The sequence below is a fragment of the Pyrus communis genome, chromosome 15 (genome assembly GCF_041283825.1).
Source record: "Pyrus communis isolate YQ-2024b chromosome 15, ASM4128382v1, whole genome shotgun sequence".
NCBI lineage: Eukaryota > Viridiplantae > Streptophyta > Magnoliopsida > Rosales > Rosaceae > Pyrus > Pyrus communis.
This window is the reverse complement of record NC_142579.1, coordinates 2,601,776-2,669,600: the sequence shown is the minus strand read 5'-3', so window position 1 is coordinate 2,669,600 and position 67,825 is coordinate 2,601,776. Positions and strand designations below refer to the sequence as shown.

Genomic DNA, 67,825 nt, shown 5'->3' with positions numbered 1-67,825 from the left:
GTGTTAGCATTGCCAAATCTGTAGAAAGCATTTGAAGTGAAAGCAGGCGCATCTAATTATTGTTGGAAATTCAAATCAAAACAGGTTGCTATTGTTGAAAATCAATGTCAAAGTTAGGCATGGAAAGTTAGGCAATGTTAGGTATGGTTGAATAAAAATTATTAGGTGCAATTAATGTGTTTTGTGTGGTAATAAATAATCTTAGTTTAATCATTTGGTTTGCTATAAATACCCAAGTTCTCAAGCATTGTAAATCATCCCATCCGAATCCCACTTCCAATTGTGAAGAAGCTTGTAAGCTTTCTTATTCCAATAGTTTGTAAACCTTTTTCATATATCAAAGTCCAAGTGTTTTGCCAAAGCTTGTTGCTTCCCTCCTTTCTCTATTTCTTTCTTTGTCCAATTTTATTTGAGAGTGCAAAGTGAAAGAGGTGTGATAGAGTTTGTAAACTTATCACCCACATATTTTGGTATTGAGTTAGTAAACTGTCAAATACCAACAATTGGTATCAGAGCCAGAATACCATTCTGGCAGGTGCAGCAGTTATGGCGTCCAACTTAGTGCAACTCCAAGTTCCCACATTGAAGAAAGAAAATTATGAAAGATGGTGCATCCAATTCAAAGCATTGTTTGGATCACAGGAGCTATGGGAAGTTGTCAGTAGTGGGTATGTTGTACCCACTGCCGAACAAGAAGCCGTATATACTGCGGATCAAAGGAACACTCTCAAGGACTTACGAAAGAAGGACCAAAAGGCGCTGTATCTTCTATACCAGGGTTTGGAAGATTCAACGTTCGAGAAGGTTGCATAAGCAACAACGAGCAAGCAAGTATGGGATACACTCAGTACAATCTACAAAGGAGTAGATCGAGTCAAGAAAGTGAGGTTACAATCACTTCGAGCAGATTTTGAAACTGCTCATATGAATGAAGGGGAGAGCATCTCCGACTATCACTCAAGGCTCATTGTGATAGTAAATCAGATGAGGAGAAATGGCGAGAGACTCGATGAAGTACGAGTTGTGGAGAAGATACTCCGGTCACTCACATCTAAGTTTGAGCATGTGGTGACTGCCATTGAGGAATCCAAGGATTTGGAGGTGATGAGCGCAGAAGAGCTACTAGGATCCCTCCTAGTTCACGAGCAACGCATTCAGAAGAATGCAAGCCCCACAACGCTAGAGCAAGCTTTGGAGTCAAAGTTGAATATTGACAAACCAAATAAAGGTCGTGGGCAGTGGAACTCACGTCGTGGGAGCTCATCCAACCGTAGCCGAGGACGAGCCCGAGGAAGAGGTCGAGGCTATGCACAAAATCAAGGTCAGTCTCAGGAGTGGAGATCTACTCGAGGAAAGGCGCATATCCAGTGTCACAACTGTAAGCAATATGGACATTATGCCAATGAATGTTCACATAAAAATGGTGAGCATGTCAACATGGCAGAATCAAGTGGAAATACTGATGAAGAACTTACAATCTTACTAGCACACCATGATTCCAGTAGCCAACAAGATGTTTGGTATTTGGACTCTGGTGCAAGCAATCACATGTGTGGAAAGAAGGAGTTTTTTGCCGAACTCAAAGAAGGGGCCTATGGATCTGTAAGTCTTGGTGACTCCTCAAAGTTGCCAGTTGAAGGCAAAGGGAAGATCAAGATCATCCAGAAGGATGGAAGAGAAGAATACATCTCCGATACCTACTACATACCAGGTATGAAGAGCAACATTCTGAGCATTGGTCAACTGCTCCAGAAATGGTACATTATACATATGGAGAACATGCTTCTCACTCTCAGGAATGCAAGGAGAAAGCTTATTGCACGTGTTCGAATGTCAAAGAACCGGATGTTTCCGTTGAATTTGAACACAAAGATTGGAAGCTGCAACATCGGTGTAATGGAAGATGAGTCATGGAAATGGCATCTTCGATTTGGCCATCTTAATTTCAATGGCCTAAAGTTGTTGTCAAGTGGAAGAATGGTTCGTGGTCTACCCCAGATTGAAGCCACACGCCAAGTATGTGAAGGTTGTGTGCTTGGCAAGCAAGCACGACTATCGTTCTCTGTTGGTGATACATGGAGAGCAAAGGCACCACTGCAGTTGGTGCACACAGATATATGTGGTCCATTGGATCCCATGTCTTATGGAGGTAATAGGTATTTTATTACCTTCATTGATGATTTCAGTAGAAAGACTTGGGTCTATTTTCTCAAGGAGAAGTCAGCTGCCCTAAAAATTTTCAAGGAGTTCAAGGCACTCACAGAGGCAGAAAGTAACCACAAGCTTGTGGCTGTGAGATCAGATAGAGGTGGAGAGTACACCTCCAATGCTTTCCAAGCATACTGCAAGGAGCAAGGAATTAGGCATCAACTTACTGCTGCCTATACCCCACAGCAAAATGGGATAGCCGAAAGAAAGAATCGAACCATCCTTGACATGACAAGGTCCATGCTTAAGGAGAAGAATTTGCCAAAAGAGTTATGGGCAGAAGCTGTAGCTTGTTTGATTTATTTGTTGAATCGATGTCCAACAAAGAGTGTCAAGAGAATGACACCACAAGAGGCTTGGAGTGGATACAAGCCGAATGTTACACACCTAAGAATTTTTGGGTGTGTTGCATATGCTCAAGTTCCAGAAGCCAAGAGGAGGAAACTTGATGATAGAGGTGAGAAGTGTGTGTTTGTGGGCTATAGTGAAGAGTCCAAGGCATACAAGCTCTACAACCCACTAACTGGCAAACTAGTGGTTAGTAGAGATGTCATCTTCAGTGAGGAAGAGACATGGACGTGGAACAACAAAGAAGTCAGTAAAGAGAAGATCGTCTCCACTGATTTTGAAGAACCAGAAGTTGTACCACCGATTGAGCAACATCCTGCTCAAACAATCACAACAACTCCAGTGCACAGAATTGCAAGGAGTGGTCCTACATCTAGTGAGGAAAGCAGCTCCTCAACTCCAGTGAGGTTAAGGAGTCTCACAGAGATTTATGGACAAGAAGAAGAAGAAGAAACCAACCTTTTCTGCTTGTATGCAGACCACGAGCCTTTCTCATTCAATGAAGCTGTGGAAGAAGATTGTTGGAAGAAAGCCATGGAAGAAGAGATCCATGCCATCGAGAAGAATGACACTTGGGAGCTGACAAAGCTCCCACCAAATCAGAAGGCTAGTGGTGTCAAGTGGGTTTACAAGATCAAACGCACTGCAGATGGGAGTGTGGATCGATACAAATCAAGGCTTGTAGCAAAGGGCTACAAACAGAAGTATGGAGTGGACTATGATGAAGTCTATGCTCCAGTTGCGAGACTTGACACGGTAAGATTGCTAATCTCTCTTGCCGCACATCATAAATGGAAAATTTATCAACTAGATGTCAAGTCAGCCTTCCTTAATGGAGTACTTGAGGAAGAAGTGTACGTGGAACAACCGGAAGGCTTCCAAGTACAAGGAGAAGAAGATAAGGTGTATCGTTTGAAGAAGGCTTTGTACGGCCTCAAGCAAGCACCACGAGCTTGGAACTCAAGGATCGACAACTACCTTCACCAAAATGGATTTCAGAAATGTCCATACGAGCATTCAGTTTACATGAAGAATGGTGAAAAAAGGGAGTTCTTAATTATTTGTCTCTATGTAGATGATTTATTGTTTACAGGAAACAATGAGGCAATGTTCCATGAGTTCAAGCAATCCATGTTCAGTGAATTCGAGATGACTGACAATGGATTAATGTCATACTTTCTTGGCATAGAAGTGAAGCAAGAAAGTGATGGTATCTACATCTCTCAACAAAGGTACATGAGAGACATATTGAAGAAGTTCAATATGGACAAGTGCAACACTGTCAATACCCCAGTCGCAACTGGATTGAAGCTGTCCAAAGGAGGAGAGGGTGAGTTTGTAAACTCAACAGTGTACAAAAGCCTCGTTGGAAGCCTAAGGTACCTTACAATCACAAGACCTGATATAGTTTATGGTGTTGGACTAGTGAGTCGATACATGGAAACACCAAGGGAGTCTCATTGGCTGGCCGCCAAGAGAATTTTGAGGTACATAAGAGGTACTCTAAACTATGGTCTATTTTATAATTTTGGTGAAGATGCAAAATTATTTGGTTATTCAGATAGTGATTGGGGAGGTGACCAAGATGAAAGGAAAAGCACAACTGGCTATGTGTTTTTTTCTAGGATCAACAGCTTTCTCATGGACTTCAAAGAAGCAATCAATTGTTGCTTTGTCATCATGTGAAGCCGAGTATGTTGATGTAGCCTCAACCGTGTGTGAGGCAATTTGGTTAAGAAATCTGTTGAAGTCAGTGTGTCATCCACAAGTGGAATCGACTGTGATTCACGTAGATAACGTGTCTGCAATCAAACTTGCAAAGAATCCTGTTCAACATGGAAGGAGCAAGCACATTGATACCAGGTTCCATTTTCTAAGGGACCATGTGAAGCAAAAGACAATTGAACTTGTCTACTGTCACACCAAGGAACAAGTGGCAGACATCTTCACAAAGCCATTGCCAATTGAAACATTCCGGCTACTGCGTAAAATGCTAGGAATGAAGGCGTTTTGATTTGAGGAGGTGTGTTGGAAATTCAAATCAAAACAGGTTGCTATTGTTGAAAATCAATGTCAAAGTTAGGCATGGAAAGTTAGGCAATGTTAGGTATGGTTGAATAAAAATTATTAGGTGCAATTAATGTGTTTTGTGTGGTAATAAATAATCTTAGTTTAATCATTTGGTTTGCTATAAATACCCAAGTTCTCAAGCATTGTAAATCATCCCATCCGAATCCCACTTCCAATTGTGAAGAAGCTTGTAAGCTTTCTTATTCCAATAGTTTGTAAACCTTTTTCATATATCAAAGTCCAAGTGTTTTGCCAAAGCTTGTTGCTTCCCTCCTTTCTCTATTTCTTTCTTTGTCCAATTTTATTTGAGAGTGCAAAGTGAAAGAGGTGTGATAGAGTTTGTAAACTTATCACCCACATATTTTGGTATTGAGTTAGTAAACTGTCAAATACCAACAATTATGTCAAGGGGGTCATATTATTTTAGGACGGCAAGCCAGTTGCATACCATTCTGAGATGTTTAGTGGACGTACCAGTGCTGAACTATCCGACTTGTGAGAATGAGCTTCATGCATTGCATTAAGAAGTTAAGCATTGAAGAGTTTACTTGTTGGGGAAAGAAGTCATGGTTCACTCAGATCGTAAGCATCTTCAGTATCTAAATACACAACCTAAATTACAGCAAGCTTGACATATAAAGTGGATGTTTTACCTTCAACAATTCAATATTGTGATCAAGTACAAGAAATGAGTAACGAACAAGTTGACAGATATATTATCTAGACCTCGAGCACCAGTTAGTTCCGCATTGTTGGTGGCTATGCAGATTCAACCCATAGTTCATTCGAAGTACACCAAAGGTGCCACAATGGTGATTTCAACTCGCCTTATGCCAAGCTTCAACAAGGAAAGACTAGCGAGTTTCAACTCAAAGATGGGTTGATGTTTAAAGAAATACAACTGTGCATTCCTGATGACGGTAATAGATTGCAGTGGGTTCGTGAAGCTCATACATGACATTTTGGGGTAGAGAAAACGTTGTTGAATCTTCGCCGATATGTCTTCTAGCCGAAGATGCATCTAGACGTTTCTTGATATATAGGTGGTTGTGTTCTATGCAACACGTTGAAGCTTTTCATCAGAAAGTGAGGTTTATATTTGCTATTACAGGTACCTAGCCGACCTTGGGATAACATTTCGAGGGATTTTCTAGACAGATTGCTTAAGACTAAGTCTGGATATGATTACTTCTTCGTGATTGTTGATCATTTCAGCAAGATGGTGATTCTTATTCCATGCAAGCAAGGCATTACTGGAGAAGGAGTAGCTAAGTTGTTTTTCCAACATGTGGAAACATTTTGGCTTACCTACATCGATTATTTCAAACAGAGATAGTCAATTCTTAGGCAATTTTTGAAGGTCAATATGGGGAATGTGGATACCATGTTCAAGCATAGGACTATGGTATATTTGTTACGGGTTATAATTCTAAACATCCAAAAACTTGGGATGAAAGCCTCCCTTAGTTACAGTTTTCTTTCAATAGCGCCATTATGGTTCTACACTCAAATGTCCATTTGAGGTTTGTTTGGGTTTTCTACCACAAAGTCCTTTTGATATGGTATTCTTTGTAAGTGACAATGTACTTAGTGGAAAAGAAGGAGAAGAACATGTTCGAGCACAAAAATTTCTCAAATGAGTTAAAAAGATTCATTCCAGAGTGGAAGCATAACTACAACGATCTCAACAATGATGTAAAAATCTCCATGACAAGCATCATGTGCCATGTAACTTCAAAAAATGTGTCCTATTATGGTTACACCTTGGTAAAGAGCAGTTACAAGGAGAAGGAAAGAAACTCAAGCCTATACGCTATGGACCGTTCAAATCATCAAACAAATTAGTGATAATGCCTTCCAACTCGATCTACCACCATACATGCATATGTACTCGTTCATCAATGCTGAAAATTTGAAGCTCTTTAAACTATCTATATTGGATGATAGTCCTGATGAAGACACTCATCTCCTTTCAATTGATAACTCAAGGATGGATCAACGAGAAGATCTTTTGGAAAAGGACATTTTATCTTGGAGCAAAAGGTTCATGAAATAAGGGATGGGAAGTATGAAATTTTCCGCATTAGTAGGGCAACATTGACACGCCCCGATCCGGATGTCCTCGGGACATCGGAATGGTCACGTGCTGGCCGACACCCAAAGGGTGACGAAAGTCATTTAATTTAAGCAAATGCTGAGAAATAAGCTAAAACATGCAATAGGGACTAATAACACAAAAATAAAGTTCAACTACAAACTATTAAAATTAGGAAAATACATGACATGTTCAGAGCATACGTCTATTACAGAGTACAAGTGAAAATTTAAGATAAAGAAGTGTTATTACAATAGATGCCGAAGCAGAGAGAATATAGCTCAATATCACTAGTAGGGGAATGCCTCGTTGCTCAGATCGTAATCCTCGTTACAAGGTCCTAAAGGGGGTGCAAAACAAACATGAGTGGACCAAGTTGATATATATAATAAAACAGTTATCAACGTACTAACCCCCAGGTTTTATGAAAACTCATATATCATGATAAACATAGGTTATTTGAAACCTAGTATGCCGTGCAATGTCTCAAATCATAACTCATATATAATAATCACTAGTGAATGTCCAACATAACCCTTCAGGCCCCATGCCGGCTCCCCATCTCTGAGCAGACAGTCAGAGGAAAATACACTACAGGCCCCATGCCGACTCCCCATCTTTGTGCTAAATAGCCAGAGGAAACACACTCCAGGCCCTATGCCAACACCAAACTGTCTCCCGGGCCCTAATCCCGATATTCCCCGAATACCAGGATAGGCATGTGCTGGCCGACACCCGAGGGTGACGAAAGCCATTTATTGAGTGCAAATGCTGAAAACAAGGGATAGATAAGACTTAGAAATATAAAAGAATAAAGAAAATGCATTTAAGGAAAGTGTTCAGAGCACACATCTAATCTAGAACACGTTCCTTAAATGCATTTTCTTTATTCTTTTATATTTCTAAGTCCTATCTATCCCTTATTTTCAGCATTTGCACTCAATAAATGGCTTTCGTCACCCTCGGGTGTCGGCCAGCATGTGCCTTTCCTGGTATTCGGGAAATATCAGGATCGGGGCGTGTCAAACTTCCTAGCAAGTCAAAGTGGTATAGTCCAGACAAGGCAGAAACAGAGTTTCCTCATCTCATGATTTAGCTTGATCAAGAGCTCAAGTGTCCTAAATGGGGTAATCATGATCCAAGAGGATCTATCAAAATAATTAATTATATTATTAATAAATTATTTAAAACCATAAAAACCTAATGGCTTATAAAGAATTGTTATAAACCATAAAAAGTGAATGGTTTTAATGAGTTTGAGATTTTAAGCTATGCATTCTTTATGATTTAAAACTATCTACTATTGTAAATAAGCTCATTGTGAGGCTAATTTATCTCTTGACCTTAGTGTAGATAATATCGTTTGTTCAGGAAAAAAAAAAAAAAAAAAAAAAAGGTATTTACTATTTTAATTTAGTTCATTTTAGCAATCAAATATTGCATAAATACGTAATTTATTCATGGGTAAATTACATTTTCATACCTTAGGTTTGAGGTCTATTTCAATTAGTTACAACATCTTCAAAACATTTCACTTGCATACCTTAAGTACTATTTTATTTCAAAATAATACCCCCAGTACATTTTCCATCCATTGATCTGTGAAATACTGACGTGGCTACCACATATATGCCACGTGGCTGCCAAATGTCTGCCACGTCGCAAATAAAATATTTTTTTTTAATTTTTATTAAAAACCTGAATTTTCTCAAAAAAAGAAAAAAAAATTGAAAAAAATAAAATAAAATGAAATCCACTATCCTTCCCCCCCCCCCCCCCCAGCGACCCACATCCATATCTCTAACCCCAAAACCCAAAAAACCTGCTGCATCAGCAAGAAGAAGAAAAAGAAAAAAAAACCTGCAACAGCAGCAGGAGGAAGAAGAAGAACCCACCACCCCGGCGCCGCGCGACCTTCCCCCCTTCCCCTCCCCCCTCGGGTCAGGATCTCGTGATTTTCAGTATGGGTGGGTTTTGAAAATACTTTGAGTTTGAGATGATTTTTGGACTGGTTTTGTGGTAGATCCACCTAATCTCGAGTGGAATTTTTGTGGGTGATGGGGGATTTTTGGGAAGGGTGATGAGGGATGGGAGAAAGGGGTGGCTCGGGTGGGACGAACTAGGGCTTCTTTTTTTTTTCTCCCTCTTCTTCTTCTTCTTCTTCTTCTTCTTGCAGGTTTTTGGGTTCTGGGTTAGGGTCGCTGAGGCTGTTGAGGGGGGGGGGGCGAAGGCACTGGTTTCAATTTTTTTTTTCTTTTTTTTTTTAAAGAAAATTCAGGTTTTTTTAAAAAAAAGTTAAAAAATATTTTATTTGCCAAGTGGCAGACATTTGGCAGTCACGTGGCATATATGTGGCAGTCACGTCAGCATTTAACAGATCAATGGATGGAAAATGTAACGGAGGTATTATGTTGAAATAAAATAGTACTAAAGGTATGAAAGTGAAATGTTTTAAAGATGTTGTAAGGAATTGAAATAGACCCCAAACCTGAGGTATGGAAGTGTAATTTACCCTTTATTCATTGAAATGAATCAAGCAATTCAAAGCTTCTTTATTAACTTCTTCATTTTCTCTCTTAATTAGTTTTCTCTCATTTAATAAAAGTCTACTTCCAAAAAGAAGTTTTGGATCACTCATTCTAATGTTTTTTTTTTTCGATGATTGCAAGATAATTAGAGGACAGAGCGGTCTTTCTCTCATGATTTCGTTGCACAGTTTGGCAGTCGGATCGTGCATAAAGATGGTGCTAGCGAGAAAGGAAAACATTAAGAAAAGTATGGTTGAAGATTATTGCATGATACCGAAACAATTACACTCGGGTTGTTGGACTGGGTCTCACTCATAGTTGTTTCATATTCCTTATATACATTCAAGGTAACATCAATAGGCTAACTACTATAAGAGTTGTTTGGTACTTTTGACAAAAAGTCCCCAAAATATATATAGAGGACACACATTTTTCGGTACGCTTTCTTAGGGCTCTCCATAATGTATTTCAAATATCCAACTGTCTATCTTTTAGGTATTCTCTCAAAGATAATCTCTATCAAAGATCAACCAAAGACAAAATCATATGACCGTTGGATAAATGATAGTCATTATATAGTGTTTCTTTATAGAATCATATTCATCTATTTATTTCACTACAAGTGAATGACTTAATGGTTTTAGAATTTTTTGCCAAAATTATATAAATGAGAAATTGAAATATAAACGGTTCTTATCCTTAAAAAAAGTTTACGAATTACAAACCACAAGAAAATGTGTCAAAAAAATGTATCACCGATCCTAACCCTAAAAATGAAGACAAATACTATCATTAAGATTCAAAACCTACACAAACCACCAACTAGGAAAAACATGAAAACGCCAACTCCTCCAAGCATGCCCTTCACTTTTTCTGTCGCGTTCATTACACAAAACTACCTCAATTATGGGACGAACCACAATCTCATACCTAATGTTTTAAAAGTTACAATGTCATACATCATCTTACGAATTTGTTGCAATGTCAGACCTTTGTCAGTTTTTCAGTTAATTTCTCTGTTAAATGCTGACGTGGCCTGAGACGGGGTCCACTCCCTAACCTAACTGGATTAGAAAATGAATTAAATATTTAAAAATTTTAAATAAAATTATTTAAATATTTTTATTAAAAAATGTAGGACCCACCCCCCAAACTCATCACCCTCACCTTTCTTCCCCATTTTAGTCCTCAATTTTTAATTTACTCAAACAAATCAAATCCAATTGGAATTTCGCAAACTGGGTGTGCTCTATAGCTACACCTTTGACACCTCTCATGTGCATCCATCGTTTTCTTTCTGTCCTGTTTCGAACACGTGGTGGCGATTTGGGGTTGGAAAAAACTTCGGGCTTTGCTCAACTGGGTTTGTGGGTTTTGGCTCAAGGGACATGGGGCAGCTACGCTGGGGTTCTGGGGCCGAAGGGAGAGCGGGTTCGATCGAGTTTCTAGGGTTTGGTTTGGGGTCCAGTGAGGTTCGGTGGTGCAAGAACATTTTTAGGTTTCTCGACGTTAGCTTGGCGGGTAAGGTTGAGCTCGGCGTGGGTGTAAAGAACAAGGTTCGTGAAGCCTAGGGCTTGGAGCTTGCGGACGATGGCGGAGCCGACGAGGCTGATGTTGCAGCATGAAAGGGAGAAATGGAGAAATGAAGAAAGGGAGAGAGAATACGGGAGGAAAGGGGAGAGAGAAAGGGGAGGGATGGTGGTTCTGGTCACAGCAAAAAAGTGAGAGAGAAGTGAGGGGGAGGAAGGAGACTACAGGTGGGTGAGGTTGGTTTTTAATTTTTTTTTTTTTAATTCTTTTAAATAATATTTTAAATGAATTAAAATAATTTTAATAATTAAATATTTTATTAGTTGTTTGACCATTTGCACAAGTTGACTAACACGTTAGCAAAATATGGACCCTACATTTGCCAAGTCATCACTTAACAATCAATTTGACAGATTAAATAACGGAGGTTTGACATTGCAACGAATCATAAATTAAGGTGTGACATTGCAATGTTTAAAATATGAGGTATGAGATCGTGGTGCAATACATAGTTGAGATAGTTTTGTGTAATTTACCCTAAAAACTATGGAACCCTGACACCACTTGTACACCCTCAAGTCCGACCCTACTTTCTCTTTATGAGAAATAACAAATAATTTTCATTAGCGATTTTGTTTTCCAATGCTCTTTGCGAATTTCCTAGATATCATTAATCACATTGATATCACATCTAGTTTTTAAAGTACTACTTACTAGAATGAGAAGTGTGGGATTTTTTTGTTCGCACAAGGTGTTTTAATTTTGGAAAATACCCACAAATAGGACAGTTTCTTAATCTTGGACAAAAATAGGACATTTCAAATATGCACACGCTATGCACAACAATCGGAGAGAAATATGATTTTTCCTACACCTTGAAATGACCAAATTGTCCTCCCATATAAATGGGTTATCTAGAAATTCCAGCTCTCATTTCTCATTTTGTAGAGAGATAAACAGAGAAGAGAGAGAAAATCTATCTCCCCCAATTCTAGTTCAAAAAACCCTAACCCACCCATCTTCTTCATCCAAGAGCTCTCTCTCTCTCTCTCTCTCTCTCTCTCTCTCTCTCTCTCTCTACATTTTGAATATAAACAAGTGCTCTCTCTAACCTACTCATCTTCTTCGATTTTTACCTTTTCATTCGTAGGTTTTGTGAACTGGGTTTGCTTAATTTTGCTTTTTGGTTGATGGATTTTTGGAGTTGAAGTTGATTGATTTTGTGTTTCTTGGAGGAGACCCAAATCCTTTATTTTTATTTTTTATTTTTTTATCATTTCTCAGATTTATATGTGGGTTTTCGTTTCTTCTGTCTTCTCCCTTCCTTTGCTCCCTCTCTTGATCCAAATTTATAAGCACTAAAATAGGGCTTGGCTTTTACTACAATTAAATGAAGAAAAAGACGTATTAAAGGTCATATGCCTTTTGGAGAAGAGATAAATTTTAGGGAAAAAAGAGAAATCAGAGTGGAAAGAAGGAAAAGAGAAGGATATGGACGAAATGGTTTCGCGTACTTGTTTGCTCTCTTCATATTCAGCACGCTCATACACTGTATGTATACGACATGCACATGACATGCATATGTTATGCTATAGGAGCTCAACCCAAAACCCATAGCTCACAGCTCTCTCTTTGAAATCAGAAAAATGACGCAATCAGATAAATGACCCTAAACTTTATATGAAGAATCAAAGATTCATTAATTTGAATTTGGTATCAAATTTGATTGGGTTCAAATATTTCAAGGATTTGAAAAAATTGCCGTTTGAATGGACACGAAAGAACCCAACTGAATCAAAGGAAATTGTTTCACGAACTCGTTCACTTTTTTCATATTTGTAGGGCCTACCTCTAAATCAAAGGAAAAGGTAGTAAACTACGTTAATGCGAAGAATATCAAAGATGTAAATACGCACCATCTACACATAATACACTACATGCACAACACATGCACATAATATGTACAGTACATGCACATGATATTGGTATAGTGGATACAATTAAAACATAATTATGTATATAAGGTTACAGTGACAGTTTGAAAAGTCTTGTTACGTATATCAACCACCGCTTAACTGTGCATGTGGAAAACAGGATACTCGTTATCATTATTTCACAGACACGCATGACTCTTAACGTCCTCTAAGTTTTTTCTTAATTTTGTTTTTCGCAAAGGCCAACTAGGTTGTGGTCATACTTGCCAAATTCTGAGACACAACATTCGTGCATCATAACTAGTGAACATTCCCGCTTCTCATATTAAGATGTAGCCATGCACACCATATGCACACCACATGTATATTACGGAAAAAAAATCACAAATTTCTACAATTGGACACTTGAACCATAAATTGTTTCATCCCAATCTTGTAGCACGTCAAAACTTGAAATTTATTCCACAACCCATATGCCCCAACATGAAACACAAACCCTAATTTAACTTTTAAGTATTAATTCATCGTACAAACAACCCATTTATTCCATAAATCATTGATGAAGGAATTTGGAACTAAACACCCTACCTTACTATGCCTGCCGAAGCTTGAGTCGCCAAAAGAATGGAACTTTCCAGCCAAAACAGAAAATATGGTACAAAACCCAGCTCACTCTTCTCACCCCTCTTTGGACTTCCATCTCTTCAAATCGAAGCTCAGAGATCTGAGGAAGGGAGAGAGAGTAGAGAGAGAGAAATCAGAAAATAAGGGAGAGAAAGGAATAACACATTTATATGTGGGCAGTTTAGTAATTTCAGTTTTGTGTATGGTGTGCATGGCTTGTGCTTGGCCGGTTTGTCCTATTTATGTCCCAAGATTAAGAATTATCCTATTTTGAGGTATTTCCCTTTAATTTTTTAAGATGCCCCCTTATAAGGGGGGAGACTAAATTGTGGGCCGTAGTTCGCATGACAATTCCCTGAGTGGGTTATGTTGTTGTTTGCATCTTGGTTTGTATAAAACACGTGGTCTGGTTTCCGGACTACAAAATTCTCCCTCACGTGAGACAACTACACAGTGGACACATATAAATACGGTCCCCAACTTGCTTTTTTTATCATGGCGGAGTTCTATTTAACCCAATTTTCAAATGTGAAATATTTCAATTACATGTTTTGGAAATATTTCAATTGAAGTACCCAATTTTCGCAGTTAAATGCAACAGCTTCTTGATTGAGTTGTGTTCGCCATTGAAAGCGAGAGGGGTGACTTGTCCACGTTTAGGGCACGTTTACCTACAAAGAGTATGAACTGAAATCATTCTGATTTTTCTTACTAAATCACAGTCACTCACTGTTCAATCTTAATGCAATGATAGTTGATCATTTAACTTTTTTTTTGTATTATTCTCCTCTAGCATTGGATTAAGATCAAACAGTAAGTGACCGCTATTTAGGTCTACGAGAACAGGCCTCTTGTGTTCATGAATTTTAGAAACACAAAAAATGGAATATCAACTATAACCACTACAATTTTCCTCGACAAGTAATTCACTACCGAGGTAAATTCACATATGTAGCAACCCACCAAATTGATTTCGAAATTTGTAGGACTCCTATAGCGTAAACTGAATGTATTGAAATCTAGTATGTAAACATTCCCAGAAGCCGGTTCAACTGAATTTCGGATTCGACGGCTAGATGGTGGGTTACAAGCTTACAGAGAGAGAACATCCCATGCTATACAAGAAATTTAGTATCATCCTGTCTCAAGGCTATGGGCGCCTCTATTTAGTGCTGGATGCTAAGCCAGTCTGCTCAGTTGGAGATGCGGTTCAAAAAATGGCCTATGTGCGTATGAACAGACGGAGACGAGAGGTAGAGAATATTCGGCTAGCACCTAGCTTTCTTACAACTGTTTGAGTACTCTCTGCAGATGGAACACTTCGCCTTGATCCCCACTCAACAACCTTCTCTCCAAACAGCAAGCAGTAAGCTGCCTGAGTAACCTCTCAAGATATGAATGCAAGCAACTGTGCGAAGAATCTTTCAGATTGGGATTTGTTGACAAGATCATTGCATTAACTGTGTCTGCTACAACTTCACGCTGAGACTCTTCAAGCAGATATCCAACTGATGATTCCCGTGGCCGTTCGTATGCCAGCAGAGAAACACAGTGCTACAGATGGAGGTGTTGTAATGAATAATAGAAACATTAAATTTCAATGATAAAAAATAGAATGGGTGAAGTTCTATTGTGCTGCTAACTAAAGAAGCACCAGAGAAACATGTAGCAACTCAAACCCAATACTACATGCAGACTAAAAAACACTATTAGTATGAGTTTTGCCATTAGGCACTGTGTTTCGTTCCTCACTGCAAATTTATAAAATTAACAAATACTCATGAACTCGCATAGGTTTTTACTAATAATGAATCTCCCATATGTTCTAGAGATACATCAAACAAAATAAATATCCCATAGTTTGAAGGAATTTTCTGTTATTACCTGAACTAGGTCCTCAAACATGGGCAAGCCAAAGAACTTTGCCAATTCCATCCTCCCGTATTTGACAGCCTCCTCCAGCGCTCCGACCTACATAACAATTTTAATTATCTCAAGGCAGACCAAAGAACTTTGTCATATTCGGGTAAGGTCACCAAAGCTGACAATCAGATGCTCTATAAAATAAACAAAAACCTGTTTATAAGCCAAGACCTAAAAGAAGTCAAGCGAATAATGCAGGCTGCAGCTGTTATTTGTGAACACTAAATCTAATGAGCCAGTTTGGTAACCCTTGAAAGTAGTATAATATATAGCCATCTGAAATGAAGTTACACAGTTCAATCCATGTTTCTAATTGTGATTTAATGGCTTCCTTCAATGCTTCAACACTGAAATGTAACAGGTATGCAAGACTTTCTTGTATCCTTCCAATTCATTTAAAAAGAATAACGCAAGTATTGTCATGATTTTATCCGTAATATTCACGTTTTTATATATCTGAAGTGATACTAAAGCTAATCTCATGCAAATAGGGGAAAACATACCCGAACCAGTTCAATAAACTTTTGACAGTGGAGCAGAAAGCATGTAGCCGATTTATCATCCTGCAGAAGGCAAAACTTAAGTCATGACCTTAGCAAAATAAGCATTATGACCAAAATTTAACTAAAACAAAATTTAAGCATTGATCCTAAGTTGGTTAAGAACACTAACTTCATCAAATAGCACATAAGATAAAGCCAAAATTCAAGACCATATAAAATGCATTGCTATACACCTACAAAAAAAAAGTAAAAAGTAAATTTATCTGTGATGCAGTAAGAAACTCATTGCATAAATATACAAACAGGAGAATCATAACATGTCAACATATAAACATCCCAAATATACTGGAATTCGTACTTATGTTCGAGTAATCAAATATCACAACTGTCAATTGATTTTTCTGCTACAAAACAAAAGTTGGTTTAGTTAAGACCAGATGATCAAACACTATATTCATTATTAGCATAAGTACTTTGTTAATTTAAAATATAGAAATTTGAAACTATGAGGCCATGAACCTCGTGTATTTCTCAAAACATTTTCTGCAAAAAATAACAGGACACCAAGTTGTGGAAAAAAAGAGTACAAGACACACTCAAACACATAGGAATTCACATGTTAAGTAGGTAACGTAGGGGATCTGCAATTAAATGAAACAATTAGGAAACACTTTAACCCTCTCAAACACACGTTTTACAGAATTTACTGCACATGCCAAGATCTGTTCAACATTGAGAGCAAAGAATCGCAGAAAAAATAAGATGGCCACCGAAAATTCATTTTGAAATATTAGACAGTCTACCTGAACAATTTGGGGATACCATTCACGGAGTTTACCAAGAGCAGAGTCAATCTCCCCATTCCTAATGAGCTTCATAAGCAGATAAAAGTGGTCAGCCAGGTGCAACTCTTATACTAAAAAGAAAAATAGCTCAGATACTGAGTACGTACAACAAAAGACCAAAAAAAAAAAAAAAAAGGTTAAAAAAAAAAAAAAACCCAGATATTGAACTGATTCTGCAATGCTCCCTGAACTCCCAAGCAGATAGTTTCGTATTACATCACTACAAACATTTCTTTACCATCACATTAAAGCCTTTCGAAATTATTTGATTAAATTAATTTTCCTATAAATAATGCCATCCAATCAAGAGACTCAAGGTAACAGTAAAAGAAAAGGAAAGAAGCAACGTGTGAATGATTGGCAACTTTACACATAGAATAAGAAGATTGGCTAAAAAAACACAACAGGCAAATATATCTTCAAAATGAATGGGGGAAAGAAAAAAAGCAGATGCATTCCTAGGCCGATTTCAAGCAAACCTGACGAACACATTAACATTTCAGATGAAACTATTCTACACAGATAAGTTGTTAACCATGTAATAATGCAACATCTTCAAATACTTAAACAAGAAATTACAAAAAGCAACCAAAAAAAGACCTGTGGCATATCTCATCCATATCATCATTTTTGTGTCACTGTAAATATATTAACAAATGAGAAATAAATCTTTTGCAACTCAGAGACAGTGCTACAATCAGCATCCAGAAAACTGCACATAGCTTATAACACTAAGTCAGGTAAGCATCAATTCTTTGCTCATCTCATCAAGTCCCGTGGTTGAACAGTTGTATGAAACACTACCCATCTCCAAAATATGGTAGCATATCTAATGCATGCAAACTAGCCTAGGAAAAAGTTTTATTTAGCCCCAAATGACAAAGTTCAGTTTCTAATGGGACATATCTAGCCTCGGGTAAAATAGCCCAGGGCTCTTCAAGGGGCCAGTTTAGCGTCGGCTCTTGCCCGAGGCTCTTTAAGGGTCAACATAGGAAGAAACTGGTAGCCAATGAAAACTGGCCACCTAACACTTTTCTGCCCCTAGCCTCTCACACCATTAGAACAACAAAATGTTGAGGGGGATAGATTTCATGAATAATGACATTTTGAGAGGCCAATAAAGCCCCTAGACCCTAACCCTTGTCCTTTCCACTAGACCATTTATTCTGGTTCCTTGTAACCTTTAAGTTCATCCAAACAACTGGGATTCCAAAACTTCTATGCAAATATGAGAGAAGCTCATAAAGGACTTTGTTCCAAACAAGAAAAGAAAGCAGAAAACTATAGTAGTCAATCATCTACTTTAAAGTGATTGTAATTGAAATAAATCAATACCTGTCTAAGAGTCTTTCTCTCATTTAGTGCAAACACAATGTCCTGCTCATCAAAACCATTTTCTTGAGCTATATGTACTGGAGGAACAGTACTTTTACTAGCCATGTCAAATGAATTCAGCGTATCTTCATATCCATAATGTAGTAAGTAGGAGCGAACAATTCTGGTCAATAAAGTATAAATAAATTAACAATTGACTCAAATCTTTAAGGAAATAAAATTTTAAAAATAAAATAAACAGTAAAATCACGACAACATCAATTCCCAGGTAAACCTTCATATTGATTACGTTGCTAGAAACACAAGGAACTCACCAGCTCAACAACCTAGCATCCATCAAGTTCAACTTAAAAATTTTGAATTCATATTGATTAGCAGAATAGACATGCCTATGACACCAATATGCAGCCTATGTAGAATGCAGGAAATGCAAATTACTTAAGCATAAAAGTAACTTATTCACTCAAATTTCAAGCTACAAAGCTTGAACTGTGTTTTCCACCAGCTGTACCCCGTCCAGGGAAGTTCAAGATCTCAAGGTAACCTATTGCTCCTCAATCTAGCACGACCTACATAAGCCCCAAGTAGTTTACCAGATAAATCGAGTTGTTGGGCATTCCCAGCCACCAACCCGGTGCTTTCTTGTCCACGACCAGCTAAAGCTAAAGTTCCATTAAAGAGCATTTATATGGGGCTCCTCGGAATTTCACCATTAACTGGGGAGGCAGGTATGACTTGTACAAATTGTCAAGGTTATCAATGCTACTTTTTATCTTACCAGCCCTCAAAACGCAACCACCTCTAACACCCTGATTATCTAAATTCCAAGTTTATTTAAAATCTGATTGAAATTTCAGTATCAGGGACTCAGGACAAGGAGCAGAAAGATGACCTAAAAGAAAATATATCAAAAATATTTGGGTTGTGTTAATCTAGCTATAACTATCACTGAACTGTGTCTAATCCCTCAGCTACACAAGTAAAATTTAATAAAATCTAAAACTAAACAACAAATCATATATTAAAAGTACACAAGAAAACACAAAATTCAATTTTGAAAATCAATTACAGAGTGTCTATTTAACCACTGACATCAGAGCATTCCCCCCTAAGGTATATCATATATGACTAAGACAAAATAAATTAGATGCCTTCATTCGAGATATTGAAAACTAATGTGTGCTTACCCATGACTAACATTAGTTGGCAATGAAAATTTTTCAATTGACATTTGTTGCTTCATCCTCTCTTGCGCTTCAAATTCCTAATCAGATGTTAAAATAAACTTCGATTAGATAACATGATATATAATATTGAACAAGTTTTACTATTTCAAAGTAATTGAATCTTCACAATTATAACCTGTATAATCCTTTATGAAAATGAAAGGCATAATATATAACAGAGATGAATGAGAGAAGCAACAAATCAGAGCAGCGTATAAATGTTACTCATTCAGGAACCCTTAATCCAACACAAGTATTGAGGGTCTCTGTTATTTTTCCACTTAAGAAAGCCCTTTTCCTTGGCCTATACTTTCATTCAAAAATTAGTTTTCCACTTAAGAATTACAAAGAATCAACTCATATGAGTCCCTTATCCACTAAATGCAATCAATGAATCAAATGGTCCCAGATATTTAAACCGTTAAGAAAATAATGCAAGATGGATTTTTATACCCTTTCTTCTCACATACTTGTCCACAACAAATTTCTTAAAAATCTCAAAATGAGGGGAAAGAGAAGAAAATGAACTCAACAGTCCAACGTCTGTTGCCACAACCTTAAGGTCCTGTTTCGCATAACTGAATCTTCTGAATCCTAAGTTCATGTTGTGGAATAAATATCATAGGACTCTGTGGTTATTGGTTGCAATTATTTCCATCTGTGTCTTTGGACATGTTGGCAAAGGCAAACCGAATCAACAAAGCGGTTTCTCTTATTCCAGTTGATTGATTTTTCCATGAGTAAGAATCAAAGGTTACTAGCTTTAGTTTATTGCAAGAAGGGACACCAGTGGCTTATTTACTCTTTCCATAAAACTGAAAGAAGTTATGAAAATTCATTCCTCAGAGAAGGAAAGCAACACTGCCAAAACTTCTAGGTTTACAAACCCACATCTTGTGGGGTTTGGTAACCTATGAGAAAGCAAAACCCAACCTTTATTCATAAAAGTTAAAAAGCATTCCACTGGGAAGCTATTCCCTGGGCTAGCCTATGAAGGACAGCTAAAGAACATAGAAGGGTAACAAGGTTTTTGCCTCTTTACTAAGACAAACTGGACCTTATATAAAAAAACAACAAAAATGATTATCACTCATCTCAATCAAAATTTACGATTGAAATATTATACAAAATTACAACTGCCAATGGATAACTGAGATTGTGAACACCGACACAAGACATATTAAAAGAATCATAGTTCTTTGAATAGATAAGCAATGAAAAGTATATCTTGCCTTAAGATCAAACGCAAATGGTTGCTGCCCAAAGTTAACATGTACCCTGCAGATTAAAATTAAGCATACATCTGATAAGATGAGAATAAGAATCTGTACCATCTGAAGCTGATATGTACATGCACAAGCAATTGACTAATTACAAAAGATGAACATCTAGAGGAGCTAAAATATTAGAAAAAGATACTACGTACTCCTCATTTTGACTGTGTACAGCAATGGTAGGAAATAAGGGGCCCTTCATATCCTTCATATCCTTGGGCAATGTTCCCACCACAGCACCATTTTTACTGGCACCAACATGAATGAAACAAAATCACATAAAACATCACTCTAGTCTCAAGAGAAGAAAAAACCAAACGAGGTAGACAAATCTTACGTGAAAAAGAATTCCTGTGAATCATAATTGATGCCACCTCCAACTATATCACCAGAGGTGTAGGTTGGGCCAAACGCATCTCCCCTTCCATGTCCCCGATAAAGTAGCCCATCATCGCCATGATAGCCACAACTATTTGCCTCCCATCTGCTTCATGGAGGAAATAATTAACACAAATATCATGACTAGAATAACAGAATTTGCCAATTCAAATAGTAGTTTTCAAATCTCACAAACAGTGTAAAACACAACACAACATGCAGAAAACAAAATGCTTCCTCCTTTGGTTTATCCTTCATTTCTACCCTTGGGTCCTCCCCGAAAAAATAAAATTAAGACAGGGAAGATTGAAAATTTACACCAACCCACTAAAACCTTTTCACCACTGCCTGTTTATCATGTATTGCCCACAGAGGAGAAATAATCTCCCAATTCACAAAAGTTCTTTGGTTCTCAACTTCTACGGTGACTTGGTGAGGCTTTGTATCTTTTTTTCACCATTTGGCAGCTGTTCACAGGTATACAATTATTAATCCAACTAAGAACAGACAATTCACACTTCACACAATCAAAGGTCATAAACAACTGTGCAAGCGAAAACTCGTCAACGATCACTTATCTGGCAGTAAGCCCTATTCACATTGACCTTCAACTAACTAACCTAACTAAATAGAACCAACAAAACCAAAATAAGCTTGTATCCCATAACTTCATAAGAAAATCTTTACCTTGCAAATTCCCGGTTGCAGATTAAAACAAAATATCACTTTAATTTCCTATTTCGATTCTTTCGGATCCTACCCAGTTTCACAAACACCAAGAAATGCACCAACTTGAATCCACAACAAAATCCCAATACATCCGTTTGTACAATTTTATACACTTCCAAATTCCTTAAACTACCCCACACCCCCCCCCCCCAAAAAAAAACTAACACCTGTGACAGTTGATTTTCATTCATTTTCGGAGAAACCAAACAGACGCAATAAAACAACCAGGCTCACCCGGGCTGCCTCCGCATCTTGAAGCTCTCAGAAGTAAATCCAATGGCAATCTGACCCTTGGTCCCGGCATCCTTGACATAAATCTCGAAGTAGTAGACGAGCCGCTTGACCGGCGCCGGCTTGTTAGCCTGAACGACGCCGACGTCGTGGCCGTGAAGATTGACGCTGGTGTACTTGGCGGAGAGCTTATCTGGGGACACGACGAGGAAGCCGCCGGAGCTGTTGATGGTGTTGAGCTCCGTGGGGGCATCATCGTCCTCGTCCATGTCAGTCCGCCCCCGAGCAGAGCGGAGCCGCGATTGTTCGAGGAACCACAAACCGAGGTCTCGGTCGCCGGCGTGGTTGTTGGTACCATTGTTGGAGTTGGTGGTGTTCATTGTTTGAATCTGAAAACCTGGAATTCAGCAATCATTTGGTGGAAAACGAAGAAACCTAAACCCTTTTCGTCGATTTGGGGACTTAGGAGGGAGGAGAGCAAGAGAAATGGGAATGATTTGTTACGGCACGCAGAGGGAAAGAATCGAGATTTTTTTTTTTTTTTTTTTTTTTCCTACAAAACGAATGAAAGGGAAAATTTTGATAAGAACAAAATAAAGAATAAAATGAATAGTATCAGAATTAATTTTTTAGTAATAAAATATGGTTTTTCGTTAAAATGAACACTAACTTTTTATTAAAACTCTTTTTTTCTAAGTTTTATTGTTTGCACTCGTAATTGTGACCGTTCATCGTATATGTGCGATCAGTTTTCATTAAATACTATTTATATTTAATTTTAAATTTTAAAATAATTTCTGATCTCACGATATACGATAAACAGTTACAATCACTGAATTCCTTATTATTTAAGAAAACTAGGTCCCACAACTTACATCTTGGGTTTAGAGAAATGGTAAGTATACTCTCTGGTAAATAGACTCTTCATTGAGGGTTACGGTTTAATATCAATTTTCATGTTAATATTATAAAATATTATGTTGAAAACATGAAATGATAGAGAGTTTTCAGAGAGTCTCACTTTTGTGAGAGTCTCCTTAAAATTTCTCTCAATTTAAAATATTTGATAAATCATATGATGTGGTTGTTAATTATTAGATATTTACTAAAGTGTTGACCAACATATTTATTTCATATTAGTGACACATCACATGATTTGCAAATCTAATAACAAGCCGAGTCCCACACAAATTTTTTTTCCTACGTAGGAGCAAAATGTTCTTCTCGCCCATTTAAAAAGTAAACTAAGTATAGAAAAATGGTGGCAGTTCATACATCCATTTTTATTTTTCTCACACATCTATTAATTTTAATCGTCAGATTAAATAATTGAAGAAGATCAATAAATAAAAATTAACAAATGTTGCATTTGAATGGTGAATACTCTACAAGTCACTGTGTTTCGAAATCTAACCTCTCTTCTCTTCATCATTTAGATTAATTTAGTATAACTTATTTAATTATTTGTCAAATAATATTCATGTGTTCACGTAAATAAATAAAAAAATCAATAACTAAAATAATAACAATTTTGTTTTTAAATAAATAAACATGCCATTATGTATTGAATCCGATTGTAACTCATTTTATTTCGAGCTTAGATCTTCTTTTTATTCGATGAGTTCTTTTTTTTTTCTTTTTTTTAATAAATGATATTATTTATATTAAATAAGAATTGATGGACATAACCTTACAATTAACCAGCAATAACATGATTCGAATTCGTCTTTGACGAAAATAACTTTGTCTCTCTTACAAATGTTTTACTAATTTTTGTAGAATAATTTACATTCAATTGCGTTCAAGAGTGTACAAACGAAGTTGAGATGTCATTATCGTGCATTTGATTTCTAACACATAACAATGGAAACAAATATCTCAAATTCTCTAGTAATAAAATACAAAGTTATTTAAAAGTTTTACGCGTCAAACATGCAGAACTTCAATTTTGGCTTGTTTGTTAAAAGAGCCAACTTGTCTTGACTCGAATGCGTACGAGCTGAGCTGAACTATGGACGAGTTATTCAAACTCGAAATGACCTCGAGTTAGTATTAGATGTATGTGTTAAAATATTCCATATCGGCAAGAGAGGGGAAAAGAAAAGTTTAAATATCATAACTTCATTCTAATTATACTAGATTATTTGGCACTTGTGTGATAAAACATTACATTTGTTGGTCTGTACATGTGGTAATTAACAAGTTGAGAATAATATCAGTGTTGTTAGAAATAGGCTTTAGCCCATTGCTCTCCTATGGATCTTCCACGTGTGATTCACTAATTGGATCTCACGTGAAGGGACGTGTTAAAACATATCACATCGGCAGAATGAGGGAGAAAATAAGAGTTTAATATCCAACTACACTCCAACTGATACCGAGGTATTTTTATGATAAAACCTCACATATGACGGTATATGCATGTGATAATTAACAAATTAAGAACAACATTAATATTGTTGGAAGTAGACTTTAACCCGTCTCTTTGATAATTTGATAAGATGTGATTCACCTAATCTGAGCTAAAAGTCCAAAATGGTGGCTAACGTTAGAATTGAGCATTATCACTACCTCCATTACTTAGAACATGATTACCAATCCATTCCATTCCATTAATCCCAGGTGAAGCCAACCCAACCAACCACGAGATTAATCGTCAGCCATGAATAATACTAAGCATCACTTCCTACTCATATCATGCCCTTCCCAAGGCCACGTCAACCCCACTCTCCAGCTCGCCAAGCTTCTTATACAAACCGGTGGAGGGACACGTGTCACTTACGCCACCACCGTCCGCGGCCTCACCCAAATAAAATCCTTCCCGTCCCTCCAAGGCTTATCATTCGCTACTTTCTCCGACGGTTTCGATGATGGCGCCAAACCGACCCACGACCTGGACCTCTTCATGTCCGAGTTTAAGCGCGTGGGATCACGCACCCTAACCGACCTGATTCAAAAATTGTCTGCCTCCTCCGACGGCGGCGACGGCGAGCCCGTTACTTTCCTCATCTACGCCGTCCTCCTCCCTTGGGCCGCTCAAGTGGCAGCTGATCTCGGCATACCCTCCGCTTTCTTCTGTATACAGTCCACCACTTCCTTTGCACTTTGCCACCATTACTTGACTTATTTTCACAAGTGCCATTCAGTACCAAGCTCCATAACGATTGATGGGTTGCCACCTTTTGCCCCCCAAGAACTGCCTTCCTACCTCCTCCCAAGCAGCCCACATGCTACGATCGTCCCTACCTTTCAGGAACACATCCAGGCCCTCGAACAGGTCAATGTCAAACCCTACCCCAATTTTGTGCTGCTCAACACTTTCGATGCCTTGGAAGAGACGGCAATGGAAGCGATCCGATCACAAATGAAGAATGCGAATGTGGTTCCGGTTGCGGTTGGCCCATTGGTTTCGAGTTCCAGTGATGCCGGTTTTCGCTGTGACTTGTTTGACAAGTCTCGGGACGACGATTACCTACAATGGCTGGATGGCAAACCAGATTGCTCTGTTGTTTATGTGTCGTTTGGGAGCATGGTGGTGTTGAAGAGGGATCAAATTGAAGAGATGATGAATGGACTGGTCGACAGCGGACTCCAGTTTTTATGGGTTATTCGCGCTTCCGAGGATGGAGATGATCGGAGCATGTCGATGATGATAGAGGAGAGATTAAAGAGTACGGAGCAGGGTTTAGTGGTGCCGTGGTGTTCGCAGGTGGAGGTGTTGGGGCACAAGTCAGTGGGGTGTTTTGTGACACATTGTGGGTGGAATTCGACGTTGGAGAGCTTGGTAGCTGGGGTTCCAATGGTGGGTTGCCCGCAATTTTCAGACCAGAACACAAATGCGAAACTGGTGGAGGAGGTGTGGGGGACTGGAGTGAGAGCCAAATCGAATCACGAGGGAGTGACTGAAGGTGGAGAGATCAAGAGGTGCCTGGAGATTGTGATGAGAGGTGAAGAGATCAAACGGAATTGTCAAAAATGGAAGGGTTTGGCTAATGAGGCTCTCAATGCAGATAACTACAATCTCAGGCGCTTCATTGCAGGGTTGGGATGAAATAAAACTCCTCCTATCCTATGGGCGGGCGCGCCAGGCAGTTGGGGCAGCGTGCACACACGCTTGCACCTATTCAACTTTCTTTCTACTCCGCTTTTTTCTTTTGTTTTTGCTAAATATCTTCATCCGAGCGTGTAATCTCTAATTTCCTTATAAACTTCTTAGGATGAAATGGGTCAGATATATTACATGTATGAAGTATTCTACATTTACGCCATCTCCAAAAGAAGTCGAGTTTACAAATGTCATCTACCCTTTATACACTGCACAAAACTTACACTAGCGGGAATCGTCATATCACAAAAACTCTATATACATATTGAGAATACTAAATTCGCTAATCCACCTAGCGCCAGCTAGCAACTTTTTCAAACCAAGTACGCAGAAGCAGCTCTTACCACATTTGCTGATTTCTTTCTTAACATACATTTCCAAGCATATTTCCTCTTCTCCCACCTTGCTGCTCTCTTTTTTTTATATATCATCCCTCGATGCTTTTGTAGATCTTTCAACCAACTGGAATAATCCCTCCCAGGTTCGCACGCAATGAAGTCCGCTAACTCCTCTATCTCAGATTCCTGGGATCTTCCAAGTAAGAGATTGAGAAAAACCTTCCGGTTGCAGGTTTTCTCTTCAATGCCATCACTAGATTCCGTTGTGCACCTCATGATACATGCCTTTTCCGAAGTTTCTGCTACCTCGCTCTGTGATCTCCGATGGGAGTTTGTGAGAGAAACTTTGCTTTAAAATGAGGGAAGATTGATTTAATTGAAGAGAAGAGGTAACCAACATCAGACAAAGTACTCGATTGAATTGGATTGAATTTATTCAAGTGATTGCAAGAAGTCTGTCAATGTATAAAGCTAAAACTATCGAATCGTCCTTTTCTTTATCGAAAGCAGAATGTTTTATGATCAGATGCAGCATTTTTCTTTTACTGGATTACTGGAGATATATAGCATGAAATTCCTTGCCTCCAAGGACTACCAATATCATGGTTCACTAAATGTCAGAAATCAATGGCCAGAGAATATCATAGCTAAAAACTAAAAAAAAATATATATAAAAACCTGCTCAGCTAGCCGCTACTGAAATCTAATGACAGCTACATTATGATCTCGTTAGATTTTTCTGGTTTAAATTGAGAAGAGTCGAGCATATTTACAGTCAACTAGATGCCACCCACCCGAATTTCTGTTTGATTTGGCGAGAAAATATTTGTATGGTAGAAATATTTTGTCGCTGGTATTTCACATCCGCAAGAGGAAAAAAGAAAAATTTAAATATCATGACTTCATTTCAATTATACAGATGCCTTGGGCCTTGTGTGAGAATTGAAAACACTACATTTGTCGGTATGTGCAGTGGTAACGAGTTGGAAATAATATTGGTGTTGTTGAAAGTGGGTTTTTTGCCCATTGCTCTCTTATGCATCTCCCACGTGTGATTCACTAATTGGATCTCACATGAGGGACATGTTAAAATATACCACATCAGCAGATGTTAAAATATACCACATCAGTGGAATGAAGGAGAAAATAAGAGTTAATATCCAACAACACTCCAACTGATATCGAGTCATTTTTATGATGAAACCCCACATATGAAAGCATACTCATGTGGTAACAACAAGTTGAGAACAATATTAATATTATTGGAAATAGACTTTGATCCGTTTCTCTGATAATTTGACAAGGTATCATTCACCTAATTTGAGTTAAAAGTACAAAATGGTGGCTAACCTTAGACTTGGAGCATTATCACTACTCGAAAACAAAATTAATTACCAAGTTATAAAAAATATCGGTTTATTGAAAGTGAGTCTTTGATCGTCTCTCTAATATGTAATTCATGTAATTTGAGCTTAAAGTCCAAAATGGCGGCTAACCTTAAGACTTGAGCATTATCATTACCTCCATTACTTAGAACAAGATTACCAAATCCATTCCATTCCATGAATCCCAGATTAAGTCAACCAACCAAACAAGAGATCAAACCGTACGCCATGAACAATACTAAGCATCACTTCCTCCTCGTATCATGCCCTTCCCAGGGCCACGTCAACCCCACTCTCCAGCTCGCCAAGCTTCTTATACAAACCGGTGGAGGCACACGTGTCACTTACGCCAGCACCGTCCGCGGCCTCACCCAAGTCAAATCCTTGCCTTCCCTCCAAGGCTTGTCATTCGCTACTTTCTCCGACGGGTTCGATGACGGCGTCAAACCGACCCACGACCCGGACCTCATCATGTCCGAGTTTAAGCGCGTGGGATCACGCACCTTAACCGCCCTGATTCAAAAATTGTCTGCCTCCTCCAACGGCGGCGGCGACGGCGAGCCTGTTACTTTCCTCATCTACGCCGTCCTTCTCCCTTGGGCCGCTCAAGTGGCAGCTGATCTCGGCATACCCTCCGCTTTCTACTGTATACAGTCCACCACTTCCTTTGCACTTAGCCACCATTACTTCACTTATTTTCACAAGTGCCATTCAGTACCAAGCTCCATAACGATTGATGGGTTGCCACCTTTTGCCCCCCAAGAACTGCCTTCCTACCTCCTCCCAAGCAGCCAACATGCTACGTTCGTCCCTACCTTACAGGAACACTTCCAGGTCCTCGAACAGGTCAATGTCAAACCCTACCCCAATTTCGTGCTGCTCAACACTTTCGATGCCTTGGAAGAGGCGGCAATGGAAGCGATCCGATCACACATGAAGAATGCGAATGTGGTTCCGGTTGCGGTTGGCCCACTGGTTTCGAGTTCCAGTGATGCCGGTTTTCGCTGTGACTTGTTTGACAAGTCTCGGGACGATGATTACCTACAATGGCTGGATGGCAAACCAGATTGCTCTGTTGTTTATGTGTCGTTTGGGAGCATGGTGGTGTTGAAGAGGGATCAAATTGAAGAGATGATGAATGGACTGGTCGACAGCGGACTCCAGTTTTTATGGGTTATTCGCGCTTCCAAGAATGGAGATGATCGGAGCATGACGATGATGATAGAGGAGAGATTAAAAAGTACGGAGCAGGGTTTAGTGGTACCGTGGTGTTCACAGGTGGAGGTGTTGGGGCACAGGTCAGTGGGGTGTTTTGTGACGCATTGTGGGTGGAATTCGACGTTGGAGAGCTTGGTAGCTGGGGTTCCAACGGTGTGTTGCCCGCAATTTTCAGACCAGAACACAAACGCGAAACTGGTGGAGGAGGTGTGGGGGACTGGAGTGAGAGCCAAATCAAATCACGAGGGAGTGACTGAAGGTGGAGAGATCAAGAGGTGCCTGGAGATTGTGATGAGAGGTGAAGAGATCAAACGGAATTGTCAAAAATGGAAGGGGTTGGCTAATGAGGCTCTCAATGCAAATAACTACAATCTCAGGCACTTCATTGCAGGGTTGGGATGAAATAAAACTCCTCCTATCCTATGGGCGGGCACGCCAGGCAGTTGAGGCAGCGTGCACACACGCTTGCACCTATTCGACTTTCTTTCTGCTCTACTTTTTTATTTTGTTTTTGCCAAATATCTTCATCCGAGCGTGTAATCTCTAATTTCCTTATAAACTTCTTAGGATGAAATGGGTCAGATATATTACATGTATATAGTATTCTACATTTACGCCATCTCCAAAAGAAGTTGAGTTTACAAATGTCATCTACCCTTTATACACTGCACAAAACCTACACTAGCGGGAATCATCATATCACAAAAACTCTATATACATATTGAGAATACTTAATTCGCTAATCCACCTAGTGCTAGCTAGCAACTTTTTTAAACCAAGTACGCAGAAGCAGCTCTTACCACATTTGATTATTTCTTTCGTAACATACATTTCCAAGCATATTTCCTCTTCTCCCACCTTGCTGCTCTCTTTTTTTTATATATCATCCCTCGAAACTTTTGTAGATCCTTCAACCAACTGGAATAATCCCTCCCAGGTTCGCAAGCAATGAAGTCCGCTAACTCCTCTATCTCAGATTCCTGGGATCTTCCTAGTAAGAGATTGAGAAAAACCTTCCCGTTGCAGGTTTCCTCTGTTTTCTCTTCAATGCCATCACTAGATTCCGTTGTGCACCTCATGATACATGCATCTTCCGACGTTTCTGCTACATTGCTCTGTGATCTCCGATGGGAATTTGTGAGAGAAACTTTGCTGTAAAATGAGGGAAGATTGATTTAATTGAAGAGAAGAGATAACCAACATCAGACAAAAGTACTCGATTGAATTGAATTGAATTTATTCAAGTGATTGCAAGAAGTCTGTCAATGTATAAAGCTAAAACTATCAAATCCTCCTTTTCTTTATCGAAAGCAGAATGTTTTATGATCAGATGCAGCATTTTTCTTTTACTGGATTACTGGAGATCTATAGCATGAAATTCCTTGCCTCCAAGGACTACCAATATCATGGTTCACCAAATGTCAGAAATCAATGGCCAGAGAATATCATAGCTAAAAACTAAAAAAATACTATGAAAAGCTGCTCCGCTAGCCACAACTGAAATCTAATGACAGCTACATTATGATCTCGTTATATTTTTCTGGTTTAAATTGAGAAGAGTCCAGCATATTTACAGTCAACTAGATGCCACCCACCCGAATTTCTGTTTGATTTGGCGAGAAAATATTTGTATGGTAGAAATATTTTGTCGCTGGTATTAAAAAGACTTAATACAAAACTATGCTATATGGTGCACAATATTTTTTTGTACCTTAAGTGAAGTGTTTGAATTTTCTGAAATTTCGATGCAACTCTTCTGATAGATTTCTTTTTCACCAAGCCCTGCAAAGTGTAACATACGTCATTTTTAAATGTACATAATAAGTTCAAAGAATTAAAACATTTATCATTTTTTGTTTTACAAGTATCAAGCATGAAACAAAAACACATCAATTAAACTCGAAAAGGTCATAAAAGAAAAACAAAGCTCACCCCTGTAATCTTGTCTGAAGGCAATCCAGATGAAGTTTGTGAGCCAGAAACTAGAAGTGAGCTGAGTGCAACTATATCACCATCTTCGTATACATATAGATTTAATAGTGACATGATTGTCGATATGCAGCCCTTAACTAAGAAATCAATCCCACTACCAAAACCCAAGGACAGTAAGCCTGAAAAGTGCAGAAGCATCCACTTGGAAGCCTTATGTATCGACGGGTGGGTGTTCATCATGTCTAATAAGAACTTTTGATTAGGCAGAGACATATTGAACTGGTGAAAACAGCCAATGACACCCACTATGAAATCATATTCCTTTGAAGAAGCGTCTTTTAAGGTTTTTGGAGAGCCCAAATGCCCGCCATGCCTTAGACACCAAACAGCTTTCAACAACGAAGTACTCATTAACTTCAATATGGAAGCAAGAAGATATATATCTTGTGGACTCGTATCCCCTTTTCTATACAGCACACTATCACTAACACCACAAGAAAAACTTCCATGTATTATGCTACGCAAGACGGACGCTATATCATCTTTACATGATTCATCAAAAACATGTTGGCTCTCATTTATGTATGCAACAGAAGAATCCATCAGGTTGGCTTTTCTTCCACAGAACATATCGCACAAATACGAGTCCCATAACGAATCAGAATGGGTAACTAGATCACACATTTTATCTCTCGTAACTTGTTGAATATACGACTCAAATGAAGGTTGACAACTTCTCCCCAGCATACGTGAACCAGTAGAAGAAGAAGAAGAACATTTAACACCCAAACGATGGAAATCCATAAGTGAACTAGACATGTGGCTGGTATATAAAAGGACAGACCTTTCAAATGCTGTTAGGTAGCAGTCCATAAGTCTAAGATCTGGTCTAGCATTCAAAGACATGTCTACATCAATAGATTCAGAAACCAATAAAAACAAATGTGTCTGCAACATTTTGGGTGCTGACAGCATGATGGGGTTGAGAAGCAATAACACTGCAGCTTTCAGGCTCAGTTCGGGAACTCTACAATGCTTCCCAAAATCACAGAATAATCTTTTGAGGAAGTTCCCATATGCTCGCTTTCCATAAACTGACAAGATGAAATGGGCAGAAATCACCTCCAGAACACTTCCAATATCACCTTTGACAGCATGGCACCGAAATAGCATTTCAGTTGTGCAAGAAGAAGAATCAACAAGAATAAAGTACTCTCTCAGCAATCTACACATTACAAGTTCATCTGCAAATATCTAAATACAATAATGCTACCATCAGTTGTGTATAGATGCAATAACTCTTACAAAAGTAATTATTTTAGAATGGCATGAGAACTTCACATGGAAGAATAACACAAAGGATATTTGAAATGGAATTCTTCTTGAACTGCAAAAAAAAAAAATATATATATATATATATATATACACACACATACATACAGCCGACGATTGCAAGACTGTCCTCAAAGTATTCAATATGTTTATTCATATCCTAATCTTGTAAATATATAACATTGGTAATTTGGTAAATTTATACTGTACTTACTATCTAATAGCAATCAATATCACATTAAGTAAAACAAAATAGAAGGAAGACGACACAGAGAAATTCATATACAACAAACAAGTTATAATGTGTTACAATGTATACTTTTAAGACCAGTAAGAGAAGAAATGCAAACACCACCATAGCATATAACTGTATGGGTTGAAAGCATAGCTGACATTCCAATAGCTCTAAAGGTTAAAAGTTATTGAACGTTTACCTCAAGCACTGCAGATAGTGCTGGACACCATGGATCAGAAACCTCTATCAAACATAAGGAAGAAACAAAATCTTCGGAAACAGTAGTAGAAGAACCAACAGCATCAGTGAACGTGCACTTGGAAGAAACAAACTTCTGAAAGGTGACAGAGTTGTTTTTCTCATCTCCTCCACTTGTAACCAAAGAAATCAATTTCCGTAGTACAGAGAGAAGAAATTGGGTTTTCTCCACTAGGATAGTAGGGTCAGCCAAGGTCAAGACTAAGATGCAACATCTCAGAAGCAGTGGTAGTTCATCAGGAGCGGCCGACATATCTGTGTGGGAATCAACGTGCCTTGGTCCCCTTGTTGCAGATACATCACATAAAGCGGAAAAGAACAGTTTAAACCTCCTATCTAGCTCTTTGTACAAAACATAAATGAGACTTTGTGTATCTCCAAGTTTCACTTCAACCCCGCCATCATTGAGAGCACCTTCAAAGTTAGAAAAGTGCATTGTTTCATTACACGACAGCGGAGCAAGTAGGAAGCACAATCTTTTCAAAAGGGGCATCTTCAGACCCTGAAATTGAACACACTAAGAATCAATCAACGCGTTTATCTACGTAAATATAAGTTCCTATGTCCACAAATGACACAAACATCCATCAATGTTCTACAACAAAGCAACACTGAGGCTACACTCGTTTCGGCGGAAATGAATTTCCCAATTTCCTTCTCAATCCTCTTACAATTCGCCCCTGATTCTACAAAATTATGACCCTGGACAGTCTCTATCCAAACAAATCCATAAATGCAGAAGTGACAAGTGAGCCATACGACCTAAAAGAGAATATGAAACGACAATGCAATGTAAGATGGAGATGGAGTACCTCAGGGGATTGAATTGCAGAGATTAGGGTTTGGAAGTTGAGAGGGGGAGTGTGATTGGGAGTTAGGGCTTCTTCCATTGCAGGGCTGCGGCGCTTTCTGTGCCTCTTGCTCTTCCAACCCATCTCTACGTTCTGCAGAAACGCACGGAATCTCAGAAATGATCGGCTTTCGCTTACAAATGGGCGCCAAACTGACACCACTTTCGGAAGACTAAATATGAAAACCTAAGAATTCGATAGTTCAAAAGCTCTTATATTTTTTTCCGCACCCTATTAATTTCAGCCATTTGATTTACTTTTATTTTATTCAATCTCTTTCTTACTTTTATTTTATTCAATCAAACAATTAAAAATATTTGTAAGAAAATCTTCAACTTTTGAGTTAAAATATAAAACTTCTAATCCAAAAAATTTAAGTTTTAATCATAAATAATTTTTCTTCTCCGACCTTTTTGATTAAATGTTTTTTCTTAATGTCGTCCAATCAAAATAGAGTTATTGGGATTGCACATGGATGGCTGATAATCCCAACAAGTTGGGCCCACTTCTGCACAACAAGGTCCCATTGCCTTGCTTTTGGCTCGTTCCATTGTGTTCGGAGCTAGAGGTGGGCATAAAAACCGTCAAACCATAAAACCACATCGAACCGTATGAAAAAAAATCGAAAAGAACCGTGTTGACCGAAAAAGTCAACTTTGAGTCAAAAACCGAACCGGACCATTCAAACCGGTTTCGGTTTGAACAAGAACGGGAACTGAACCGAACCGTTTTATTAATAATAAACCAATTAATTATATATATAAACACATGACATGGTATAATAGGTTGAAAAATTAGGTTCACCAAATTAGTTATGCTAGAGTTCCCCTTGAACAACAAACTTCACAGAATAACTTGCTAAAGGAGGAGTTTGGGAGTTCTTTACCATTTCAAACAAATTGGCATGTATTTAATAGCTTTTGTGGTTTTTTTTAATCTATAGTTGGCATGCTCCTTAGCTTATATCATTTGGACTTATTTATACAGATAATTGCTAAAATGGGGTGCAATGCTTCTTCCATGTGTGGCCCTGGGTTTTTATGTTTTATTGGCATGCTCCTTACTTTTATACTTGAAATTTTTTTACATATTTTGGTTTTGCTGCTTCTCTGTTCCCATTTAATCAGTTTTACTGTTATATTTGTTCTTTGGTGTATGTCTTCCAACTCAATTTCAATAATTGAGCAATGCTACTATCAAAAGTTATATTGTCTCCATTTACGTTTGGAATCGTAAACTAGCAAGAACCTAACCGGAATCAGAGTAGACCGAACCATACGATTCTAGTAATAAATTTAAGCGGAACCGCACCGAACCGAATCGTTGATATTTTCCGATTCGGATTCCTGTTTAGGGGTGGAACCGCACCGTGCCCACCCCTACTCAGAGTGTTGCTTTTCATTTGCTTCCTTTTTTCTCACGCGTCCAAAAATCAGTTTAACCCAAAACTGATTTTTGGTCTAAGGTTGGAGCGAGTTGGGAAGAGATTTAGAACCTAAATTTTAGGTTCTAACCCAAGGGTTGGAGTTAGTCTAAGGAAGAAAATGGGGTTCTCTAAAATTATCGATGACTAAAAACACAAAAAAAATTGTCACTTAATATTGTGATTTAATGGTAGTGGTAGTCGTAGCTGAAATGCCTTATGTTAGAATCTGGTGAATGATGATTCGAATCACGGCTTGTTTGGAAGTTCTTTTAAAATGACTAAAAGTTGCTTTTAGAGAAAATGTTTTTGGGTTCCAATTCCAAAAGCACTTCAAGTGCTTCTTGCAGCAAGCACTTCAAGTATTTTTTTCAGGATTCGCTTGTATTTTTATAAATGATTGGTTCAAAAAATATTTTCATTAAAAGCGTTTTCAATCATTTTAAAAGCCCATACAAACGAGCCCTCAATTTATTTCTCCACCCTTTATTGTAAATAGATAGTTATATGAAAAAATAATAATAAGATAATTATTACAACGCTAATGATTTGCTCGCATCTATTTTCCTTTGTGTATATCTCACTTTATTTTTGACATTTTGTGCAAATAAATTCAAATTATAGTTAAGAAATATAAATAAAAGGGTGTGTATAAATATTGAAAGCATATGTGAATATCATTTCTCTTACTACACAATGCTTTAGAGTTATGAGTACGCTTCATCTCGTAAAATTCAAAAATATGATATAAGTATAACTAAGAAATAATGAAATATAAATTCAAAAGGGAATTGTTATTAACACTTCAAAAATCTCATTCTACACTTCAAACTTTCTATATTAGAAAAGAAAAATATACTTGTGAGGAGTGTAGAATGAAATTTTTAGAATACCAATAACATTTTCTATTTAAAAAATAAAAGTGTGCGTCAGCATTACAAGCATATGTAAATATCATTTACCTTACTACACAATGCTTAGATGTCATGAGTACGCTTCATCTTGGAAAATTCAAAAGCAAAAAATACACAAGGTAAGCAAATGGGTGGGCAGTGAGTTAGTGACCCAGTTTTCGCACCCAAATTTGAATTTTCTTTCATAAAAAGATAATGGTTTAAAAGAAAAACTAATGAAAAAAATTTGAAAACTTTGAGTTTTAATGATAAGGACAAAATAAAGGGTAAAGTGAATAGTACCAGGATTGACTTTTTAGTGTAAAAATATGATTTTTCGTTGAAGTGAACAGTACCGCGAATTTTTCGTTAAAACTCCCTAGTTTAAAACATTATATTGTGAATTTCAAGCCGTTTCTCTTTGTAGAACTATATTCTTGAATTTATTTTGTGGTGGTTTCTGTCATTTATAATAGAAAACGTTGTTTTCGTTCAATTAGCTAATTCATTATTGCATAGTAAAGAGATGAAAATCAGTTTTATAGCCGTTATCTCATTTGCATTCAGTCATTATGAGAATTGTTAACGCAATTTTCTTTGATATCTTGATGTTTAAATTGAGCTCTTATGTATAGCTTCCCTTGTCCCAACCTTGTGAGTAATCTTTTCTTTCCCGCAAAACCCAGATAGTTGAAAAGAATCTTACTTTTCGCTTGGAGCTACAAATGCAGTGGCCTTAAGGAGAATAAAGTTTATATAGGACAGTGAACTTACATGCATCAATCTAAAATCTTATTCTAATTAAACGTTGACGAAAAGCTTTTTCTATTTACAAAAGATAAGTATTTTATCTTACTTTGTTTATGTTATTTAATAAACTGTGGCAATACAAATTATCATGTATTAATATTAATTTTATGTGACTTTTTATAGTTGAAATAACATCCACCTCGCCAATATTTTCAACATCTTCTTTCATTTTTTATACAGTAATTTGTATTCAAAACCTCTAATAGATAGATGAATGCTTTTAGGGAGAACTAATAAAAAGTACTCTACATAACTCTTTTTTTTTTTTGTTTTGAAAAACACCCAGACAACTTTTTGTTTTTTTAAAGACATTTGTGTGCATTACAAGGACCAAAAAAAAAAATCACACTCTGCGAAGGTTTTGAATTAAAAAAAACTATCCTTAATAATAAAAAAAAATGTCTTTAATAATGATAAAAAATTGTTTAAAAATTTGTGATAAAAAAAGTTCTGCTAGAAATTTTTATTAATTTTTTAATATTTTTAACTAACTGAGTTACATCCCTCACGAAGCTATATACTTTCATTGGAGGATTTTATATTTAGAGGCAGAAGATTATCATAATTTTTCTCTTTCACAAAAAAATTATTATACTTGAAAAAAATATAATTAGGTTTTTAAAGCGTAAACTTGTGACGTGGGTAGGAAACTGCAAAATCATAGCGGCAAGAGTATAACCAGGGTTTAGGCAATTTGGCGGCTCTCTTCAGTCTTGCCTGGGGTTTTAGCTTCAAATTCTCACTCTGGTTGTTCTCCTTCCCCAATTTATACAAAATTAGGGTTTCTGATTCTGTAAAATTCAGAGCAGGTCCTGATTACGATGAAGGTGAAAGTAATATCACGATCCGCAGATGAATTCACCAAAGAACGAAGCCAAGACCTCCAGGTGAGTTTTTCTCCTCTCTCTCCTCGAAGCCTTTCGTCCCTCTTTCTCTCTCTAAATTCTGATGCTAGGGTTTCTGGTTCGATCTCCGCAGAGGGTATTCCGTAATTTCGACCCCAGCATCCGAACCCAAGAGAAAGCTGTCGAGTATGTCCGGGCACAAAACGCCGCGAAATTAGATAAGGTGTGATTTGGGATTGATTTTAATTGAGTTTTGATTTGTTGGATTTCGGACTGCGTTGGATAATTGTGCATCTAAATTTGTTTGAATTTTGTTTGTATTTTTCGTGGATGATTTAGATTTTTGCGAGGCCGTTTGTTGGAGCAATGGAGGGACATATAGATTCCATTTCTTGCATGGCAAAGAATCCAAACCACTTGACAGGAATATTTTCTGGTTCAATGGATGGAGGTACTTTGTTTCCTCTCAAATTTTCGAATTCCTTTCGTCTCCTATTTATGTGGACATTTCTTTAGAGATTTTGATAGATTCTGAAAGACTTCAAACCACTTTCTTTTTTATTCAGATAAATTGTTTTACATAAACACAGTATGACCCCAGCACCGATGATTCTCACCCCGTCCTCTGATTTATAACACTCCAAACTTTGCGGGTCCAAAGCCTTCCTTGCTAATACATTAAGAAATCCCAAACCTTGTGAGGTTTTCCATTTAAAAGTCCAAAGTATTCCAGTTCTACCATTTTAGTTGCAGATATCACATGCATTGATCATCTTCAAAAAAAGATGATGTTGATGACGATGGTGCAAAAATCAAGCAATTGTTAATTGGTAGATAAGGATATTGGTTATGTTGATCATGCAGTCATATATATGCCATTGGGGAAGGGTGAGACGTGAGTGATGAGTCATCGGTAGTGAATTGGTTTGGGTTGCCGATCATTTTTATTTTCAACTCAGTGAGAAAAGAGTGGGTCTATCAACCTTGTGGCCTGTGGGAATTTAATCGGCATAGAAAGTGTCGGGGTAGAGAGAGAAGAATGCGTAGAAAGTGTCGGGGTAGAGAGAGAAGAATTCTTGGCTGTTCATCTTGAAGTGAAATCCTAGGGGGGAGGTGAGGTTCTTTATAGCCTTTACCATTGTATAAATCTCCTTTCAAATCCTCCAAAATCTTTCATTTAATGGAATCCTTCAAACTCTGTAGTTTTTTTCACTACATCAAGATTTAGATGCATTTTTAAAATGTTCTTAAAATCTTAATTTACTACACTAATGGGGGTGTAGTCAAAATAGGATTTGAAAGGAGTTTAAGACTTTTTTTAGGGAAAGATTTCGTGGAATTATGTAGACTTCTACAAGGACCATATGGATTTTTGAAGGCTTAAGAGGATTCATACTACAGACTTTCAGGGATTTGAATGGATTTTAGAAGACTCATATCACAGACTTTCATGAATTTTCTCCTTGTTATATTTGCCATGGCCCATGACTGCATCAACCAACATCGTGTCCTCCTCCGTTCTCCATCTTCACTCTTAACCCTGCCTCTCTCCTCTTCAATGGTAAAATAGTTGAACAAAATCTAAAATACTCAGCAACTGCGTTTCTTTCTTACATAGAGTAGAGCCATAAACCCAAAGATATACTTCCCTGTCTATAAATTCATCCTACACAGTTAAAATGCAAAAAGGGATTATAAAGCCCAATTGACTCATAAAATACCATATGACACCCACTAAGAATAACATCAGCAACTCCATTTCCTAGGCTGATAAAGAAAAAGTAATCACCTTTCCCACACTATTGGGGTTTGGCCGAATAATTAGAGGCAATGAGCAATTTGGTTCAAATTTTTTATTATTATTATCTTTTTTTTTATAGTTTTTATTGAAATAAAATCTTCTTTTAACTAAAAAAGTAAAAACAATGGATGATAAGAACAAATAATGACCTTTCCCAGGCTATTGTGAGGCTTGTGAAGATTGAAGACACAATAAAAGAAGAGGGACAAGAGAGATGAAGGGGATGGGTCGGGTAAAAAAGTTTATATGCATTTTTAAAAGGTTTATCAAAATCCTAATTGACTACAACAAGATTTTAAAGTCTTTCAAAATTCTCTGATTTGGTCAAATTAGGATTTCAGAGAATTTTGAAAGACTTTAAAATGTTGATGTAGTCAATTAGGATTCTAAAAAACTTTTTCAAAATGCATGTACAATCAAATTAGAATTTTAAGGGATTTTGAAAGACATTAAAATCTTGAGTCATTTAGGATTTCAAAAGACTTTTTTAGATTGCATGTAAATCTTAGTGTAGTAAATTGAGATTTGAATAGACATTTTTAGAGTGTTTATAATCTAGATGTAATAAAAAAAAAAAAATCAAAGATTTGGTAGTATTTGTTAGATTGGGGATTTTGTTGATTTGAGAGCATGAAGTACATGTACCTAGTACCAAAAAGAATCTCATCTTACTCCCTAGGATTTCATTTTATATTCTTCTTTGCCTCTTTCCCCGCCACCCATGCCCAACCCCATCTGCCACCCACCTAGCATCAACTCTCTTCTCCATAGTTGCCATATACGGAGTACGGTTCGAGTTTGTGGCTCGGTTCAAGTATGGACTAATAAGCTATGTTAATATTTGATAGACAGTAGACATAGATAATACGATATTTAGTTCGAGTTTGTGCATTCTAAAAATGTGTTTAATTGATATAATAAGAGAATGAGGAAGATGTTTGTATCCAAGTGCAACAATCAAATGAAATATCCAAGAGTCAACCTCAATTCGCTAGAAGTATACTATCGCAAGCTTCGTTGCCCAAAAATGCTAGAACAAGATTGAAACCGCTACTAGTAAGTTAAGTTACTTTTGAGAATTCGGGGTGGGACAAAGCAGTGGAGGTGTAATCGTGGCAAAAATCCATACAAATATTCTACTAGCATCAGTTATCATCTAATAGGATCTAATATTTATTAGAAAAATTATTATTTACTAATTTTGTTTTTTTATTTTTTAATTAGAAATATATAAACTATTGGTTTTATCAATGAGAATAATTTCTATTTTTCTAAATTAAAAAATAAAAAAACAAAATGTGTAAATAATAATTTTCATAGTATAGTATTAGTAACTATTAGATAATAGATGATAACTAATGCGAGTAGTAGAACATTTGTACGGCTTCTTGCAATGTTTGCACCTCCACTGCTTTGTCTCAACCCAAATTTTCTAAAGTAACTTCAGTTACCAGTAGCGATTTCACTCTTGTTCTGACATTTTTGGGCGATGAAGCTTGCGACAGAGTGCTTCTCAATGATTGAAGTTGACTCTTTGATATTTCATTTGATGGTTGCACTTGGATACAATCATCTTCCTCATTCTCATGTTATATCAATTAAAGACATTTTTAGAATGCACACAAATAATTAATGCTATAAAACACAAATAATTACTTAGAATAAGTAAAACTGTAAATTATTTTTGTAGTCAAACCAATTTATATTCTTTAAAGAATCTAACAGAATATCGTATTATCTATGTCTACTCTGTAGCAAATGGTATTATAGGTTACTAGCGAATTCCGTCCCCGAACCGAGCCGCAAACTCGAACGGTACTTTGTATCTAGCAACTATGTGTTGTTAAGTTCTCTGTTGTTAATGTTATTTAAAGTATAATTTGGGATTGATTTACTCCAATTTGTAATCTTGGCTTGATTCAACTGCAATATTTGTTGCATCATTCACAACCCATGAACCGTACTCCGTATCTGGCAACTATGGGCTGTTGAGTTCTCTGACGTTAATGTGTTTTAAAGTATTCTTTGGATGATTTACTCCAATCTGTAATCTTGGCTTGATTGAACTGCAATATTTGTTGCATCATTCACAATCGGAGTGCTCTATTATCTATGTTCAAATTTGTGGATTTACTTGCCTCATTCCTTATATTAAGTATGGTATTTGTAAAATATAACACGGTACTAAACTTTCAGAGTTTGAATATGTTTTAGTTCTTGATTCATAATAGTATTCACGCCTTTTTTTGTTGGCAGAAATTCGGCTCTGGAATCTAGCTTCCAGGTAATCAGTCTTATGGTTTTCTTGTGCAGGTATTATATAAATTGATCGAGACTTGGACCAGGTGTCCATGGTTTGAGTCATTATCTATATAAATTAGATCCTTTTGTCATTTTCATACTTATAAATAATTGAAATTTATTGTATTTGCTATAATTATTGAACCAAAAAAGGCGGACAGTTTGTCGGTTTCCTGGTCACAAAGGTGCTGTCCAAGGTTTAACAGTATCTACAGATGGGCGCGTTCTTGTTTCTTGTGGAACTGATAGCTCGTAAGGCATAACCTCCTGTGTTTATTCCCTTGTCCCCTCTACAAACTTAACTTCTTGTACCGTTAATGAAGATTTGTCCATGATGAAGTCACTATCTTCCCTTTCAGTATTAGGCTCTGGCGTGTACCTGTTTCTAATCTCCTGGAGGAAGATGTATCATCTGATAAATCTGCTGAGGTATGCCTTCCTTATCCTGTCACGTGTCTTTCCAATAAATGGGCTGCCCACTTTACACCTACCAAACTAATTATAAATGATTTGCAGCCACGGGAAACTTATGTTTGGAAGAATGCGTTTCGGTAAGTTGCTAATTGAATTTTAGAGATGACATGTATTAGTTGATCTTACAAATTGATTGATATGTCCTATGATTGTCAAAGTTCCTAAGATTTAGGTTTACATTCTCATTTGAAGGTCTGTTGATCACCAGTGGAATTCTGATCGGTTTGCTACGGGTGGAGCTGGAGTAGATATATGGAACCACAACAGGTTTGATCTGGCCTAGTTATTCTTCTATAAACTAAAGAAATTGATAATAATTTATCCCTGAAAGTGATAATAATTTGTCCCTCGGCTTTGTTGTTGTTGTATAGGTCTGCACCAGAGCAGAGTTACCAATGGGGCACAGACACGGTTGTATCTGTTCGATTTAATCCTGGAGAGCCAGATATCTTGGCAACATCTGCAAGGTATGTATTGATGCTTGTAGATAAGATGTGTATAATAATACTAGTAATAAAAACTTGTACGGTAAACAGATTAGATTACCATGTGCTCACTCATTCTGGTATTTGGTTCCGGATACCTTGCTTTCGAATTTTAGTATTCCGTTACATTTGTCTTATTTAATAAGAATGGAACTAATAAAAGACTATCTTGGAGAAACAAATGCTTTCGTGTAAAAGAAGGTTCAGGTAACAGTCTGTTACAGCAACGTAATTTTTTTTGTTTTTTATATTTGTTCATACTGCGGTGATTTTATTTCATCTTTCCATATTTGTTTGCTTCGTTTCTAACAAGTTATATAATATCGTATTTTAGGAGAGAATCTAATATATGAATTCTGTTGCAGTGATCGCAGCATAGCACTATATGACTTGCGCATGGGAAAACCAACATCAAAGTTTATAATGAGGGTATTGATGACAAATCATCGTTATCCATTTTATCCCTTTAATTTGTTTACAGTTTTTATTTTAAACTTATGAGAGCTTAGAAAATAGCAATATTTGTTGCCGTCTCTTAATGGCGTTTCTAACTTGCATTTTATTTTGACAGACAAGAACCAATTCCATTTGTTGGAACCCAATGGAGCCAATCAACTTCACTGCTGTAAGGATGTAAATTAAGATTTTTTTATTTGTAATCTTTGTAGTACATAAGGGATTTGATCCAGATTATCTTTGTACATCCTTTTCATTGTTTTAGGATGTTTAATCATCACATATGAGCCTGAGAGTTGAATTTGGGAATAAAACTTTAGCTCTACCTAGTGCAACTTGGTAATATGATTTGGAGCAATTTCTTCTTTGAAAAAAAATCTTGCAATCAATGTATGCAAAAAATATTTTACTTATGTTCGTTACCCTTACTAGTGGTTTTAGAGACGCCAATGCTCAAATATGTCGGCTTTCTTCTTCTTCATGTAGCATTTTCTTATTCTATTCCGTAAAGGTGCTAATCTAATTCCTCAATTATAGGCAAATGAGGATTCCAACTGCTATAGCTTTGATTGTAGAAAGTTTGGTGAAGCTACGTGTGTTCACATGGATCATGTTTCTGCTGTGTAAGTTGATAATTCTGCAATTGGAATATTCAGTGTGTAAACTTTATATACTAAATTTCCATTCTTCCTATTGTATATTTAGTGTGGAAACTTTGTGTACCTAACTTCCATTCTTTTGTTTCTCAGGATGGATATTGATTATTCTCCAACTGGTCGAGAATTTGTCACTGGGTCTTATGATAGAACTGTGAGTTCCCTTTTGCATATGATTAAACTCCATTTCATCTTTGTTTGTGTAAATATAGCCTTAGTCCTCTTAAAAAAAAAAATTTCCTTTGCAGGTGATGATTTTCCCATATAATGCTGGTCACAAACGGGAGATATATCATACGAAGAGAATGCAAAGGTTTGGCTTTCATGCATTCTTTCCCTTATTTGGTTGCTCATATTTGTTGAACATATGTTATTAGCTTTCATATGCCAATCACTGCACTATAACTTTATGTTGATCAACTTCAATATTCTGACTCTTTTGTTTCCCTCATCCTGCTTTTTATGTAGGGTGTTTTGTGTCAAGTACAGCTGCGATGGTAGTTATGTTATTTCTGGGAGTGATGACACTAATCTTAGGCTTTGGAAGTCTAAAGCATCGGAACAATTGGGAGTTGTAAGAAATCTCTTCTTTACCTCATGTTTTTGTTGCCTTGGGATTACAGCACGGCTTTTACCTTGGTACTCGGGAGTTATTCTTCCATTACCTGTATCCGACATGAACTCGTTATATCCTTGTATAGTACATTACACCTGACAGAGCTTTTTTTATTTCGTTGGGTAACCTTTTATCTCTTAGAAAAGAAAGAACGCATAAATTGGTTTGACCACAGAATTTTGTTCTTACCATGCATGCTATCACCATCACCAATATAGGCATGAAACTCACAGATATAAACATTTAATTATCGTCATCCAGCTTCTTCCAAGGGAACAGAAAAAGCACGAGTATCATGAGGCTGTCAAAAACCGCTACAAGCACCTTCCCGAAGTCAAGCGTATTGTGAGGTATAAAAGGATGATGCCTGCTGTTATTCGTTATGTCTTATTAAAATAATGAATTGTATTTGAAATGTAAAATGGTTTAATCATTTTTAGCCTCTGTTTCTCATCTATCTGTTGTTCTGAATGGTGATTGTGTAGGCACAGGCACCTACCAAAACCAATATACAAGGCAGGTAAGCAAATTCGTGAACAAAATGAATCTCAGAGAAAGAAGCACGAGAAGAGGAAGGCCCACAGTGCCCCAGGAAGCATCGTTCAAGAGCCATTACGTAAAAGAAAAATCATCAAAGTCGAGTGAAGAGTATGTGTGGGTTAATGTTGGTAATCGGCTTCTACATATTTGTGAGCTCCATACCATTGCCTTCACAGTATGAAGCATTCCTCACCATGGACGTTGGTGCGGTGTCTATAGTGGCTTTAACGAACGATAGTTTATAGAGGTTGGTTCGAGTAACGCTAGGTCAAAGTTTAGTTAAATTCAAATTCATAGAGGAATATTGTGTTTCGCCTGGTTGGTGGCCTTGTGAAATGTTTCATGTGGAAATGTTCAGCTCCCGATCTCAATGTGGTTCGGAATTTTTGATGAAACGTGTTTCGGAATGTTCAGAATGTTTATACATTTCATAGCAAAGCATGTTGTCAATCTTTAACTCAGATTTGAATTGAAATGTAGTCATAGTTTGATTTGTTAAAGGAGTAAGATTCTGTCTCCTTCCATCTACTCTCACCTCCCTATTTTTTTTTTTCTTTCTGTAGTGAAGTCAACATAAGATGATGCGGCTTAATTGTGGCTGTTCAAATAAGACAGGATTGGAGGGAACTGAAATTTGGAGGACGGAGAACTCTACTCCGTTAAAGAATTGGGTGATGGGTAGGTAAAGGATGTTCATTACCAAATACCAAGCATGTGTATCTTGCTTTTTATCTCCATGAGTTTTCATAAACGGATCACCGCTACAAAGAATCAACTGAATTAGGTTAATTATGTATGAGATTATTTTCATTCTTTATTGAAAAAAGAAAATTTCGGGGTAAATTACTGCTTGCCCATCATCAAGTTTGTGTTTGATTGCAATCGCATCATTATTTTCAAAACATTACAATCTCATATACAAACTTATAATTTTATTGTAATATTTAAAAGATGATGTATGAGATTACAATTGAACATAAGTTTAAAAGAACAAATTGCAACTTATCCAAAAAACTAATCTATTTTGGAAATGAATTTTCTTAAAAAATTGAATGATTTAGATCATATAATTACAATGTGAAGTTGTATACCCCAATGGATGGAGTTTGAGCATTTAAACTAAAGAATTGAGGATTCGGGTTACACCACATAATAAGTTATCCATAATAATTTGGTTACGAATTCGTTATAATGAAGTCAAATCTAAAACTTCTTATTTTTAAATAATAAAAAAAAAAATAGACCATATTATTAAGTAATTTAAAACAAAATAAAAAATCATGAGAACCTGGTTATTTGTCAAAAAAAAGAAAGAAAAATATCAACTTGGTTAATGGCTTTTAATCTGGACCACATAAAAAAATCATCAACAAAATACATAAAAGTCGCAGGCAAATACAAAATAATTAAAGCCACAGCACGGCTGTTCCTGAGTGTCTTCCATGGCTTTCACAGCTGCTCCTCCTCAGGCTTCACACACTTTGTTCCTCAGAAGCCCACCAGCAACAACAACAACTACAAGAGCAAGAACAGCAACCACAACAAGAAGAACAAGAAGCCATGTGAGTGTACACGTGTACGCGTCTCAGGGGCCGAGCAACCGCGAGAGGGCCCCGCCAGGAGTTGATACAAGAATCCATTGGGAAAATGACGATGAAGGTTGGATTGGAGGAAGCAGCAGCAGGAAAGAGCAGGCGGAGCAAGAGCCGGAGTCGGAGCAGCAGAAGAGCAATCTCTTGGGAGACAAGTTTGCTGATTTGCTCAATGACTCCATTTCTGATTCCCATTACCAGTCAGTCTCTCTTTCTTCTTTTCTCCCTTCCACTCATTTTTAACCTCAATTTCTTTATGTTTTATGTTTTAGAAAAATTATTTCCTACTATTTAGAGCAGATATAGGGATCGTTTGGAAGTGTTTTTAAAACAGTTGAATCCGTTTTTAATGAAAATATTTTTGAAATCAATTCTTAGTAAAATTGCATGTGAACCCTAGAAAAATACTTTTTATTATTCTTGCAAGAAACGCATAATTGGCTTTTGGCAAGAAGCGCTTTAAGCGATTTTGAAATCTAAAAAGTTTTTTTTATAAAAACATTTTCGGTTATTTTAAAAGCAATTCCAAACACGTGAGACATTAAACAAATTTAAGTTTTTGAGTTTCTTACTACTCAATGCTCTCTGATTCATTGTCAATGACACCAAAAAAAAATTTCAGGTTCTTAGGGGTACCTGCAGAAGCTGATTTAGAAGAAATCAAAGCCGCTTATCGAAGACTATCCAAAGAGTACCATCCGGACACCACTGCTCTTCCCCTCAAGACTGCGTCCGAAAAGTTTGTGAGGCTACGAGAAATTTATGATGTGTTGAGCAACGAAGAGAGCCGTAGGTTTTACAACTGGACCCTCGCTCAAGAGGCTGCAAGCCGCCAAGCGGAAATAATGCGAATGAAGTTGGAGGATCCTTACGTGAAAGCAGTAGAGACGTATGAACCTGTCCCGGACATGGTTGATCGTCTTGGTGGAAAGAACATGGCGCTGGGCGATCAAGCGATGACAGCCCTCACCATCGATGTTTTGATCATCGTTTTTGCTATTTGTTGTATCACATATGTCATCTTCTTCAAAGAGCCGTACTACTAGTACTACAAGCTAGCTTGACAATCAAGTAACATAGAAATAACATACTTCATTGTTATAGCAAGTGATACAATGCACATTTAAAACTGCTTCTTTCTTCGCTCCCCACCTCGTTTGCTTTTCTTCGTTACATGCTCTACTTTTGCTGGAAGATAATTGTTGCAGCAGAGATCATCTCGGTTTTCCTCATCATTACTACATCTCCATAACTGGAAGAATAAAGAAAGACCATTTTCTTTCATTTCTGAGCATGCTTCAGTATATACTTAGCAAACTCCCATTCATTGGTACCATCTGAAACCTGTATCACTACGTCTTGAAGCTGATCCATACAAGCAAGATTACGGGATTCGTAGTAGCTCATATTACACCTCGATGCCTGGAAACGCAACAAGAAAATCAACTGACTTGCTTTCGTGAGTGAGAGAGAGAGAGAGAGAGAGAAGAGAGAGTACACAATGCTATTACTTACACTGTTTGATGCTGGCCATCGTAAGGATGAAACAGACCGTATGCACAATTTACGCGAACTAGTCATTCCATTACGAAGAGAGACCATTGCCGGGACTAGATCACCATCACTCAAGCTCCTAGTACGCAGATCCAAGAAATATCATCTAATGTTGGCATGGAACCTCTGTAGTTGGTTATGAAAATTTTCTGTTAGTTGTGAGAGTAAAAAATTGAACTTTTTAACCTTGGAGTAAAAAATTTCCTGTTAGTTGGGATAATGGACGATGATTAGTATACCTACATGTCTCAATTCCCTCTAATACAGAAGAGAGGAAAATTGAAGATGGAGTTGAACAAAATTAGCAACTTGCCATGAGATGCTATGTTAGAAATTTGTGTAAACTCCATTTAACACACTCCAGATTTTTAGGTGGTTTTCAAATTGGGACACGAGTTCTATTTTGGTATCAGTCTATACCATCCTCATGTTTGAACGTCTAATCCTCCACTAAATTGATGATTTTTATTTTATTTGTCAATGTGGAGCAATTGTGACTTACACGTTAATCCCTACACGGGTCACACATCCACTAGTCATCAACGTAATGAAGAACAGTAAATTAAACCGGGCATAAAACATAGGGTAATGCTATTCACACACCCCATTTTACCTCCACACACCCTTGTCTAGTTCATTAATCTTCTTCAATTCATTTGATCCAACAACTGGAAAAATGGGTGTGTGGGCAGCACTAGCCAAAAGATATATATACACTAAACGTGGTGGTGGATCAAGAATGCCAGGAACTAACTAGAGAAAGCCTTGACACACAAATTTGTGAGATATTCATTTGTTGGTCAAACAACGATAAACATTCTACATCTCTTATAGTTTCTTCTGCAGTTCACATGACTGAAAGAGTATAAACTTGTATCTTTAAACAAACATGATCCCGTTCTCTTTAATGGTATCAAGAACAATCCCAAGCTTACCTTCAATCCGTTCACCTTTTCGGGCCTCATAAGACAAAGCATATACATCGGCTTCCTTCGATCGCTCAGCAATAAGCCTCCCTATAACTCTGCACGCGTTGTGATCTGTGAGTGAAGGTAAGTTGCTCCGAAGATCCTTGGCGTTGGTTGTAGCAACTGATATCACTTTGCTTGTTCCCCGATGCATCACTTTTGCGTGGATAAACTTTTTCGAAAAGAAAACATTTAGTAAAAATGGCCTCATATACATATCAGTCTTCTGTTTCCAGGATTTCCTGTTAGGCTTCTTTTCAGCTTCACCTCGAGATCTCCGGGTCCATGCAGCTCGAACAACAGAATTCTAAAATCAAAGGTAAACAGAAAGTGAGTGTAAGAGAAAGATGCCCAAAACAACAGGATTGTCCAAACAGAAGTGCAAGGATTAGTAAGAAAGGACTTGGCACATGACAAATACAATCCAGAACTGCCCGACATCCAAAACGTTTTTTCCTTGGTTTTAAATCACGTTGAAGAACCTTCAAAATTTTCTTTCACCGAGTCAGGAAAGGGATAATCAGCAGAATATATATGCTGCTGGAAGTCCCTTCCACACAAAGGTTTCACCGGATAGAGGACTTTTGGTAGCAGGGTGTTAATTGAGTTTACCAAGTTTAGGCACAAGATTTCACTGACATATATAAACCAAGAAAAGCCTTCCTTGTTTCCAAAAATGAAAATTGGATGCAAACGTATACGATAATTTTGATACCAAGCATCCCACTAATCGTTTCCCTTAGTTAGACGTCACTACACAATCAATGTTTTAAAAGGCGAAGGCGAAGCCAGGCGTTTCATGGATAGTCACACCTAGGCGATAGCCACGAGACGTGAGGCTATAAAGTTATTATAATACTTAACACATATAATATAATAATTTGTAAAAATATCAAGCAAGTATGCCAAGCAATCAAATACTTGACTATTATTAGTATTTCTCTAATTCACATCATATTCATAATAAACTAATAGAAACTAAGTTAGAAACATAAAGTTAGCTTGAATTTCATAAAAACCCTGCCCAAAACAACGTAGTTTTGGGTTTGGACTTTTTTTTTTTTTTTTTTTTAATTCAAATGCCCAAGTCGCCTACGCGCTTGAGCCGATAGCCTAGGCGTTTAGGCTAGTCTAGCCCACTCCAGCTGGGCAGAGGCGTTTTCTTCATAGCCCCGCCCCAAAAACTGCCTAGGCGAATCTTAAAACTAGTTTTTTAAAACACCGCTACTCATACAGCCACAATTTTAAGCTTCACCATTTACTGTGGCTGACTCCTTCCTTCACTCAAAATCTACTCTTATCTAGAAATCAAGATTGAAACCACCAGTACCCCAACAACTCTCACTCAAATCAATCTGCCGGTTGTTTCCGAATCATAAACTGCAAGTATCCTTTATTTTGATTTACCATTACGACAAGATGATATTCTAAACAACTCTAAATTACGGAAAAGGAAATTTGAACTTTAGTGAACCCTCGCCAACTAGCCTAACTCATATCTGCATAAACTATTGCAACTATTCTCAATGAGTTCACTAACATACATACATACATTTTGAGGAACCAAACCATTTTGTTAAAATCCCATATCAGTAATACTGCAAACGCTTCAAGCCTTCAATTATATAATAAAAATTGAAATTGATATCTTCCTTCCTTTATCTAAACTCTAAAGATAAGGAGGAATTTGAAGAATAAACGAACATACGTATTTTTTGTATTTGGTACTGAGAATTGAGTACTTTGAGCCAACAGAATATTTGGTGCAAAATCGAGCGCACTCGTGTTTTGGGATTCAACTTAGTGGGATAAGGTTTTGTTGTTGGCGGTGTTGGTACTGCTAATTGAGAGATTAAAGTGAGTGACTGAGTGAGTGTGTTACTTACCCTACTCAGTGTGGGAGTGGGCGGGTCTGCAATGGAGATGTTAATCGGAGGAAAGGAAGAAACCCATGAAAGCTGCTGAGTCGACCGAGTTGGAAGTAACTCGGAGGAGGAGAGGCTGAGCGACCCACAGACACTTAATGGAGGAGATGCTGAGCAGGATATTATTGTCACCATCTCTCGACAATGTCGCACTGGAACGCAGCAGCAGCCTAATGGCTAATGTTTCTCTACTTGCTCACAAATTACCGGGGGAGGACAGGGCGGTCTTATAAAAAATGTAACAAAAAAAAAAAAAACAAAAAGAATAAACCGGCTATCAAAACCGGTTCAACCCGCTCACAGCGACCAAACAAAACCAATTTCAGCAGTTGTTGCTACTTGCTAGTATTATAGTCTAGCGGAAACGTGATGCCGACTTTCGCATCACGGCGTGGGGAACGGAATTGCAAACGGAAAACGGCCGGATGTGAACTGAGTCAAATGGCTTCCGTTTCCATTCTTAGTTGGGGGGTTTCGGGCTCCTCTTGATCTTATTCGTAATTGAGAAGGGGTTCGAGTCCATTTCCTTGGCACACAAGTGGAACGGATAGGTGAAATTACGTTCTTCTACTAGTAAATTTTGATTCGACTCCTATAAATAACGATTTTGTTGAAAAGTCTCATGGGCAATGAATGCCCACAATTTCATTTATGAAAGTCTTCTGCATGGGCAAAGTTTTCAATGCCCATGCAAAGTGAAAGAGATTGTATAGTCAGACGAAGTTTCATAAATTTCAAGATGCATTAACTGCATCAGTTTGGAGTTGCTCTATAAATAGAGCACTCCGCATGTTTTTAAGTTACAAGGAAAGAAAAGAAGAAGTGAACGAGAGAAAAATATCAGTAACATCATCTATTTTCTCTGCTTTTATTTGTTATTTGCCTGTGCTATAGTTTTAGTGTGGCATTTTACATCTACCTTGCACCTATCATTAAAAAGGTTATTCTCTCAAACTTTAACCCTTTTATAACAGATTTCAATATCAATTGCATTTCCACGGGGACATTGGTCCCTTCGAGCATAACGTATCTTCACAGAATAAATTTCATAATTGTTCTATGTTCTTATATGAGATTGTAAAGAATAAGGCTGAAATAGGGCTTGTGTATCAAGGTCACTAATTTTTTTTCCTTCTCCTAAATAATATTCAGAAGTCGTACAACATGCCAACTCGAACGGTGTAATCCAAACTACGTTACCAAAACTACAGAACCTAAGAACTCGATCTTTGATGATGAACCGTTTCAGAGACTATCAAAATTTCCTACTTTACATATCTGAGAATTCAGATTTATATCCACAATGAACTTCGATTTGCGTCGTGGAAGAATGTTTAAACCACATCCAATACATAAGGCACGACTCAATGCTAGTCACTGTCCTCTTGTGATCGCAACCAGGAGAGATACTCGGACTCCTGGGCTGACCGATATGGTAGTGTTACCCTTTTCCGAACCAACATTGGTATGTCGGGGCACTGTCTCTTACGCCCACCCCTTGGCCTTGACCGGAATTGCTCATCAGCCTCTTCAAAATCCCCCTGAAACTCAAAGCAGTTGATGTTATCCATGTGAATAGATATTGTAACACTGCCTCAAAATATACTTGCTCAAAAGAACATGCAAAAATGCAACACATGAGGGAATTGAAGATTCAAGAGCAAATCTTACATGGGTATAGACATGACATCCAGTCTTCTCATGGTTATCTCTCACATGCTTGTATGCAAATCTCATGCCACAACCCGAGAAGCAACAGACAAAAGGTTTATGCTCAAGGTGTACAGCTCTCACATGTTTAGAGAGATTCGATTTCTGCATACATAAAACCAAATGTCAACACAGAATAACTACACAATATTTTACATATGAAAATAACAAAATTTATTGGTCAACAATTATTTTATGATCAATCTATTCACTGGTATAAATACTAGTTTTCCTTGTTCACCAATCACTTGACTAAACGAAATCATGTTATAAAAGATCTCTCTCTCTCTCTCTCTCTCTTTTCCAAGTTAGTCAACGACTTACAGTTGTAAACGTGCGAAGACAACCCTTGTAATCGCATTTAATTCTTTCCATTGAACCCCTCCCTTCATGTGTGAGAAGATGCCTTCTCATATTATTTCTCAGCTGCTTGGCCCCACATATCTTGCAGGTACTATGTTGGTGGCAGGACTGGATATGAACCTTAAGGCATTGCTCATTGGTAAAGTGTTTCATACAGCCTGGTTCAAAGCAGAATGCCTCCACTGTATCTAGCTTAACTGCATTACGGAAGGATATCAACAGCGTTTAGGATTACACCAACACATTTTCTCATTTTGAAGCCAATAAAAAGTGTATCTATATGTATCTGCATTATTTCATTGCATTCACAAACAACACACTACAAAACTAGAAAAGAAAAATAGAATTTTGAAACAACAGCTACCATGGGATTCCTCATGCTTCCGCAGCCTTGAAGCATATCTAAACGCCTTTCCACAACCAATTTCCTGGCATACATGCTGCTTCTGCGCTCCACAATCAGCTGAAGGGCAATCCTCAGTGTGACGTTCATTGACATGCCTCTTAATGTTACCTTGGAAAACAAATTTAATATTGCAGTTCTCAACTGGACACTCAAAAAGTTTCCCTTGGTGCTGAAGGAGATGGCGGGTCAAGTGGTCCTTTCGTCTGTAGCTGGAATGGCAGTCATCCACTGAACAAATGTATGGCCTCTGAAATCAATAAGCTGAAATAAATTGATGAACTCATAAAAATAATTTCAGAATACACTTGAACAGTCATCAAACCTCAAACCAACCAGCGCGTGATTCAGGTTCGCTTGATGGAGCTTCACAGGAGGTCTCCCACCTGGTACTAGTCCATCAAGTCTGAACCTTATTCGCATTTTGGAGTTCTTTGTGTGGGATCCAATGCTTCACGCTATCCATTGTATATTTTTCATAAATGTTGATTCCTGCAAAACTTATATCTTTAAACGATTCAATCGATGCAAAGATTACACAAACTTCATCCAGAAATTGCAGACTGCTACACGCATAATCAGCAATTGTTAAATGCGTCATCAGACTCATATCATATCACAGTGATACAAATATACATTAAAACCTGCTGCCGGTTTACTGACAACTCGTGAGAGAATAACAAAATCCCTCGAAAGATTTCATCGCAAGTAGTCCATGGAAGATTTATAGTCAGCTGACAAGGCATTAAATGCAACACGCAGAATCGAACTCAACCACGCTTACAAATCTCAGCTTGTTTTAATCAGGCGAGACCTAAAGATAAAAGCAAACAATACCTCAAGGGAATGACTTTGCAGGTGCTGCTTGAGATGTGCAGGTTTCTTGAAAGCGGCACCACATTCTTCACAAGTATTGGAATTTTCTTCCCCAACCTCCCCACCTCCATCACCGTCAGCCATTTCCATCTCCCCCTGCATCAAAAATTCAAAAAATTAAAAAATTTAACAGACCCAACTTGTAATTTTGGGTTTAGAGGCAAAACAAAGTTGATCCACAATAGAAAAGCTGTCAAAAACAAAGACCCAATTCATCAAAATTCATAATTCGACCGAAAAGAATGAAGATTAAGGAGGAGGTGGAGGAGAAGAAGAAGAAGAAGAAGAAGAAGAAGAAGGGACTAAAAACCTTGTGGTGTGAGAGAATGTGAGAAGCAATGAGAGACTTCTTGGACCTGCAGATGCCACAGTAGTCGCAGTAATACCGCCTTATGTCTATGACAACAGGCCCCTCCTTCTTCTCTCCTGCCCCTTTATCCATCTTCACCACGGCGTTTGGAGTTTGGAGTTTGGAGTTTGGAGTTTGGGGACCGACTGGTTCCTCAAAGGCAATGAGCGCAGTGTTTAGATTAGGGTTTTCATACCTTCATATTGTCGATTCTACCCTTTTCAGTGGAATTTGGATTTGACAATTCTTTACTTTCCTTAATGGGCTTTCTTTGCTGGACCAGTCCAGTATGTGAAAACGGCCCATTATATTAGGGCCGTTGTCGAGAGCCCGTACGGTTGCGTTTTAAAAAACGATTTTTTAATCTGTTTTGTTGTACATATAGGATTTTTCAGTTTTATGATTTGAGAATGCATTTGATAGTTTATTCCGATAATGATATTTGAGAAAAAAATAATATTGAAAATATCTGGTTTTAATATCTAAAATATCAGAAAAATAATAAATTAGTGTTTGTTAGTAAATACTTCTGTAAAATAAATTTTAAGATGATGGGGTAAAGTGCTGGTGGCAATAACAAGGTAAGAGGCAATGTTGGTGGTGGCAATAACAAGGTAAGAGGCAATGTTGGTGGTGGCAATAGCAATGGTGGTACATGGTGGTTGTGTTAACGAAAGTTGTGAGGCATGATTGTGGTAATGTTGGTTTGAGAGGTGGTGAGGATCATGGTGTTAAGAGATCGTGGAAAAGGTGGTTGTAATAGCAGCAGTAGCGACAGTGGTGGTGAGACAATAGAGATGGTGGTGAATGAATGCTTGTGCAAAGAGAAAAAAAATAAAGGGAGATACGATTATGAAGAAGACTAAAGCAAAGGAGGCTTAAATGTAAATTTGACGGGGCTTGGCTATAGAGTAGTAAATCAGTAATGATATCAATCTTATTCAATAACACGCACATTATGAGGCAGATATATTAGCTCGATAAGGTTTGCAGTGTCATCAAGATGTGCTTCATCACATTTTGATCACACTACAATATGTACTTACTAATATAAGACTCGACTCTCACATGAAATTATGTTACGAAAGGTTCTTTTTTTTTTTTTATTAGAATGAGTTGAATGTCTGATAAGATTTTTATAGAAACCCACCCCTTTTGTTGTCTAACCTCTTGTTCAAGCCCTTCTCATTTTATACTTATTTGGATTGAAGAAATAAAAAAATGTGGATGAAAATGTATGTATACGAGATAAACAACTCCTACAAACCTAAATTTCGTTGGTATTCTATATTAAAATCAATATGAAACCCGCATATGTATTTACAACTTTCTTTATTTACAATCATGCATTAAAGCATCCAAAATTGGAGATACTCTAACTATGAAGATTTGGCCCCACTTGATAACAAGGTTTTAAAAAACGTTATGAGCTAGTCCGATTGCAGATTGGAGTCTAGCGCTTAGGCAGATTTAATTAAATTTATTATATAACATATAAATACGTACCTACGTACACTCTAAAAAATAAAAAAAAATACTTCTATTGAGAATTTATCAAAGTAACTTAAAACTTAAGCCATATTGCCATCCCCATTGACAAATGCAGCAAAAAATAAGAAAATTCACTAATTAACTAAGTTATTCAAAAAACCCTTCAACTTAATTAAAAAAGATTAAAAACAATGGAACCGCCTAGCCCGTCTGACCCCTACTTGATTTTATTCAACGTTTCAGCCTAAATTGCATTGATCCTTCACCACCTAACGCTTAGACTGATTTTTAAAACACTGCTTGAGAATCATACAGTATTCTCAAGACAAGAAAAATGCTTAATATTTGGAAAATTAAAAATAAAAAGAAAGTGTATTATATTTCTTTCACCTAAAACCACGGACGAGGATTCTCTACCCTCCGAATTTCTCTACCTTTTCATGCTCTTTTATTTGAACGGTTATGATTAAACTATATCAACATCTTATATTAATTTTTTTATAGAAATAATAAGATAAAAAATAATATGGGAGAGAAAGAAATAGAAGGAGATGAAAATAAAAGGGAAGAGAATCCTCCTCCTCCGAAACCACAGCCGCACACTGACACTGTCATCAAATCAAATTAGAGTGGCATCTCCAGTTCCCGTGATTGCAGCCAGCCGCCCGCCCCTCCCACGCGCTCTTCTTTATTATCCTCTCTCTCTTTCCCCCACCTACCCAAAACCTCATCTCCCACTGACACACACACACTCTCTCTCTCATGGTACGTAATCAGTAATGTCGCCGCCTCCTCAGCTCCCGCGATCAGATCTCGACTCCCCTCTCTCCCCCAATCTCTAGAACCCGAGTTCTCTTCTCTTCAATGCACGGCTACAGCCGGCTCGGCAATCCCCGACCCGCGGGCTCTCCGCCGTCCTCCCCCCGCTGCCGCCACGGCCGCAACAAGAACGCAGCCGGCCGCCGAGGGCCCAAGCAGAGCATTCTGGAGAAGGTTGTCGTCTTGCTCATCTCGGTCGTTTTTAAGCGCCGCGCCGTGCTTTTGTTCGCGCCATTGTTGTACCTTTCGGGGATGTTGCTGTATATGGGCACGGTGAACTTTGATGTAGTTAGCTTGAAACATGCGGTTGTTGTGGTTAGTAAGCGGTCGCCTCCCGGCTCAGTGTATAGGAGCCCTCAGGTTTTTCACAAGCTTTGGCCTCATATGCAGGCTGAGAGCAATCACACTCACAATTTGGTGAGTGAATTCTTGCAAACTTTCGATTCGATTCCATTGGCTGGGGGATTCTAAGTGCACCATTTTCTTCTGTATCTGGTGAATTCATGGCAAATTTAGAGCATTATACCAATCTATGTGCATGCTTGTGTGTTAAGTTTGATATGGTCAACTATCTTTTGTTATGCATTAGGGTTTACTACTGATTTGGGTAATTTGATCTGACTGTACTAGGGTTGAAAAAGAACATATAGTTTAATCGGAACAAGGAAAAGGACGGTGTGCTTGTCAATCGAATCACTTTTGGTATAGAAATGTAATGTCTTTATATGAAATTGCTGTGATAGGTTGCTCTCTAGAGTAACGTCTTATGGGGGCTCACTTAGGTAGTTACTTATGCACTTCTGCAAATTTGTTGGTTACAGACAATGTGAATTGACTGTATGCTGATATGAAAACGATGCAGTTGATGGCGGTGTGGAATTCAAAAGTGCGGCAAGTTTGGAAGCCTTGTATTAGCAACGATATTTCAAATGAAGGTTTGGTTTTCTCATATGAAGATCACAATTAAACTGAGAATTACGTATTTAAAATATCAAATGGATACATTTATCATACTTGCTACCCAGAATTTTCTTATTAAAACTCAGTATGTGGTGGGTTTTGCAGACTCTGTTACCAATACTCACTAAACTGCACTTTCAAATTGTTTAGAGATGATGCTTCAGAATTAATATGGATTGCAAATGCCTGTAAAGAGTCTATCACCATACATACTGGATAAATGGTGGAGTGGGTGCATAAAAAGTAATAAACAGGATTTGTTCGAAAATGAAAACACCCTGCCACCTGCTGTTGTGCGCACACAACTACACACACGTCTCCCAAGACATATTACTTCAGTTACACACCATTTTAACACCATGTTTATGCCGTGTGGCAAAGTACTTAATAAAAAGTGTTTGAAACAAAATATGGTATGTTTTCAGTAAGTTAACTTGGGAGGAATTTTAAATCTAAATTTCTGTTATTCTGATTATTGGAAAATAGAATGAATAATTATGTGGTTGTTAAAAACTAAATGAATAACCAAGTGCTGTGTTTTAAATATTTGGACGGAATACAGGACTACCAAAGTCAAATGGTTTCTTTATAATTGAAGCGAATGGTGGATTGAACCAGCAACGTTTGTCGGTAGGTGTGATTACATATAACTGGAATTCATTTTCTTGATTGGTATGGCTTTGTTGATTTGTTATCAATTTTTCTTGGACTTGGGTGGCTGCCATGGTTAGAGTTTGCTATCTGTGTGTTGTGGTTGGATTCTTTTTTTAATTGGTTGGGTTGCTTTGAATGCATTTTGTCATTGTTTTTGTGATTTTGATCTTTGCATAAAGAAATATCAATCACTGAGTTGCTTTGAATTTGAACCAGACATTTGAACAAGAATCTACATGATCAATGGCCTAAATATCAGTGTGCCAACATAACATTCTGGACTGTCCACCAAACTTACATTTTCCTTTATCTATGTGTGTATTTCAACTCATTTATTTATATGATATTCATGCGAGACCAAAGCCAATCCTGTTATTGTAATTTTCAGTGTCCAATTGTTATTTGTTCCATCAAATTACATTTGGACTTGGACAAAAGGATTCTCCATGAAATTCATGAATAGCTGACAATAGAAACTTGTGTCAAAAAACATGTCTTGTGGATCCGATTTTTCCTTTCTTTTTCTCTGACAGTTTTCTTCACGGCCTCAATAGATTTGTGATGCAGTTGCTGTGGCTGGACTATTGAATGCAACGCTTCTGATTCCAATTTTTCATCTAAATAGTGTCTGGAAAGACTCAAGGTGATTACTAGATTTATTGTACCATTAAGATTCTAATCTAATCATCATCATCTGCATTACCACATACATGTAGATTTTTATTTTATTCGTCGTTCTAAATAGTTTAGCATGATTAGTTCAGAAAGGTATAACTAGGTTAACTTAGTTTCTATCTCAGCCACGACAAGTTGACAACTGCAAAAAAGCCTTATCCAAACTATTTGGTTAGATATGAATTGCCAAATTTTGGCTGATGCACATTTTTGAATAAAAATAAAACTTAGCAAATGGGAATTCTTCATTTGAAGTCTGTGTAGCCTGCAAGTGAGGGAGTTATTCTCACTGTAATTCAGTGTTTTTCCTTCTCCAATTTTTTTATTTTTTAAATGAATTTGATTTAAGTTTAATAATTGGATCCTTGTGATTCTGTGTCAGTCTTTTGGCCCTCCTTGATTCATGTTCTAGCAAACTTCATATAGAGGGAGAGCTCAACTGTGATCCCCCTCCCACTTAGACCTTGGTCTTCTTTCAGCCAAAAAGAATAACACCATATAGTGGCTTATAATGGAGGTAGTTGATGAAAAAGTGCTTGCATGTGTATTGGATGCAACATACAATTTGACCTGGCACCCTCTTCATTGGTGCATGGTTGTCTAGGAGATCCTAAGCTTTGAAATTTGACGACTGAGAGTATCTGTAAAGCATGGCAGTAAAAATCTAAAATATTAAAAACTTGTCATGTTTTGATGTTTAAGGTATTGACCGTTTTATTTTCTACTTGTTGCAGCAACTTTGGGAACATATTTGATGAAGATTTCTTCATTCATGCTCTCAGAAATCACGTGAATGTGGTTAGGGAGCTCCCAGGGGATATACTTGAGCGATTTGACAATAATATAAGCAACATTGTGAATCTGAGAGTGAAAGGTTGGTCAAGTCCAGCTTACTATCTTCAAAAGGTCCTCCCAAAGTTGGAACAAATGGGGTATGTGTCTTGCCTGTATTGTTGTTTGTAGTTAGTTTTTCTCCCATTTTCTTTCTTTCTTTCTATCTTTCTATATCTATATTATAATGTGTTTTACCTTTTAATTTTTTAATTTTGAGTCATGCACTTGCATTACATTTTATGTGACAGCTATATATAGTTTCTCTCAATCCGTGTTGCAGGGCCGTGCGAATTGCACCTTTTTCCAACAGATTGGCTCTGGCAGTTCCTTCAAAGGTCCAAAGGCTTAGATGCTTAGCGAATTTTGAAACACTGAGGTTCTCAAATTCTATAAGAACGCTTGCAGATAAAATGGTTGAAAGAATGGTTAAAAGTAGCTCCCAGAGAGGGGGAAAATATGTTTCAGTGCATCTTCGATTTGAAGAGGTGTGTAATTTTTGCTATCCTTATAAATGAATCATTTCTGATTTCTTCTGTGACTGTAGTATCTTTTAAATGAACAATTTCTAACTTTTTATCTCTCTTTGTCAAAGGACATGGTAGCATTTTCGTGCTGTGAATATGATGGCGGGGAGGAAGAGAAACACGAAATGGATATTGCTCGAGAAAGAAGTTGGAGAGGAAAATTCAGGAGAAGGGGTAGAGTAATAAGGCCAGGTGCAAATCGTGTGGATGGGAAGTGCCCTTTAACTCCATTAGAGGTATAATGCTATTCTTTCTTTCTCCTTCAGTTTAAGGTGTGAATCCTTCTGCTACTTGGGTTTTTGAAAAATATTTTAAAACGTGGATAACTAAGTTTCTTTAAAAGAAAACTCTTGTTCAGTGTTCAGATATCTTTTGCTGATAATTTCTACTTCTGCTAGTTTAATATTTATAGGGGTCGGTCCTGGCTTGGCAAAATCTTAAGAGGCTTGTGAACCACTTGTAAATATTTTATTTAAGGAAAATGCAAATTTGTGTTGGGCTCTCATGCATATATCTGTCATAGTCAAAATCCTCCAAAGCGCAAATACGTGTAAATATTATATTTTAGGAAAGCACAAACACTTGAATGTATTGGCCTCTTATGCATATATCTGACATAGTCAAAATACTCCAAAGAACATGCTCAGGACCTTAGCTTAAGCTAAATTTTTTTAGCTTATCTAGTCTCAAATGGTCTAGAGGTAATTATAGCTCTTGGTGAGTGGTTTTCAAGTTGCTTGCAAGGCTTGGCTTATTCGTAACCCTAGTTGCCAACTTTAGTTGGGGTCGTGCATGATTAGGACCAGGACTTCAGCCTTCAGCTTTAGTGGCTTACCTTTTTTATGACTTAGTCCTCAGCTTTAGTGCCTTTCCTTTTTCTATGATTTCCCTGTGAATATAATTACGAATGTTGCTGATCAAATCATCTTCATGAATTGTAGGTTTGATGTTAATTATTAAGTTGTGATTGCAATTGGGGTTGACACAAAAGAGATTGGAGTCTATTTAACAATTTGTGGTCTTTAACTTAAAATATGAGAACTGTGGTTGTGGCTGTAAATAGGGTTTACTGGTCAAATCTCTTCCCTTCAAAAAGAGTCGTTTATCGTCATTTTGCACTTCACTGACTCTGTACTTCCAAATCTTGGTAGTCTTTTTCTGCTTTTGTGGGTTTTCAAAATCCCATGAATTTCGCAGTTTTTTGGGTCTGTCCATCCTGTTTTGAATATGATCTGAACGATGTTCATCCCCGAATCAGCGTAGCTGAGCTGCGAAACAGCATGCTTGACAGCTTGGCGTTGGTCTAGAATCTATGGTTCCTGGAAAGTTTTGCTTGCTGGAAGATGAGTTTTTGGAATTGAAAGGGCTTGGAGATTAGTTTAGATAGATTGCGTCTCTTTTGCTGGACAGTGGTTTTGCTTTTGGTGGAGGTGGTGGGAAAGATAGGGTTTTGGCGGGAGGGGCATGGGGACTTTTTTTGCCCCTCTGAAGGTTTTGTATTTCGGTTTAAATGAACAAAATGTTAATGCCGCATCATCATCATTGTTTTGACTAATACATTTTTTGTTGATTTTTATTTTGGATGAACATGGTCAAATTTTGTCCGATAGCTGGTCTGGCCATGGCTGGACCAAGTACAGAACATAAAGCTAAAGTTCATCCTAATAGGGATTAGTATTGAATTCTTTCTCAACCTTAGTGACTAATGAAGTATCTGGTGCTGTAGGTAGGAATGATGCTCAGGGGTATGGGATTTGATAATACCACCTCAGTTTACGTTGCAGCTGGAAAAATTTATAAAGCAGAGAAGTACATGGCTCCTCTTAAACAGATGTTTCCACACTTGGAAATGAAGGATACACTGGCAACTGCAGAAGAACTTGCTCCTTTTAAGGTATCGTATGAATGCAATTACATCTCCAACGAATTACGCATCAGTCACATAGAACAAAAGCAAACATTAGCTTCAAACTAGTGAAATATTTATTATACCATTTCTGCAGGAGATCCATTCATCTAATTTTACTCCTTTTCATATACTAATAGACTTAGCTCAAGTTAATTTTTTCAATGCTAAATTTTCTGATGTAGGGCCACTTATCTAGGTTGGCAGCTCTTGATTACACGGTTTGCCTCCATAGTGAAGTATTTGTCACCACTCAGGGAGGAAATTTCCCCCATTTCTTGATGGGTCACAGGCGGTATCTCTATGGAGGACATTCAAAGACAATCAAGCCTGATAAAAGAAAATTAGCACTTTTGTTTGATAATCCCAATATCAGGTAACGTGTGGTTGAAGTGTTAATTTAAATTTGACTTCATCTGTTCAGTTTCATCCATGCAACCTAAAACACGTAGCGGTAACTATAAAAAAAAAAAAAAAGGAAAGACCACATATTTTAAATTCTGTTGAATAGTTTTCTAAGGCACGTCTTTGCTTTCTTTGTCTTTCAACGTTTTGACTTGTGCATGTTGCAGATGTTAAAACTCGATTGAAAATGCAAAAACAATCTGAATAGTTGTACAATTCTAACATTTTGTTTCTCTTTGTGTTGGGCTAGGAATGTGTATTGTTACCATGCATTGCTTATCTTTTTGACCTTTGTTAACTCCAAGCACCTCAGTGTTCTCTGTAATGGTTTCAGTATGGTTGTCGCTTCCATAGTATATCCAAATAAAAATGGGGCAACAAATGATACACACACACACACACACACACACACACAAAACGACATGGATGTAATTTGATTACTTCCTCTGAGTGGTCGTTTGTTTGCACTAGAACGCATCGTAGACAAACAACTTTAACATTTATATTCATCCCTATTTCGTATACTGCAGATGGGAAGATTTCAAACGGCAGATGCAAGACATGCTTCGCCACAGTGACCAAAAGGGTGTTGAATTGAAAAAACCCAGTGCGTCGCTGTATACATTTCCCATGCCAGATTGTATGTGTAAAGAAGCTGACGCTAGAAATGAAAGCGGTAACGAAACAAACAAGACTGATTTGAATACATAAAATTGTTCACAAATTACGATCTTTTGTTCACCTGTAATTTATTGTATCATTAAAATTGTTTGATTAGAAAAATAGTGTATCATGTAGTTTGTTACTCAATTCGTTGTATATGTACAATAAAAGATCAAGTGAAAATTCTTTTGTATCAATGAGATTACTTTAGATGGTCCTAGTTAAGCATTTCTTATTTGGGATGTTAGGTTTAGAATTTAGATTTTTTATTGGAAAGATAATTGAATTGATGTAATTTTTCAGAGCAACTTATATAGAACAGGTTTACTGTTACGTGACTTTCAATTACAATAGTGCAATGTCATGTAGTCATCGTGACAATCTTTATTTTTGTAGTCGGTTTGTTCCTCTATTTGTTACATATTTTGTTTTTCTTCCTTTGTCCTTGACAATCTAACTTTTTACCTTGTTAACAAAGCGGGTTTGATCATTCAGAGTTTAATTCGTTCCTGTGGTATTACTTTGTTGGTCTGTATAATTTAGGTTTGTGGACATTGTATATATTTTGGTTTCGTCTTGGGTCATGATAAGGTTTCCGCCTTCATTCTTGTCAATTGCTGTTCCTTTTTTGTCTTGATAAGAGTTGTGTTTGTTAGATTTATTGGGTTTTTTTTTTTTCAAAAAAAAAAAAAAAACACACACACACACTAAATAGCGGCGATGAACAGTACTCCGATTTCCGAGTTTGCATATGCATCTAAATCTTTCTGCATCCAGAATCTGCATGGCTTTGGCGGAACCGGATTCCAATAATATGAGCTTAAGGATAAAATGATTCAGGTGGTTGAAATTTGATTTAACGGTTACAAATAAGGGTCTTTATAAAAGTTATAATAATTGTAATCGTTGGATCAAATTTCAATGATCCCTATCAAATGATCCTTATGCTCAGATGATTGGGATCCGGAGAGGATCCGGTTTCGGCTTTGGCATCCTGCATCTAATTTCGGCATCTGCATGTGCTTATATCTGTAATGCATCTATCTGTTTGCCTAACAACACCTACATCTGTTTGTCATTTTTTTTTTGTTGGCAAACTCATGTTTTTTACCACCTGAGTTTGACGGGGAGTGTTGAAATTTATTAATTTATTTAGGAAGTTAATTTTATATTTGATTTGATTTTGTATTATGGTACTTTTAATGTTTTATATTTTAGGTTTTCCAATATAGCTTGTAGTTTAGTACGAGATACAAGTTGGACAAAATATAATCCTTTGGTATGTAGTCACCATGACAATTTTTTTCAATGAAAAAATATTATTTTCAGTTCTTGTGGTTGGTTTGTTTCTTGATTTGTTTGTTATTGTTCTTTTGTTATTCGCACCTTGATTTTTACCAATTTTAATACCACATGATGTAACATATGATATATTTGATAAGAATGGGAAGACCACAGTTTGGCAAACCACCAAAGATCTACTAGCTTTTTTCTTTCGGCAAACATTCAATAAGATACCATGCATAACATTGCACCTACTTACCATATTATGCGATGCTATACATGATATAAAATGTGATAAGACTAACATTATTCTTCTTGCTATGCATACCAGATACTTTTCCCTAATTGATATCCTTCCCCACCATCCAATATTCACTATGATACCCTTTTCATCCTGCTTTTGACAAAACAAAATCCTTTTATACTTTTTGAGGACCTTTTGAAAATATTGTTACCATTGGGAGGGAATAGCATAAAATATATGACTCGGAATATTCCTCTTTAATTTGTTCCCAAATTTTAAAATTATGGTACACAGTAAGATAAGACTGTTGGCCAAATGACAGACATGCCCCTCGAGTAAGGCACCACCATGTAAGGAAACCTCAGCCCACAGGAAAAATAATTTTAGGCGATCGGGGCAATTCAGCAATTGTCTTAATGCAGTGTTTTCTTTCAACAGAGAAAAACTTTCAAGCAACAAATCTATTTTTTATGTTATTTTCTTATAAATAAAGTGAATTGAAGTGAGATACGAATAATGAGAGTATTTACTCTTGATGAGAAAGACTTTTACTGCTTTTAAGTCACACACAAATTATTAATTAGATAGTTTCGTAACTAGTAAAATGAGAATTAAACCGGTTAGTCTGGACTAAAGTAATGTACCACTTGAGTTTATAAACCCCTAACTATAAATCAGAATGCTTCAAATTAATATCGTATTTGTTAGTAAAGAAAATATAATTGGAGAAATAAAACGCCGATGTGGAAGCATTTGAAATGTTGAATTGATTTGAAATTTTGATTCACGCTTATGAGTGCCTATTAACCGTTAATAAACTTAGTTCCATTCCACGTCATAAAATATCTTAAAAGGAAAAGTGGTTTGAATTATCAATTATGAATGGAAAAAGAAAATCCCACAAAGGTAAGGAAATAGGAATGTGACGTAAAAGTAGAGCTACCTACCAAAATGGAGCCATATCTGTAACCACTAACCACTCGTCTTTTTCACCAACTCGGTCAAATCCTTCCCTCCCCACCTCATAAATCAAACCCTCCGACTCTCTCTCTCCTCTCTCTCTCTCTCCTACGAGTAATCTGTCTGTCTTCTTACATATAAATCTCTTTGCTTCCCTGCTATTTCCACAACCAAAACTCTCTCTCTCTTGCTTCTTATCTCTTTCACCTCTTCAAACAAAACACCACAAACTCTCTCTCTCTCTCTCTCTATATATATATATATATATCTATATACCTATACACACACAGAGTTACTGTTGTATTGTATCTGATCCAGAAGAAGAAACAGATGGGGAGAGCACCTTGTTGTGAGAAGGCTCACACCAACAAAGGGGCATGGACGAAGGAGGAGGACCAGCGCCTCATCGACCACATCCGCCAGCACGGCGAGGGCTGCTGGCGTTCCCTCCCTAAAGCCGCCGGTACGTATATTCATCCATCCAACAATTCAGTTTCAATTCTATATTCCTCCGTCTATGATCTATCATTAAAAAATTCGATTTTTGTTCATGTATAATTTTATAGGGTTGCTCAGGTGCGGCAAGAGTTGCAGGTTGAGATGGATAAACTACCTCCGCCCTGACCTCAAGCGTGGCAATTTCACACAAGAAGAAGATGAACTCATCATCAAGCTTCATAGCTTGCTTGGAAACAAGTAAGTAACCAAATCACCCACTTTTCTTCAAGCGGTGGATTGCCTGCGTACGATTGATTTGTAATTTGATTGGATGTGTGTAGATGGTCATTGATTGCGGGCCGATTGCCGGGAAGAACCGACAACGAGATCAAAAACTACTGGAACACACACATCAAGCGAAAGCTCATCAGCCGTGGCCTCGACCCTCAAACCCACCGCCCGCTTAACCAAACCACAACCGCCGCTGCTGCCGCCACGCCCGCCTCTCGCTTGGACCTGAGAAATCGTTCTTCGCCATCGTCCGCTGTATTTGATCACAAAACCATCAAAAACAACAAATTTGAATTGTTGAAGCACCCCAAAATGGAGCATGAATACTACAATTACAATATAGAATCGGAGGCCAATTGCAGCACCACTACCGGCAGCGGTACCACAACCGAAGAAGACCAAAAACAACAGAACAAGTATAAGTGTTCTGATCTCAATTTGGATCTATCAATTGGGCTAGAGCCGTTTCAGTCCGAGCCAACTCGGGCATCGTCTGGGAACTCGGCCGAATCAAGACTGCAGCGGATCATAGTTCCCTGTAATAGTAATAATAATCATCAGTTTTTTGGGAGAGTGCAGTCGACGGCGGCGGTGGCGGTGGCTCAGGCGGTGTGTGTGTGCTGCCAGGTTGGATTTCAAAGCAGTGAGGCATGCAGCAATTGTCAGTGCACCAGTAACAATGGCTTCTACAGATTTCACAGACCTGCTTTGAATCCATAGCACCATTTTATTATTTATTTATTTTCTTTTTTCTCTTCTTAAATACACATTTTGATAAGTTAAATACCTCCACTTTCGAATTTATTACTTTCTGGATCTTGTATTGTACGGACGTAGAATATGAAAGAACAATAATCATTTGGAAATCGACATTTACTTATGTTTGAATTCTTCTATCATTTACATATTTGTTTACATTTGTGGGGATTTAATGTGAATTATTCTACCCTAGTGGTTTAGGATGACTTATATGGAATTGTCAACGTAATGTTTCAATCAAATAATATCATCCGTAAATTTATCTTTCACAACATGATAACACGTTTCATGAATTGCTCTCGTGGTAGAAAGGTGTACGTACATTTGAAATTTCATTCAGTTTCACTTTTAAGTAGCGAAGCTTACTTTTGACATATGTACGTAATAACTATATTTTACAAGCTTTAAATTTGAGATGATCTTCAAAATGAGCCATGATGTTT

General features: G+C 37.4%; 8 protein-coding genes, 1 long non-coding RNA gene and 2 pseudogenes across 17 annotated transcripts; 6 read left to right on the top strand and 5 right to left on the bottom strand.

The window, feature by feature from the left end:
• Nucleotides 1–14,219: 14,219 nt before the first annotated feature.
• On the bottom strand, nucleotides 14,220–22,354 carry LOC137710948 (ran-binding protein M homolog). The gene is made up of 10 exons (XM_068450122.2): nucleotides 21,785–22,354; nucleotides 20,781–20,927; nucleotides 20,596–20,691; nucleotides 20,402–20,447; nucleotides 19,131–19,207; nucleotides 17,944–18,106; nucleotides 16,567–16,635; nucleotides 15,764–15,823; nucleotides 15,222–15,308; nucleotides 14,220–14,891 (listed from the first exon to the last, which is right to left on the bottom strand). The coding sequence occupies exons 1-10, from the start codon at nucleotides 22,159–22,161 to the stop codon at nucleotides 14,622–14,624; spliced, it is 1,392 nt and encodes a 463-aa protein (XP_068306223.2). The 5' UTR covers nucleotides 22,162–22,354; the 3' UTR covers nucleotides 14,220–14,621.
• Nucleotides 22,355–24,314: 1,960 nt separating this feature from the next.
• LOC137710783 (phloretin 4'-O-glucosyltransferase pseudogene) lies at nucleotides 24,315–26,049 on the top strand (annotated as a pseudogene). Its single transcript, XR_015956898.1, has one exon. The product of XR_015956898.1 is annotated as a phloretin 4'-O-glucosyltransferase pseudogene (transcript).
• Nucleotides 26,050–27,720: 1,671 nt separating this feature from the next.
• LOC137710774 (phloretin 4'-O-glucosyltransferase pseudogene) lies at nucleotides 27,721–29,472 on the top strand (annotated as a pseudogene). The gene has a single exon (XR_015956897.1). The product of XR_015956897.1 is annotated as a phloretin 4'-O-glucosyltransferase pseudogene (transcript).
• On the bottom strand, nucleotides 29,391–33,780 carry LOC137727919 (2-isopropylmalate synthase). Of its 2 annotated transcripts, none has more exons than XM_068466788.2 (5): nucleotides 33,397–33,780; nucleotides 32,526–33,086; nucleotides 30,760–32,013; nucleotides 30,539–30,609; nucleotides 29,391–29,979 (listed from the first exon to the last, which is right to left on the bottom strand). In XM_068466788.2, exons 1-5 carry the CDS (start codon nucleotides 33,517–33,519, stop codon nucleotides 29,637–29,639), a joined length of 2,352 nt encoding a protein of 783 aa, XP_068322889.2. In that variant the 5' UTR covers nucleotides 33,520–33,780; the 3' UTR covers nucleotides 29,391–29,636. The 2 variants fall into 2 exon arrangements, with proteins under 2 accessions (XP_068322889.2, XP_088542279.1); XM_088686153.1 differs by having other exon boundaries at nucleotides 32,526–33,101; nucleotides 33,397–33,664.
• Nucleotides 33,781–37,196: 3,416 nt separating this feature from the next.
• LOC137710793 (uncharacterized) lies at nucleotides 37,197–45,599 on the top strand. Of its 3 annotated transcripts, XR_011065010.2 has the most exons (18): nucleotides 37,197–37,448; nucleotides 37,540–37,629; nucleotides 37,746–37,857; nucleotides 41,464–41,491; nucleotides 41,662–41,760; nucleotides 41,868–41,937; nucleotides 42,025–42,059; nucleotides 42,175–42,249; nucleotides 42,354–42,449; nucleotides 42,833–42,896; nucleotides 43,039–43,092; nucleotides 43,461–43,546; nucleotides 43,673–43,733; nucleotides 43,828–43,892; nucleotides 44,048–44,153; nucleotides 44,457–44,545; nucleotides 44,681–44,982; nucleotides 45,299–45,599. XR_011065010.2 is itself a non-coding variant. In XM_068449924.2 (17 exons), exons 1-17 carry the CDS (start codon nucleotides 37,383–37,385, stop codon nucleotides 44,838–44,840), a joined length of 1,356 nt encoding a protein of 451 aa, XP_068306025.2. In that variant the 5' UTR covers nucleotides 37,197–37,382; the 3' UTR covers nucleotides 44,841–45,235. The 3 variants fall into 3 exon arrangements, 2 of the variants coding, with proteins under 2 accessions (XP_068306025.2, XP_088542278.1); XM_068449924.2 differs by lacking the exon at nucleotides 45,299–45,599 and having other exon boundaries at nucleotides 44,681–45,235; XM_088686152.1 differs by lacking the exon at nucleotides 45,299–45,599 and having other exon boundaries at nucleotides 37,271–37,448; nucleotides 41,464–41,520; nucleotides 44,681–45,235.
• A 445-nt stretch (nucleotides 45,600–46,044) lies between these two features.
• On the bottom strand, nucleotides 46,045–48,005 carry LOC148690364 (uncharacterized). The gene is made up of 2 exons (XR_015956896.1): nucleotides 47,843–48,005; nucleotides 46,045–47,749 (listed from the first exon to the last, which is right to left on the bottom strand). It is a non-coding gene; the product is annotated as an uncharacterized LOC148690364 (long non-coding RNA).
• Nucleotides 46,178–47,478, top strand: NDHT (Chaperone DnaJ-domain superfamily protein). Its single transcript, XM_068449939.2, has 2 exons — nucleotides 46,178–46,527; nucleotides 46,950–47,478. Exons 1-2 carry the CDS (start codon nucleotides 46,178–46,180, stop codon nucleotides 47,371–47,373), a joined length of 774 nt encoding a protein of 257 aa, XP_068306040.2. The 3' UTR covers nucleotides 47,374–47,478.
• A 641-nt stretch (nucleotides 48,006–48,646) lies between the features above and the next one.
• On the bottom strand, nucleotides 48,647–50,983 carry LOC137710813 (uncharacterized). Its single transcript, XM_068449951.2, has 2 exons — nucleotides 50,736–50,983; nucleotides 48,647–49,156 (listed from the first exon to the last, which is right to left on the bottom strand). The coding sequence occupies exons 1-2, from the start codon at nucleotides 50,907–50,909 to the stop codon at nucleotides 48,761–48,763; spliced, it is 570 nt and encodes a 189-aa protein (XP_068306052.2). The 5' UTR covers nucleotides 50,910–50,983; the 3' UTR covers nucleotides 48,647–48,760.
• Nucleotides 50,984–51,876: 893 nt separating this feature from the next.
• On the bottom strand, nucleotides 51,877–54,642 carry TFIIIA (transcription factor IIIA). 3 transcript variants are annotated; one of them, XM_088686149.1, is made up of 6 exons: nucleotides 54,437–54,642; nucleotides 54,088–54,222; nucleotides 53,212–53,500; nucleotides 52,809–53,044; nucleotides 52,446–52,589; nucleotides 51,877–52,315 (listed from the first exon to the last, which is right to left on the bottom strand). In XM_088686149.1, the coding sequence occupies exons 1-6, from the start codon at nucleotides 54,566–54,568 to the stop codon at nucleotides 52,145–52,147; spliced, it is 1,107 nt and encodes a 368-aa protein (XP_088542275.1). In that variant the 5' UTR covers nucleotides 54,569–54,642; the 3' UTR covers nucleotides 51,877–52,144. The 3 variants fall into 3 exon arrangements, with proteins under 3 accessions (XP_088542275.1, XP_088542276.1, XP_088542277.1); XM_088686150.1 differs by lacking the exon at nucleotides 54,437–54,642 and adding an exon at nucleotides 53,587–53,742; XM_088686151.1 differs by lacking the exons at nucleotides 54,088–54,222; nucleotides 54,437–54,642 and adding an exon at nucleotides 53,587–53,802.
• A 1,909-nt stretch (nucleotides 54,643–56,551) lies between these two features.
• Nucleotides 56,552–63,751, top strand: LOC137710832 (O-fucosyltransferase 9). Of its 2 annotated transcripts, none has more exons than XM_068449972.2 (10): nucleotides 56,552–57,202; nucleotides 57,648–57,720; nucleotides 58,308–58,375; nucleotides 58,954–59,042; nucleotides 59,809–60,006; nucleotides 60,189–60,393; nucleotides 60,501–60,668; nucleotides 62,159–62,326; nucleotides 62,524–62,714; nucleotides 63,274–63,751. In XM_068449972.2, exons 1-10 carry the CDS (start codon nucleotides 56,831–56,833, stop codon nucleotides 63,452–63,454), a joined length of 1,713 nt encoding a protein of 570 aa, XP_068306073.2. In that variant the 5' UTR covers nucleotides 56,552–56,830; the 3' UTR covers nucleotides 63,455–63,751. The 2 variants fall into 2 exon arrangements, with proteins under 2 accessions (XP_068306073.2, XP_068306082.2); XM_068449981.2 differs by having other exon boundaries at nucleotides 56,558–57,202; nucleotides 57,607–57,720.
• Nucleotides 63,752–65,953: 2,202 nt separating this feature from the next.
• LOC137710847 (myb-related protein 330-like) lies at nucleotides 65,954–67,511 on the top strand. Its single transcript, XM_068449993.2, has 3 exons — nucleotides 65,954–66,357; nucleotides 66,461–66,590; nucleotides 66,674–67,511. Exons 1-3 carry the CDS (start codon nucleotides 66,225–66,227, stop codon nucleotides 67,341–67,343), a joined length of 933 nt encoding a protein of 310 aa, XP_068306094.2. The 5' UTR covers nucleotides 65,954–66,224; the 3' UTR covers nucleotides 67,344–67,511.
• Nucleotides 67,512–67,825: the final 314 nt, after the last annotated feature.

Excerpts from the sequence above, each read along its gene's own strand:
- LOC137710813 (XM_068449951.2), bottom strand. The coding sequence starts at position 50,909 with ATGGTGACAATAATATCCTGCTCAGCATCTCCTCCATTAAGTGTCTGT. Across the intron at positions 49,157-50,735 it reads CCACTCCCACACTGAGTAGG|AATTCTGTTGTTCGAGCTGC; the intron begins GTAAGTAACACA and ends CTTTGATTTTAG.
- TFIIIA (XM_088686149.1), bottom strand. The coding sequence starts at position 54,568 with ATGGATAAAGGGGCAGGAGAGAAGAAGGAGGGGCCTGTTGTCATAGAC. Across the intron at positions 54,223-54,436 it reads ACATTCTCTCACACCACAAG|GGGGAGATGGAAATGGCTGA; the intron begins GTTTTTAGTCCC and ends TTTTTGATGCAG. Across the intron at positions 53,501-54,087 it reads TGCAAAGTCATTCCCTTGAG|AGGCCATACATTTGTTCAGT; the intron begins GTATTGTTTGCT and ends TATTGATTTCAG.
- LOC137710832 (XM_068449972.2), top strand. The coding sequence starts at position 56,831 with ATGCACGGCTACAGCCGGCTCGGCAATCCCCGACCCGCGGGCTCTCCG. Across the intron at positions 59,043-59,808 it reads AGTGTCTGGAAAGACTCAAG|CAACTTTGGGAACATATTTG; the intron begins GTGATTACTAGA and ends TACTTGTTGCAG. Across the intron at positions 60,669-62,158 it reads GCCCTTTAACTCCATTAGAG|GTAGGAATGATGCTCAGGGG; the intron begins GTATAATGCTAT and ends CTGGTGCTGTAG.
- LOC137710847 (XM_068449993.2), top strand. The coding sequence starts at position 66,225 with ATGGGGAGAGCACCTTGTTGTGAGAAGGCTCACACCAACAAAGGGGCA. Across the intron at positions 66,358-66,460 it reads TTCCCTCCCTAAAGCCGCCG|GGTTGCTCAGGTGCGGCAAG; the intron begins GTACGTATATTC and ends ATAATTTTATAG. Across the intron at positions 66,591-66,673 it reads CATAGCTTGCTTGGAAACAA|ATGGTCATTGATTGCGGGCC; the intron begins GTAAGTAACCAA and ends GGATGTGTGTAG.
- LOC137727919 (XM_088686153.1), bottom strand. The coding sequence starts at position 33,519 with ATGGGTTGGAAGAGCAAGAGGCACAGAAAGCGCCGCAGCCCTGCAATG. Across the intron at positions 33,102-33,396 it reads CTGCAATTCAATCCCCTGAG|TGTGTTCAATTTCAGGGTCT; the intron begins GTACTCCATCTC and ends ATTGATTCTTAG. Across the intron at positions 29,980-30,538 it reads ATTCAAACACTTCACTTAAG|CAAAGTTTCTCTCACAAATT; the intron begins GTACAAAAAAAT and ends CTCATTTTACAG.
- NDHT (XM_068449939.2), top strand. The coding sequence starts at position 46,178 with ATGGCTTTCACAGCTGCTCCTCCTCAGGCTTCACACACTTTGTTCCTC. Across the intron at positions 46,528-46,949 it reads ATTTCTGATTCCCATTACCA|GTTCTTAGGGGTACCTGCAG; the intron begins GTCAGTCTCTCT and ends AAAAAATTTCAG.
- LOC137710793 (XM_068449924.2), top strand. The coding sequence starts at position 37,383 with ATGAAGGTGAAAGTAATATCACGATCCGCAGATGAATTCACCAAAGAA. Across the intron at positions 42,060-42,174 it reads GTTTGGAAGAATGCGTTTCG|GTCTGTTGATCACCAGTGGA; the intron begins GTAAGTTGCTAA and ends TCTCATTTGAAG. Across the intron at positions 42,250-42,353 it reads GATATATGGAACCACAACAG|GTCTGCACCAGAGCAGAGTT; the intron begins GTTTGATCTGGC and ends GTTGTTGTATAG.
- LOC137710948 (XM_068450122.2), bottom strand. The coding sequence starts at position 22,161 with ATGAACACCACCAACTCCAACAATGGTACCAACAACCACGCCGGCGAC. Across the intron at positions 18,107-19,130 it reads CCAACTAATGTTAGTCATGG|AATTGTTCGCTCCTACTTAC; the intron begins GTAAGCACACAT and ends TTTATTGACCAG. Across the intron at positions 14,892-15,221 it reads TGTTTGAGGACCTAGTTCAG|CACTGTGTTTCTCTGCTGGC; the intron begins GTAATAACAGAA and ends CTCCATCTGTAG.